This window comes from Neophocaena asiaeorientalis, unplaced genomic scaffold, assembly GCF_003031525.2.
Source record: "Neophocaena asiaeorientalis asiaeorientalis breed wild unplaced genomic scaffold, Neophocaena_asiaeorientalis_V1.1 scaffold59, whole genome shotgun sequence".
Lineage (NCBI taxonomy): Eukaryota > Metazoa > Chordata > Mammalia > Artiodactyla > Phocoenidae > Neophocaena > Neophocaena asiaeorientalis.
Genome location: NW_020174268.1, coordinates 10,689,819 through 10,761,907, shown reverse-complemented (window position 1 = coordinate 10,761,907; position 72,089 = coordinate 10,689,819). Strand labels below are relative to the sequence as shown.

Below are 72,089 nucleotides of genomic sequence, written 5' to 3'. Positions count from 1 at the left end.
TTATAGATAATTATGATGGCTACTTTATGTTTTGGTTCAAAGGATCTAAATTATATGTAAAAGCCTACTGGTATTTGATTATTTGTACATAATAGAGATATATAGGGGTATATTGAATAGTTTAGAAGCCATGAGATTTAGGGGGGGCGTCACCAAGATAAAAGTCATAACTTTTAAAATGCAGGTCAAGGCTCTGAACTGTGCCCATATCAAGTGTCAACACAAGGATATAACAAATAGCAACTCACATTCTTCCAAATATTGTTATATTTGCTAAAAAAGCACTTAAAACTCATGAGGTTTCAGGCAACTTCTAGATAATATTCTTGGGGATAGAGCCAAACACCTTCCACTTTGCTTCAAAAATTCAAAGCTCTGATATATCATGCTAACTCTAGTTTTTATATCACCAAAAATTATCACACAGTTCAGGATATATAATACCTTCCTGAGGAGATCCTATTTTTCTGGGGACACAGAAATGATTCTTACATCAGCTGAGAACAGGTATGAAGTCAGTTTTCAAGAACTGGCTCAAATATTTCTTTCTCTGGAATATCGTTTCCAAACCATTTTAGAATTAGTTGTTCCTTCCATTGTGTTCCCGAAACACAAGCTACCTTTCTCTTTTATAACATTTACCTCTGTTTTACTTTATAGTTGTTTACATTTCCATAATTTTCACTAGCCCAACAATATCTTAAGGGTATTTCCCTTTTTGGTTTTCTTTTATATTTGTTTTCTTTTTAATGCTGGGAAATTTGCACATTAAGAGTGTTCCATAAATGTTTGTTAAATGTGTATTTTAAGAACATATGGGGGACTTCCCTGGTGGCCCAGTGGTAAAGAATCTGCCTTTCAGTGCAGGGGACGCGGGTTCGATCCCTGGCTGGGGAACTCAGATCCCACATGCCACGGGGCAACTAAGCTTGCACGCCACATCTACTGAGCTCGCCCGCCTCAACTAGAGAGACTGTGCGCCACAACTAGAGAAGAGGAAGTCCACACACCACAACTAGGGAGAAGCCCACGAGCCACAATGAAGAGCCCGTGCCACAATGAAAGATCTCGCATGCCTCAGTGAAGATTCCACGTGCCGTAACTAGCGCAGCCAAAAAAAAAAAAAAAACTTAAAAGAACATGTGGAAGTTTGAAACTTCTATCACCTGATTCTGGAGATTTATTCCCTCAGAGGCACCTGTCAAGGTTGAAGCAAACAGTAGTCCATAGAGCTGGTAAAGGAAGTGATCAGGAACAATAGTAAGACTGAAGCAAACTCCTTAAAGAAGGAATCACACTTTGTTTGACTTTATAACTCTCACTGTGGCTAAAAGAATTCTTGGTACATTTTACATGTTCAATGAAGATTTACTAAATGGATTTTAAATCCTATACCGACTGTGATAATTTCAGAGGTAAAGAAGAATTAGCATCAAATAGCAGGTACTCCCTTGCCATTGAAGACATGCTAAAAAATAGAGCTTATATTTCTATCATTTATTCCAGCTGTCTTGCATTTCTGATACTCTTGCCCCTTCCCAACTGCTGAAACTATTAGAATGAACAACCCATAAAAGTTTTTGAGGACTCACTCAACTCCTGAACCTTTTTCTGGTAACAATACCACAGGTTGTACTCAAACCCATGATTTCCATTAAGGGATATAAATTTATATGTTGTAATACCATATGATGAGCATATTACAAAATACGTGGAATCCAGATTTCAATGAAATTGTGGATGTTTAAAGTACCATCTCATTTATAACATCTATGTGTTGATGAATGTGGACAGTAATAATTGACGCAACCTCTTATTGCGAACATCAGCATCTATTTCCATTATGGGGGAACTTTTTCAGATTTACTAATTACATATCTGTGGTATCAGTTTACTCTCCAATAGCAAAAATGGCATTCTATGTAACGGAATCATGAATAATTGCAAAGCTCCTTGTACTTGACTGTACCAGATGGCTTAACTATAGAGAGATTCAAATGAATGGTATTATATTTCTCAGACATCTGGAAAACTTCTAACAACGTATGGAACTCAAGACTAGCACTCCCAGTATTTTTTAATGGCAAAGTCATTAACATTTGCAAAAGTAAGATTCTGATATGGCAGCATTTTCCCACATCCATTGCTGTTCAGATTCTTACAGTCCTCCTAATATCAACTTGTGCAAAACATTTATGTACATGAAGTGACTAGCAATCTATAGATGGTCTGAATTTCTGTGACACAGGAAGAACTGTGAAAATTGAAAAGGAAAGATGAGCAAAAGAGAGAAAAGTATAATTTAACCTTGTTAGGAAAATAAACAATATTCCTGAGTAGCTGAGTGTTTTTTAAAAAAAAAAAAAAACTGGGCAGGGTTTTCTCCTCCAATTCTCAGCAACTGACAATTTAACTCATATTTGATTTATTATTTCCAAATTTAGTGTTTAAGAAAGTGGTTTGGGATATACGCAGATCTGATACTGCCTTCCTGTGGTGCCATCTGGTTTATCTGGGGTTTTTTGAGTCCCAGAATTCACTTATTTAGGAACAGTGAAAGGATCATGTCTCCAATATTCTTATGGAGTACTAAACAAATTTGTTATAAATAAAATTTATTTAAAGTTATATAAGAAGATTTTTTCAACTAACTCTTGTAAGAATTAAGTAAGTTTAAAAATAATCTGTGAAGTTAGGTGACAATCAGAGTTCAATTAAGACAGTATCTTAACAATTATCCAATCACTACATACTATATGACTAAATAAATGGATAAACAGAACTTTAACCTTTTCAATCTATTTCAAATGATGAAGGTTGAGAAAGAAGGAAGGAAAGGAAGAAAGACATAGAGGGAAAGAGAAGAAGGGAGGAAAAGAGGGAGAATAGGGATCAGGGGAAGGTAGGTGTTAGAAAGGGGAAAAGTCAAATAGGACTTTAGGAAAATCATTTTGGTATAAATTCTATTCCTTAATAGGACATCAAGAAATATAGTTAATTTTTGTGTGTTGCCTTGGGTCCAATAACTACTTAATTCACTTAATAATGCTAATAATTTACTTGTAAATTCTTTTGGATATTCTAAATATACAATCATAAATCTTCTTAAATGTGTGTTGATGATTTGTGGTATATTTTCATATATGGTTTCTACCCAGCTTTTCTTTCTTCCTCTTCTGGACTCATTGCTCATATGTCAAAACTTTTCACCATGACCTTATGTCTTTTATGTTCTTTTATATATTTTGTTTTTCTCTCTTGGCATCATCTTGATACTTTTTTACTGATCTACCTTCCAGATCACTGATCCTGTCTTCTGATGTTTTTAACCTTCCATTACAACTTTTGAATTCTTAACTTTGGTTATTAATTTTTTTTTTTTACTTTTACTATTTTACTCTTTGTGTGTGTGTATGGATTTTGGGTCTCTACTAAAATCCATAATTTTCTCTATGATCTTGTACATATTAATCAAAATTATTTTAATGTCTCTGTATGGTAACCCAAAATATCAATCACTAGTTGGTCAGCTTCTTATAAATAAAATACTTTTTTTCTCTTCATTTTCAGTCAGTGAGCCTACGTGTGTGTTTGTTTTGCTCTAATCATGCTATGTAATTTTGGATAAGAAGATGAACATTTTGTGTACAATATTTATGAGATTCTGGATGATGTTATCTACTTCCAAAGAACTTAAAATCTTCTCTTGGTAGATAGATAAACAATGAATCACCTTGATATTTTCAAGCATCAGTTTGAGCTTTAGAATAGCTGTTATATATCAGGTTTATATTTACCTATAGGCTGTCATACTCACTTGTAGACTATGGTACTTACTTTAAGACTCCTCTGGGGTCTAAGGTCAAAGTTGGACCACACAGCTGCTAATATTTTGGTCCGGCTCTTTAGCCTCCCAGCTGTTTTCCTTTCCTGGGTTTCCTAGGGTTTTTCTCCACGCATGCACAGCTGAGGGTCAGCAGTTAACTCACAGACAATTTGTATACAGATTTGGGGGTTCATTTCTCTGCAATCCCCTTCTCTCCAGAATTCTGTTGCTTTAATTTCAATCAATCTGGAAGCCTCAAACTCCATTCTCTTTCTTCTCAGCTAAGTAGGGTTGCTGATTGCTGCTTGGTGTTTCTTCCCCCAGTGGGTAAACTGGAAATTTCCCTAAGGAGAAAAGGCTGAGACAGATGTGGAAATGACATGGTACACTGTCCTTCACTCAAGGACTCTAATCGCCTCAGATCCTACTTTTTCTTGCTTTCCATTGCCCTTGAACCGTTGTGGGGTTTTGTTTGTTTGTTTGCTTGTTTGTTTGTTTGTTTAATTTTGGCTGCCTTGGGTCTTCGTTGCTGTGCACGGGCTTTCTCTAGTTGCAGCGAGAGGGGGCTACTCTTTGTTGCAGTGCGCTGGCTTCTCATTGCAGTGGCTTCTCTTGTGGCGGAGTGTGGGCTCTAGAGGCGCAGGCTTCAGCAGTTACGGCATGCTGGCTCAGTAGTTGTGGCTTGCAGGCTTAGTTGCTCGGCGACATGTGGGTTCTTCCCGGACCAGGGCTCGAACCCGTATGACCAGCATTGGCAGGCAAATTCTTAACCACTGCGTCACCAGGGAGGCCCTAAACCATTATTTTTATAAATATATTTTGTCCAGCTTTGATCATTTTTTCAGCAGTAAGGATAGTACAATTTGAGTTGCTCTCATTACCAAAAGCAGAATACCTTTCTTGCTTAAAATTTTTATTTTTATTTTTACTGAAATATACCATACTTGTTACAGATTAAGCAACTTGACAAGTACTTAGGAAGAGTCAGAGTGTACAATCACATTCATAGTTACAAAAGCCCATTTTCTTGTCTGACAAGATGTATCTCTGCTATGAGTAGAGCCAAAGTTTTTGCTCCATTTTTGTGTTTTTGTGACAAGGCAGGCATGTCCTGTTGATGAATCTGAACACTACATCCTCAGAAACCAATGAGATGTCAGAGAAGAAATTGATAATATAAAGATGTGGAGTACAGGTCTAGACTATTGATGGGTCAAGGTCCCAAGAGACATAGAATGGAATAGGATGAGGAAAACTAAAACAAGAAGAGAGTTAGCCTAGCCAAAGAGGAGTGAAAGTTCTTCCTCAAGACTAGAAATAAAGGAACAGAAGAAGCATTAAAGATGGAGGGTTAGTTATAGGGAAACTGAGGAAGTTCTTATCAGGACTCTGTGGAGTCGTGTACTGAGAGAAAACGAGGGCACAGATAGAACTGAGGGTACAGAACAGTGGGTGAGATTTGGAATAACTTCAATAAAGTAAAGGACAAATCATAAGATTTGATCTTCAGGACTATTGAAGTTCATTAAGGGTTTACCTTAGGTTTGATAACATGGGTTGAATCTCACAGGCAAGGTACTCCACTGACTTCACGATTGGGTTTCTATCTAAGAAAGCATAGCAGGCAAAGCAGAGGACAGATAATCCAGGTGTCGTACATTATAACATCAGGGAATAAGGAATTCTGAGATTTTAATAAATGTCAAACTGAACTGTAATCATTGCCTACTAATATTAATTATATCATATGTACATTTGAAATCAATTGAAATTTCAGAAAATGTCAGCTGGGCAGAGAGCGTGATAAAACCAACCTAAGAAGTAAGAAGTCTTCAAGAGGAGAAAGAAGGAGCTGGAAAGTGAAAAATCTGAAGATCTTATGGTCAGAGATTGAGATACTCTAGGTGAAACACCTTCAGATGGTAATAAATATATTTATTTTTACCCTATTGGAGGGTGAATGAAATCTAGAGGAGGTAGATGAGCTGATTAGGTCAAGAATCTATGAAGCCAGGTTTTTGGTTTTGTTTTTAATAAACAAAAGAAAAAAAAACTTCATTCCATAAGCAAATATTTTGAAAAGAATAGTTTTGATGATCTATCATAAATACTAGCTTATATTTAGAAAAATGTGAAATCACAGTTTAAAATTAGAAAAATGGCACTAATGGTGACAAATTCCAAGTGTAAACTTGAGCATCGTAAGTTTGAGTATTCTGCCGCTTGTCTGATGCTTTTTACTCAGTTTTATCAAAAATCCTGTATATTTCAAACACAGTGTCTATTTCAGAGATTTGATACAACGTGTTCTTTTTCATCCATAGTTCTAGTTTCTATTCTTCACTTACAAATGTTTTATAAATGTGAATTATCCAAAGAATGTATTTTTCTTAATTTAGTATGACGTACTTATCCACGTTACCAAAGTGTAGACATACACTTTTCTTAACTAGAATACTCACAAAACGATTTAGACAACACCTTCTGGGTATCAGTCTAGTTCCAGTGAACCAATAAATAGCTCTCTAAATTTCTAATTTTCAGTTCGTCAACTTTAGTCTTATTTTTTCACTTTTCTTTCTCAGGCTGTGGTTCTCAGAATATTCAGTGCAGTCCCTGAGAACAATATTATCACACACTTTGAAGCATGAAAAATTTTCTTTCTATGTCTTGCATCCTAGCAAAAGCATTTAATGGGTACTTTTTTACAAGTTATGGATATGATTAACAGACTATACTCTAAGTTCGTTTCAATTGCATGACTACACAGATCGTACAAGAGAGGGATATCATCTGTTATACATTCATGAATTAGATCTCTAAGTCTTCTAGAGAAAATGCCCTTTGTGGAAACTACAAATAACTTCAATAGAATAATTCGAAATAAAAAATATGTGAAGGATTTATATTTTAAAGTTAAATCTGATATATGCAAAAATTTACAGTAGCTTTGTTTATAATCAACGAAAACTGGAACAGCCCAAAGGTTTTCAACTAGTCAACAACTAGTCAACAAATAAACACACTGTAGCACAACTACCTAATGGAATAATATTCACAATAAAAAGGAATAAACTAGTGATACACACAGCATGGATGAATCTACAATACAATATGCAAAGTTAAAGAAGCAAAACTCAAAAGGCTACGTGCTATATGATTCTGTTTATATTACATTCTAGAAAACGCAAGACAGGGACAGAGAACATATCAATGTTTGCTAGAGAACAGGGAGTGAGGTAGAGTGTTTGATGAAAAAATGACACAGAGAATTTTTGAGAGATGATAAAACTCTCCATATCTGGATAGTGGTGCCGGTTGTCCAACAGTAGACATTTATCCAAGCTCATAGAGCTGTACACTGCTAAAGGAGGGTGAATTTTACTTTGTGTGAATTATACTTCTATAAACCTGGCTAAAAAATGAAAAATCCGTTATTTTAAAATCATGCATTTCTTGGTATGATGCTCTAAAAAGGGTACAACACCACATCTGTAGCTTTCTTACCAAATGTGTTACCTCAATCTAATCATGAGAAAACATAATGACAAATTAACGGGCATTCTACAAAATAACTGGCCAGTACTCCTCAAAATATAAAGACCATGAAAGTCAGAGAAACTCTCAAGAATTATCACAGACTTGAGGAGACTAGGAGATTTGACAACTAAATGAACTTTGAAGGTGTGAATGCTGGACAAGAAAATGTATTAGTAGGACAACTTGCAAAATTTAAAGAAAGTTTATAGAGTAGCTAATAAAATTGTGTTAATGTTAATTCCATGGTTTAAATCATTTTACTGTGGTCATATAAGATGTTCCCATTAGAGAAATCTAGGCGAAGGGTAGGGCAGCCATGCACACCATTTTCAGCTATTTGTAAACCTAAAATTATTTTAAATGAAAAGCTTAAAAAATGTAAATGGTCTAGAATTTCACCTTCTTGGTAGAATGTATTTGTTAGTGGCAGCCTTCCCATCAGTAACAACAAACTTGTATACGTTTGAAAATAATATTTTAAAGCCATCAAAGAGGTGTGAAATCAAAAAGCACTAGATGACCTCCAATACCAAATAGGGAAAATACTTACCTATATGAGCTGATAACTGCTGGCCCTTTTATTTCCTGAGCAAATTTGCCGTTCTTGGACATGATCTGTGATCAAGCATTTTTATAGACAGAGAAATGCTCTAAAAAGAAGACAAAGCAACAGAGATTTCGATGGCCATTTGGGCTGAAATCTAGTGGATGCTCAAATACATTGCCTATTTTATCAACCAGGACATTTGCTAAGTCTGCGGTAGCACAGGAGACTGGGAGTGTGAGCCTAAGATGTAAGGCCAAATCTCCCACAGTCTTGAGGCATGACCCTCCAGCAGGATTCTAGGTGTCTATGCTGTAATTTTCCTTTAAGTATTTCCAGAGATTCAATACTTTTTCTTTATATGCCACAGATCTCTCGAACAGCATGAAATATTACAGGTATTACAGCCAAAAAAGTAAGTCCTCTGCAAAGTCTGAACATGTAACTGAGACAAATTCACACCAGAGGGAATTGCAATAAATCCACGAGAGCTCTCTTCCCCAAGATAGTTGTCACATTTTGAATTCACATGAGTGTCTTAAAAGCTAACTTAAAATATCCAGAGGGCATAACTTTCATGGTGGGAGAGGCAGGAGCTACTGATTTTTCTATGAATGGGTTCAAACAGTCAGTGAATTGAAAGAACACAACAATAAGGTTCATTAGAGCAAAACACTTAACACCAACAATAAAGAGAAAATCTTATTTATAACCACAGGAAAAAAAGACATTTTACCTTTTAAAGAAGCAACAATGTCAAGTGTATAGATTTTCAAGTGTGCATGAAGCATAGACCAAGATAGACCACAAGTTGGGCAATAAAGCAAGACTCAATAAATTTCAAACAACCGAAATTTTTGACCAGAATGGAATTAATATAGAAATAAAGAATAGAAATACAACTAGAAAATCCCAAAATATTTGTAAGATAGAAAACACATTTCTAAATAATTAATGGGGCAACAGAGTAATCACAGTAGATTTAAGAAAATATTTTAATTGTATAATAATATAGCAAAGGAAATATTGTACAACATATCTAAAGGAGTACTCCAAAATAAATGGATATATTATAAACACAAAATATTGAAAACTAAGCTTCCATTTTAAGAAGCACGGTAAAAGCATAGCAAATTCAACTCAAAGAAATCTAAAACAAGGAAATATTATAGAGAATAGCAAAGCAAATTAATAAAAATAAGAACAAGCATACAATATAGGAAAAAAATAAGAATAAGACATACTCAATACGAAAAAATGGCAAAAGACTTGAACTGGGACTTCACAAAAGAAGATACCTAAATGGCCCATAAGCACGAAGAGTTCCTCAACTTCTTTAGTAGAGTGAAATTCAATTAAAACCACAATGTGATACAACTACACACTGCTAAGAGCGACTAAAATTAAAAATGCAGATAATAGTACTGTGGAGTACGGTACCGGAATTAGTTCAACAGCTTTGGAAAGTTGTTTGACAGCATCTACTAAGGCTGAGTACGTACATGCCTATCATCCAGAAAATTCCACTCCAAAATAAGTACCAAGCAAAAATGCATATTTACATTACAAAGGCATGTACAGATGTCCATTACCGCACTTATTTATCATAGCCAAAAACCAGAAATAACCCCCAAATCCATCAATAGTAGACTCATAAATAAATTATGGCATATTCACACAATGGAAGACTACAGAGCATTGAGAATGAATGACCACAGTTACATGGAACAGCATGAACATGTAGAAGGATGAACCTCAAAAACATAATATTGAACAGAGGAACCCAACATAAGGGAGTACTTATTACATGATTGCATATATGCGTTGCAAAATCCAGCAAAACTAAACACTGTATATTTACATGTTCATACATAGAAACTAAAATTTTAAAGAAAATTAAATGAAATATTACAAAATCCAAGACTGGTCAAGCAGAGAGATTCAGGGTGCTCAAAAGTACAAGTATTATGTCAATTACCAATCTTGGTGGTGGTTTTGGTAGCATTCTAATTGCCCTCTAAAATGCTCAATTCTATTTACTCTTTCACAAGTATGGTATGTTTCACAGTTAGAAACAATGTTAAGAAAGTGAACAATTTTCTACAAAAATAGTCGTATTTTATACATTTTCAAAGTAAAAATCACATCTTACTTGTATATCAAAGAAAATTTTGAATGCCTTTTGAAGCTATTCCAAATTCTCTGATATCTTTATAAAAGGTCTTCTTACTACCAAAGTTACTATTTAGAGAAGGACTGTATTGAAGTTTTGACCAGAAGGAAATACTGATTTTCCATAGATTTTACCAGAGCTATCATCCCTGGAAAAGTAGATAGGAATCAGCAAGCTCCAACTTGCAAACTACAAGAAATTAGTATTTCCCGGTGAATAGAGTTTAAGGCATGAAATGATAAGAGGGAAGACTCAACAGATAAGAAAGAGGCTGATTATGGAGATCAAGAACCTCTTCTCAACTCAGGAATTAACACTTCGCCTGGCACGTGCTGTGAAGTCACTGAATCCTTTTAAACAGAAAACTGCCATGGTTGGATGCGCATTTTAGGTAAATTAAGCTGGCGGCAATGTGGAAGCCTAAATATGAAATGCTAAACAGCAGCAGATTTTCTCATTCTAAAAGAAGCTAAAAAAACTAGAGTGATAATTTCTCCTTATATTTTTTGAATCTCTGTGTAGTTTAACTTTCAAAGACTTACTAGTGCCAACAGAATAACATTCAAAAAAAAGATCCTTGCCATCTCTAAGTCCTCCATTCTCTTTTCCAGGATCATGTATTTGCTGGTGCAGAGTTTCTCAAGCCTGAATCTAAGGACCTCAAGACTCCTTTTCTTGTCTAGGCAAAGTCCATTTTCTTATCTGTTGAAATCCTACTCATCTACCCTTCCTTCCATTGGGCATTTCCTTATCCTTCTGAGCCAATCACATCTTCCCCTTTGGTCCCTCAGAACTGTTTCAGCCTCTATTGTGCACTTACTTTACCCTATCATGTATTCCACTCAGTTGCTTGTGCACTCTTATCTCCTACAAAATTTCTACCTCACTATTTGCATCCCTGCACGACTCCTCAGTACTTTGTACATTATAAATGTTCAATAATGCTTTAATGAATAATCCTCTATACATTTGCTTTGGAAATGAGGGTTTTCTTCTCTCAAGGGAGTATTTTTTAAAATTAATTAAAACATATTATACATATAATACATATATATTTTATATATAAAACATGTAAATATGTATATGTTTATATATAAAGTATAGTTATAAGTACATACTATATATAGTTAGTATATACTATATATACATATATAGTATATAGATATATAGATATAGATATATACCAAGCACATATTAGACATTCTTCTAGACCACACATGCTCAAGGAAGGGAACATTGCCCCCAAGGAGACAAATTTGGTCTGGAGGAGGGGGGAAACTTAAGCGCTATGTGATTTGTAAACCCCCAAAGGGCCATAATACATTGTAGTATTAACATTTCATAGGGTGTGAATGACTAAGAAAAATATCTTTAAAGATTCTACATGGAGTGCAACTTTTTAAAAGTTAAGAGACGTTATACTAGACACATAGTAGAGAACAGACAGATAAAATACCTACTCCAACAGAGGTTACGTTGTAGTGAGGAAAGGCAGACCAACACATGACTATACAAGCAACATATGAGAGAGTGGAAAATGTCCTGAATAGGACAGAGTGAGGGTTTTGTGATAGATTAACAGGAAAGGTGCTTTAAATTGGAAGGTTTGATTGGTCTCTACTGATAGAACCTTCAAAGTGAGTGGATTTCTAGATATCTAAATGATAAGACGCAACCATTCTAAACTGTAGGGGAAGAGAATTCAAGGCAGAGAGAACAGTTAGTGCAAAAGCCCTACTTTAAAGATTGGCTTGTTATGTCTGAGGAACAGAAAACCTGTGTGGCTGTAGCTTATGAGGCAATAACTGGTATGAGATGTGAGTTCAGGAGAAGCTTCTTTTTAACATGGAGAGATAACCGCTTGTTTTCATACTAACGGGACTAATCCAACCTTACAGAATTAAAACTAGGAGGAAGATGGGAAAATTGCTGGATTGATGTCCTTGGATGCAATAGGGGACTAGACCTCAGTGCAAAAGGTGAGGATTGATTTTAAATAGAACCATGAATATTTTCACCTCCAGTATAGGAGGCAGGAAGGCAGAGAGTATATGTGCAAATGTTAATAGGTGGGTGTTCTATTCTGATTTTCTGGGTAAAGTAAGAAGCAAGATCATCAGCTTAGTGAAGACTGGGGAGATGGTGATGTATGACGGGTGGTTTTAAAATAGTTCTCTAGGAAAAGAAGAGAGTCAATGGATTAGGAAATATGGAATAATTGTCTGGGACTTAAAGGACCCATTAGAAATTTGTAGGGATGAATTTGAACTGAGAATGGTCATTCTGGTTGTGTGGTTATCTCCAGTCACATTCAGTTGCATGGTAGCAAATGTAAAATAAGCAGACGTTTGCTTTTAACTAGGGTTGTGGTTTTGACAAGCAAGTCAATGAAGGGAAAGAAGGACCAGGGAATTGAGCATTAAAGCAATGGAATGATGATAATGATTGACTGTGGGATTTAAGTCAGACAGGAAGGCAAAGAATATATCAAAGAAATGAGAGGGAGTGAAAAGATAATAAGATCAGTGAATGGCCCTTTAGACTATGAAGCAGTTGCATTTATTTATAATGACAAGGTCCATGCAAGAATATTGCTGTGGGGTGAATGGTTGAGACGGTGTGAAGGAGGACACAGTATTCGAAGGGGAGGAGTTCAAGGAATTTATTTCTAGCATTAGTGTCTTTAATGCATCCTCTACATGTTTATTGAGGTCATTGAGACGATGAGTCAGGTTGAACAGATTGAATGTGAGCCGTAAAAACGTCACTCTAATACATATTCTGTTAAAGATGGAAACATCATTAGAAAGAGCAAATTTTGACTATTGTTGGAACGTTATGAATTCAGATAGAGTAGAGAGTGGGGAGATGGGAGCAAGGTCAAAGGACAGGACTGACTTAATGACATTCAACCGCCTGATTAGAGTGTGCACTGACATTGAAAGAAAGGAAAGCGCCATGAGTGCAGAACAAAGAGAACATGGGTGAAACCACTGAACGTTAAAACCAATTTTAAAACACATCGAAACATAAGCAATGATTTTCAGCTATTCTGACTACTCTTCATATTTGATGTGCATTACTCAAGGAGATAGTTAAAACCAATTAAAAAATCATATTATGAAGTATTGATTCCAGCTGCAGTCAAGTCTAATCTTATTTCTTATAAAATGTTTATAAATTTTCTATAAATTTATAACAAAAGTAAAGTTACATTATAGTTTATGGATCAATTGGTCTTAGTAACAATATATCCATACGCATATATATGTGATATGTGTGTGTGTGTACATATATAAACATCTATACCTTTCATTAAACACATAGGGAAATTTATCATAATGTTTAAAAAAATGCTATAGTTATGCATAATTTTAACACATAATAATTTTTTCCATTATTCTCAAAGGCAGAACAACATAATTTTAATACACACACACACATACACACACACACACACACACTCACTCATTCATGCTACAGAAGTAATATATGCCTTTTATCATGCCATTTGCTTTATCAATAACTAATAATTTTTAGATACACATTATATAATAATAAAACTTAATAAGAAAAAACGTATGAATTTATATTTTATAGCTTACAAAATGGGTAACAGAGCATATAAAACCTGGAAAATTTTAATCCCAACTGCTTTTGGTAAAGTCTCCTACAAAACACTTATATTAACTTAGTTTTCAGTGTTTTTATAATACTTATTGAAATTGTATGAACACGTTTATTTGTGTTGGTAACTGCAGTTACCTTTTTATTTTAGAAAAATAATTACTTTTTGCCTGCTTAGATTATATTACAGATATTTTCTATTAATAAAATGAGGGTATGTCTGTAGGCTCTGAGGTTTTATTATAGATGTATTTAAAGTATGAGGTAAAAGTAAATATTTTAATGACAAAGATGTATTGAAAATATCAACATTTTTATTTTTCATTCCTTCTCAGTGCATTGGATTATATTAGATGGATTTAAGTAAAACATAACAAATGAGTAGTGATATATTTGGTAATTTATATCATTATGGTTCCAAAAAATTAAAAAGTAAGTAACTCTAATATTTAAGAAATAAAGTCACCTGGCAATCAAATGGTTTCAAAGTTTTACTTTGTACAAAAGTAAAAATCACCTAATCAAGTTGTCAGCTGATAAATTATAATAAGTACCTATGAGGAGAGATCACCATGGGATTTTTAGGTTTTAGCTCAGGAGAAGTTCAAGAAACTGGCTGAAGTGGTATTGCAAAACACCCTCTAACCCATCTCATTGTTTAGATAATAAACTTACTTGATGCTTACATTTATGACAACAAAGAACAGAAATAAACTGCTGTTATTATTATCTTCTTCTAGCAATTGGTAATATGTATCCATGAATATGTAAATGAATAGAAAAGAAAGCCTCATTTATCTCATTAAAAAACATATATCTAATAAAACTTACTTTTACTTAATTTGTATTTATGAATATTTTTATATCTCTGTTATTCCCACCAGTTGTTTACTACTTGTATGAACTGAAATTTTTTTTCTCTGCCTTATTGCAGAGAAATTTAGAAAAGCCATTTATATATATATATATATACATATACACACACATATATATACGTACATGTTTTGTTATGCAGTTACTTAACAAGTGATCAATAAAAGACTTTCCAGCATAAACTTATATTACATTGGAAAGCATTCTAACATTCTGTGATATAAATAAAATGGAAATCAGAGTTCCAGCAAGTACAAGAAACAATTTAAAATTTCCAACTGCTAAAGAAGAAATTGTTCATGTACTCTAAGAATGGATGGTGGTTTATTTCAAATCACTCTGGTATTTAGCTATCATTGCATTCATTGAAAAGTTATATACAATAATTACTTTTAAAATAATAATACTTCTGATTTGATAGAAATTATATTTTTTGCAACTATTTAAACTTAAAATTATAATAAAACCTTTTAGATATTAACTTGAAAATCTGGGGGGAATACATATTGGTCAAAATTATTTTAGTGGGTACACGAATATTTGAAGCTTATTGCTGTTAGGAAACCCACATCTGACCTCTGGCCATAGATCTGGTAATTGCATTCATATCACGTTTCCCTCTGTTAACTAACTTTGATACCCTGACAAGTGTGACTTCCGGGTCAGTCCTCACTGGCCCTATTCGTTGCCCCTTCAGTTCTTTTGAGTCTCAGATCTCAAGGATATCTCTGACAGCTCTTCAGCCTTGGAGCCAAATAACTCCTCTGGTCTATGAAAAACCTTTTTATTCTGTCTTTATCGTTTCAGATAGAAAAGAGTCATTAGAAAATCTCTATAGGAGCAACAGACACCTTTACCTCTCGTCTTTTCCTGTTTCACCTTTCAATTTTTTGTTGTTGTTGTTTTTTCCCCACAGGGCAGAAAAAAGAAGAAAACTGATATACTAAATATTCACACGCTGTGGCTTACCTTTAAGACTCTCAGTCTTTTGAAATCCTATCTTCTCTAATTATTGCCTGGTTGGTCACACTAAGACATAACTTATATTTTAAACGTTTTATCTCTATCTGGACTCAAGAAAAGCATTCATACAGCTACTGTGCATATGATTGCATGGTCACAGGTTATATACATGCAAACTTAAATCTTGCATCTGGAGCTCGTCTTGACTTAAAACCTGCAATCTGCCTAGAACAGACAACATGTTTTATCTCGACCTGATAAACTCAATTTGAGCTGCTTCTACTCTAATATTTGTTCACTTGGGTAAAATAGGCAGATATTTTGAAGTGTCACTATAGCATAGAGTGCTATTAGCCATTTTCCCCCTTTTTCCATGGTAATGAAAATTTTAGCTGTATTTATTATTATCCTGTTAAGATATTATAATTCTCAGTAGTGATAAACTTTTTCAGAACTCTAGAAATTAATCAGAGTCATAGAACAATCCAGAGAGCATTGTCCCCCCCACAAAAAAACCATCCAATTAAAAAATGAGCAGAATATCTGAATAGACACTTTTCCAGAAAAGACATTTCAGATGGACAACAGGTGCATGAAGAAAAGTGCTCAGTATCACTAATCACCAGAGAAATGAAAATCAAAACCACAGGGAGATATCACCACAGCACCTGTTAGAATGGTTACTATCAAAGACAGGAAATAAATGTTGGCAAGGATGTGGAGAAAAGGGAACTTTTGCGCACTGTTGGTGAGAATAAAAATCGGTGTAGCCACTACGGAAAATGGTATGGAGGTTCCTCAAAAATAAAACTGCCATATGGGAGTAATCCCACGTCTGGGTATTTAACCAAAGAAAATGAAAACACTAACTGGGAAGGATAACTGCACTCCCAAGTTCACTGCAGCATTATTTACAATAGCCAAGATTTGGAAACAACCTAAGGGTCCATTGATGGATGAATGCATAAAGAAATTGTGGTATAAATATACAATGGAATATTATTCAGCTATAAAGAAGAATGAAATCTTGCCATTTGTGACATGAATAGACCTTGAGGGCATTACACTAAGTGAAATAAGTCACATAGAGAAAGACAAATACCATATGCTCTCACTTATAAGTAAAAATCTTAAAAAAAAAAAAAAAAACAAGCTCATAGACACAGAGAACAGATTGGTGGTTACCAGAGGCAGGAGGTGGAGGTGGGTGAAATGAGTGGAAGAGGTTAAAAGAAAATAAGTCATGGGATGTAACATACAGCATGATGACTATAGTTATGTCATGATGACTGTACTGCATATTTGAAAGTTGCTAAGAGAATAGATCTTAAAAGTTCTCATCGCAAGAAAAAAATTTTGAACTATGCGTGGGGACAGAAGTTAACTAGACTTCTTGTGGTGGTCATTTTGCAATATACACAAATATCGGATCATTATATTGTACATCTGAAACTAATATAATGTTATATGTCAATTATACTTCAGTTAAAAGAATTCATTCGGGCTTTCCCTCCTTGCCTTTACTATATAACTTCAGAAGAACACAGAAAGAGACTTACATTTGTTCTTCATGGTGACAGCATCTGGGAAGGAAGAAAAGTCTACTAAAATAGGTTGTAACTGCAAAATATGAGGTTGCATGCTGGTTTGTGTTTGATTTTCCACTGCAGCTTGTGTCCTTACTCATTCTAAAGTTTGTAACTCCTAGTTCTATAGCTGTACATATTGCATGGCCTACAAGCACTAAGTCGGACGCACTCTCCAATGCTTCCTGAATTTGAAGATTAACACATTCCTCCTTCCTACCCTTAGCCAGCAATACACTTCAAAATCTCTATGGGAGGACTTAATCGTCCTATTATGTAGTCTTTGGGGGAAGCTGATGAATCAATCCATCCCCCATGTACATTTCATTATCATCCCTAAAATCAAAAGAGGCAACAAAAATCCCAAATATCAGATAGAACAAGAAGATAATCCATATTCTTTCCTGATCCCCTGTGCTATGTTGACATATCTCTTCTGCTATTCCCAACACTTAGCAATTCCAAATGTATTTATCAGTTCTGCCACTCAGCATGCTTGAAATGAAAAGTGAAGATACCACTTATCTTTATTATGGATTGTGCTGGGGACTCTCTCTCATGGGAAAATATATTGAACCACCCTCATGTATATAAATATAAAAAACACGAAGCAAAGGACAAATTATAAGAAAGAAGAAGGAAAGGACAAGTGACTTTTTCTAATAGCTTGAGGTTAGAAAGAGACATTCTAGACCTTCTAACTCAGGTTTCATCACCCTTGTGAAGATCTCCAATAAGTACTGACATTATCTAGTGTCTGTCCTACGTGATCTTGGTGGGAAATGATCCCAAGGGAGGAAAGTGAGATCTCAAGACTGATGCTTCAAGTTATGACCCCAACCAAATATTTTATATACCACCCAGTTTTATTGCCAAGACATGAAGGGGTGGTAAAAATCAGTTATAAATACTGAACAGTTTTAATTTTTTGAAATGTTTTTCTAAGTCATTGCTTTCAAATTTCTAAACTACATATTTATTTCCTCTTAAAAGTCCTTGTTTTAATATTCTAAGGCAACATGTGCAGGCTTTCTTCCTCCTGCCCTTTTTAAAAATTTATCCTCAGTAAGAGTTTGATGTTCTCGGCGTGCAATAGTGAACATAATAAACATGTATTATGTGTGCTCGCAAAATTTATTCATAGATGCAGCAAACAATTTTCTGAAGACTAGCTCTCTGGAGAAAACATACCCACATTTCTAAAGAGTGGGTATTTAGAGGAGTTCACGCTCAGTTTCACATGTTGGCTGTAAAAGCAAGTGAGAACCTTAACACCACTGTCAAAGTAAGAAGTTAATAAATAAATCCCAAGGCACTCTAGAAAATAAAATTCATTTTCTTCAGGCTCCATCTACTTTGAGAGAAAGGAGCATCAACAAAGGAAATAAGTCTTTTAGTTGAGAACAAAACTAAAAACCTTCAGGGCAGGGAAGGAGAGAATGGGAAAATAAATAGCCTTGGAATATGACCAACTAAGAGGCAAGCAGAAGAAAACAATGCATTCGGTTAACAAAGCATCTCAGGATATAATATCAGATAAATTTTTATCACTTAATTTTTGCATGCCCACCTTCATGGACTTAATTGCAGTGTGTACTCTGGTGAATCCAAAACATATTTTCCCAATCCAGCTCTCTCTAAAAGACTCCAAAGGGATATATCCAAGTGCTAACTGAATATTCTAATTGCAGATCTCACCAGGAATCTCAAATTCAGAATGTCAAAACTGGTATCCTTTACCTGATTCCTTCTCAAGTCTCTCTCCCAACAAATGTGCTTTTCATTTGTTTAGACTCTGATCATTTATTTCTTCTGTTATGGTGACAGCCGCTTAAATTGTCTCCTTGACTCTCAAAAGTATTTCCCATAATCCAATGTGTCTTGACCTTTATTGGAAGCATAGAACTCTTTCTCAGATGAGAGTAAAGAACACGTTGTCTACAAAAAGGTGCATATGCTCTTACACAGGACATTTTGCCTACAATTGTAAATTAATCATATATCCTTGAATCCCATTCCTAATCCTCCAAGCAGTTCTTGGACCATAGGTTAATAGTTCCTACACTAAACTATTCTCAAAACTTCTGCCAAAATAATTACAAAGATGTAAATCTGTAGTGACCCTATCCTGTATGATAAAATTCAAAACTTTGGCATAGCGTGTACGATCTGTCATGATGTGAACACTCTCTTCATCCTCTCTTCTCTTCTGAACCCCATTATGTTCCTGGAAAGTAACTTCGCTGGTAATTCCACCGCTTTAGCCAAATTGTTCTCCCTGCTGGAAATGCCCTTTACTTTCATCACCCGGACCCCTTCTCATGTTTAAATGTGCGCTTAGGCATCACATTGTCCGGTCAAGTCTTAACAGATTTCCTTGTTCACCTCCACCCTCTGCCTGGATAAAGCTGTCACTACTGTAGGCACCCTCTGTTGCAGAGTGGACCTGCAGCTTTTCATATGAATCTATGAATGATTAACTGGAAGCTTCCTGTGTTCACTTAGCTTTGGAAGGGGGTGGGGAATTGCTATAATGGAGAAAAGCATCCCTTTCTTTTTCCCTTCCCACAAGGAGAAAAGAAAATTTTCTGACCATTTCTAACCGCAAACGCTGCTTTACCCGTAAAGCCAATGGATGATTCACTGTGTTCCCTTCCTGCCTTCACCAAATTTCTAATAAAGAAGGGGGAAAAAAGGTGTAACAGGGATAGTTCTACTGCCTCAAACTAAGTCCTTCAAGGGTTATCTCCCTCAGTTCTTAGTAACAGCCTTTAACGTGGGGGCTACCGACAGCCTTTATGTATTCAGCTATCTTTGTCGTTTGACCCCCAAAGTTTCCCTTCTTGGTTCCTGTGTCTCATTAAGTCCTTTGTTAATGTAGAGGTTTTTCCTTCTGCCTACACCATGTCTCTCCACAAGGCTCATATCTAACTCATGAGGCTAACACACTAGGTCATCCCACTTCACTACTCTGTTCTTTCTTACAGACACCCATGCACAAATATTTCTTTTCTCCCTAGGTCAAAATCCAAAACCTCTCATGCATATTAACTTCTGTCAGATTTGTTCTGTTTTCCCCAAATTTTCCAAACATTCAGGAACCAGCCATGGAATATACTAAACTGAAGCCCAGATCCTCGCTATAGAGAGCTGTTAGTGTATTTGCAGAGCGCAAAGTAATTATCTATCTTACAGAGCATGAGCTCATTAAAACTGACAACTTCATGTATTCTTGATATCCTAAAGCATACAACACATGATTGGCCCATAGGGATTAGAATAATGGCTAAAAGCACAATGTTGGGAAATTTAAAAAGATAATGATTATAAAACCTGCACCTTGTACATAGCGAACGTTCAGTAATGTTTGCTTGTTACTATAGTTGGCAATGATTAAATGTTTGCTGATTGTCAAGGATAAACATAAAAGAAAAGTCTTAAAATATTTTGCATCTCTTACAATTATTATATAACTTTAACAATATCCAAAACATACTTTTTCTGGCTCTAGTTTTCAGAATTGTTATATTTTTTCAGACTCCAGGTGTCCATGTGTCTTAAACAAAGACATTTCTCACTTGGCATTCTTGTAAAACGGAAAAGTCTCACTAAGAATTACGAAAATTGTAATAGCCTACTCCTTTTTACAGCTGGGCACAATTTCCTGAGGCTATACAGTGTGTACTGCACACCGACATTCTTAAAATTATGTCACTAAAATATTAACAGCCTCAGGAAAGGGAACAAATGGAAATTTATAATGCATCTAAGAAATAAAGTGAATTGGAGACTTTCAGAGCAATAATGACAGGAGTATGAGTGTTGTGGACCAACTTAGCAAATATTCACATATCTGATCCAGGGGACAACTTAGACACCTATGGGAATGCATAGAAGGACACATTTGGGTGGACTGATCAACGTTTTTGTAATTTTTATAATGTTGACGTAGACCAGAATTGTGATTTTTTGATCATTATTTTTTCTTTTGTAGCATAACCTTTCCAAAAATTTTTATGTAAAAATTTACATACTCTCCACTATATGACAGGTAAGTGTGTAAGACTTCTACAGGTTCTTTTTGCTTATATTCCTGCATCCCAAGAATTCGTTCTCCACGTATCTCCTAGAGTAAAACAGATTACTTTCTTTTTCTACTTAGAACTTCCCAATAGGTTTGCTATACAAATAGAATAAGAAGTAGACATCTTACTCTGCTCTGCAGAGCCCCATGAGATCTGTTCCCTGCCAATCTCTCTAATTTCATCTCATCCTATCTACCCACTCTCTACAAGCTATGGGCACCTTCACTTACTTTCTCTGTCATTCCCAGCTCCAAAGTTTGCTCAGAATTTTGCACTGGTTCTTTGCCTGAAACACTCTTCTACCTCATTTGTGCACAGCTGAGTTATTCCTGTAAGTGCATTCTTCACTTAAATGTCACCTCCTCAGAGAAGCCTTTCATAACCACCAAAATAATGCAGTCACCCAGCCATATTCAATCACAAGAACTTATTTTACCTCTCCACATGGTACTTACTGCTGGCATCTTCTCATTTTTTGAATGTGTTTGTATTAAGTCTTCCTCCACTAGAATGTTTATTCTCTGAGAATAGGAGCCTCATCTCTTTTTTCCACTGGTCAACAACAGTATCTTGTACAGTGCATTGCAGAGTGAGTACTGGTGGAAGGAAGAAAGGGAGGAAGGAAGGGAGGGAGGGAGGGAGGATGAGTGGGGCTCTTTATCTTTGTACATCTCGCCCTCCTTGCTTTTATTTTCCCACCTCTAAATTCTGCTGGACACATTCTCTCAAGCACTCTGAAGAATTTGATAAGTACACGTCTTTCAAATCCCTCCACATCCCCAGAAAGAGGCCCCCTAGCCCTCTACACAGAGAAATGCCAAGTTTACATGTTGAGAGGAATCAGTTCCCATATTAAGGCACAGCATCCCACAGTCATGTATGCCCATTCCTTCTCTTCTACATGAAAACATTTTCTGTTATGTAAACACGAGTTTTCAACCAATCAGACAAAGACTGCGATCGCTGTCAGTAGTCTCGTCTTCACACATTAAGGATAATGAGAAATTGATTTGCTCCCGGCAGCTCAGCTTGTTCCTTCAGCTTTATTGAGAGAGCAGGATTTGGAAGGAAACCAGATGGCTGTGACTAGAGGAGGGACGGCTCTGGAAAATAGAGTTAATGCAAATTGTGCAAGAAATACTGAATATTTGCAGATGACTTTTTTTTACTCCTGTCTCCAGTTACATAAATTTTCAAGCTATACATGAAAGATATAATAGTGGAGCTATTACCATATTTTTAAAAATTATCTTAAGCACATAATGGGACTTTCTTCTGAAAAGAGTATAAGGCTCTTTAACTGATTATGATATGTTTATATTTTTCAGCACTCCTGTAATGTAGACATGGAACTAGAATCATGCAGATGTACATTTTTAGTTCTTCTTAGCCTCCTTTTTAGCCCTATGACCTTGGGTAACTTCTTGTCTCTTTACCTCGTTTTATTCACCCATAAAATAAAGAGATCAATAGCTCTGCTTTATGGCTGCCATAAGTAAGTAAACCAAAATAAATATAGCCATAACCCAAGACTGGGCATAGAGCAGAGGCTCAGAAAATACTAAAGAACTCCTGGTGTTTAGATGAAGAAGTTGAACATAGAATGTTGAAGTCCCGATGTAATAATAAATTTTAAATTTCTTGATTTCTAGTTCAGGAGCACAGCTTTTTCATTCGCCTCTTATCAGATCCCTTACAACAATTTAGTCACCCTCCAACCTCCTTCCTTAAAGAATATAACTCTAAACTAGAAAAAAATCAGTATAGACGATCTTAACAGAGCAGAAATAGAGACACAGACGTAGAGAACAAACATATGGATAGCGGGGGGCGGTGGTGGTGGGATGAATTGGGAGATTGGGGTTGACATATATATACTATTGATACTATGTATAAAATAGATAACTAATGAGAACCTACTGTATAGCTCAGGGAACTCTACTCAGTGCTTTGTGGTGACCTAAATGGGAAGGAAATCCAAAAATAGAGTGGATATATGTATACGTATAGCTGATTCACTTTGCTGTACAGCAGAAACTAACACAACATTGTAAAGCAACTCTACTCCAATAAAAATTTAAAAAAAAAGAATATACAGGACCCTGCAAACTGTGATTACTTCTGTTCAATTAACGATGAGGTTTTTACGAGTATACTTTCTATCAAATGAAAATCTCTCCACATACATCTCTGGTTCCATTATCTCATGCCCTCTCAAAATCCACGAAGAGCTACACATTTTTGTCTTTCTTCTTTGAATTCTTGCTCTTTAATTGATCCCTTCTGTCATCATTCAAATATGCTATATTTCCCTTCCTCAAACAAAATTCGTGAGCCTATACCCATTTTGCTCTATTTTCATATCTTTCTACTCCCTTCACAAGAGAACTTTTTGAGTTGGCTGCGCAGTTACTGTTTTGACTCCCTTTTCTCGCATCTCACTTGCTCTTTAACCTGCTCTGATGAGTCCTGATCTCCCTGTTCCACTTGAACACCTCTTGTTAGCTTCACCAGTGGTCTTCATGCTACCATTCAGTGAACCATTTACAAATCTCTTCTTGAATTTTCACAATATTTGACATATTTATCAATAATCTCTGGCCTTTATCTTGACTTCTGTGGCACCCAGCTTTAGTCCTCCTCCCACCACCTCTCTGAATATCTCTGCTCAGTACCTTAAGGCAGCTGCTTCTCTCTAACCTCTAAACGTAAGAGGTTGCATTGCTTTGTTCTAAGTCCTCTTCTCTCCATCTTCGCTCTTGTCCTAATGGAACTTATCCACCTCCTCGATTGTAATACTATCCCTCTCGACTTCCAAATTTACATCTGCCACACTCTCTCTTTTCTGAACTCTAAACACATGCAATTACTTGCCCATATGAGACCTTTACTTAAATGTCTTACAGGTATCTCAAACTTAACATATTCAGAAGTAACCTATCTTTTCTTCTTTTTCTTCTCCAAACCTGATTCTCAAGAGAACAGCCAGTCACTTTATGACGGGTTGACAATATTATGTCGCTTTCATACCGGAAGGGCCAGTGGTTGATCCAAACAGGAAGAGAAACCTATTCCAACTATGACTGTCGACAGCAAATACTACTATCCAGAGTCTTATTGAGTGTCTGGTACACAGGCATAGAATCCTACACAGTACAGCATCTAACCAGGGACCCTACTTCACTGTGAAGGGGGTTCGGGAGTGAGCCTATGATTATATACAACACTAACCAGACAGTGGAATAACTTTATCATGATGCAATACTGCAGTGGGGATTCAGGAGAGGCAAAAAAAAAGATGACTGTTTCAACAAGTGTATATTCTTAAGTTTATCCAGATTTAGGGTCTTATTCAGAAATAATTATATTTTCTTTTAAAATCAGTTTTCTTACTTTGACAGACTTCAGTGGTTATTTTATTGCTGTTTATGTAGAAAAAAACCCTCGATCTTGAAGTTCAGAAAAGGGTTCGTTGTCGAAATCTTTACTTTCTTCTTACAATTTCTAAGCTGACACAGAGTCCAAAACATGTTATTTATTCCTTTTTGGTGGTTTAAACCTAAGAAGAAAAGGAAAACATACTGAAAAAAAAAATGCAGTAATGTTAGTAGCCTTTAAATAACTACCACTAAGTGGCTTTACTTAATCATTTAACTTAATGATTAGCAAAAGCATTTAAAAACATTTATCCTGTTAAATACACAGAATCAAACAAAGCAAATTTCACATCAGAGTCTGCTGAAGTACAATTATAAAATCTGAATAGGAAATTAATAGAAACTAATTAAAAATAGGCCTTGGTAGCAAACAATGCAAAATAAAATTGGACCAAACAAAAGCTAGAGAGTAAAGTAAGCTACAGTTTAATAGTAGTTACAATGTCTCAGATGGAAATATTCATGTACATACTTTAGACTTCAAGTCCAACCACCTTCATCTGTGATGCATGTCAAGGATATTGCCAAGGTAAAGGGTGGTGTTGGCTGTCCAAATTATAATAACCGGAAAGAAGGTGGAAGAATAGTCTTAGGTTTATAACAATTTCTAAGGAAATTTTATCATAATTTGATCAATTTTGGTCACAGCAGCAGGAATATACAAGCAGAATCAGTAATTTTGTAGTCAAATAAGTATCCTTGTCCTGATTCCAGAAAATCTATCTAGGTTGGAGAATAAACATTGGCAACTACTAGAGGTAATGTGATCAAGGAAGCAGCTTGAAGGAGCTTATTATAAGGATGGGACCTGCCTAAAAGGACTGATTTCCAGAGAAAATTACATTAGGATTTTTAAGTGCACTCTGAGAACTGATGGACAGTTCTGGCCATAAGGCGTTAGACAGAACAGAAGTTATAAAGAAAGCTCTAGACAGAGAGGTTTATGAAGAATGACTCCTCGTCACAGAAGAGGAATTTAGGATACTGGACCTAGAACAAGAAATGCCTGCTTATTGGGATTTAATCAGGGCATTAGATACATAACCTATCTCGAGTGTACTAGCTTAGACATGGTTGAAATCCAATATGGGAGATGAATACGGAGCAGAAACAAAGCTATGACCTAGAAAGACTAGGAGCTGGGAGAGAGGAACTCTATTACTACAAATCAGTGGACAATGTAAGCTGGGAAAATCTCTACTAGGAAGTCACTATAGAAGAGAAGAAAACAGAATGAATATGGATAAATCCACTGCATGAGGCAGGTGACCGCCAACACAGAAAGCCTATTTTAGGCAACAGTTATGTGGATGTAAGATAGTTTGCTTCTTGTTTGAATAATATATTATTTTCTGTGTGTAAGCCAAAGATTTTTTTATCCTATTCATAGATCCTTCTTGTCCCTTCCCTGCTGTTTTAAAATAAGTCTAGAAGTGACATCTCACAGCAACGCTCTCTAACCCACATCCTCAGAACCACCTGTTCTCACCTTTCTCAACCTGGTGAGGCCTTAATGATGAAGAGAGTGAAGTTACTTTACTGAGATGCGATTCTGATGGCACTACAGAACTGATTGGTTATCCGACATATACACACTACTCTATATAAAACAGATAACTAATAAGGACCTACTGTATAGCACAGGGAACTCTATTCAATACTCTGTAATGACCTATGTGAGAAAAGACTCTAAAAAAGAGTGGATATATGTATAACAGATTCACTTTGCTGTACAGCAGAAACTAACAAAACATTGTAAATTAACTATACTCCAATAAACATTTTTTAAAAATGAAAAAAAAAATAAATTAGGTAACCTTGTGGATAAAAAAATTCAGGCAGCTAGAACCTAGGAGAAAACTGATAACAAGGGAACGGCAAATCAGCTATCAACAAAATCTCCAAATTCTACAAAGATGGTGTTTTAAGTTGCCTGGAGAACTTCCACATCTAGAAGACATACTGAACTAATTTATGATGTATGCCACGATGCCATCAAAATGGATCATTATAGCGCTGTAATCTAGGAAGCCCTCCTGAGGGAAGTTATATCAGTTAGCCTTTGCTGAAAAATCAAACCACCCTAAACGATAGTGGTTTAAAACAGCAATGGTTTATTTATCTCATGTTTCTGTGGCTTTAAAATCTTACTCCTTAGTATGTAATTTCATAGGGAGGAGAACGATTAGAACAGAATATCTAAAAAAGGCTCCTTAGGAGGGTGACAATGAACAAAAGTTGAGGAACACTGCTGTAGCCCCTCTCCTCTGTAGTTTACAGTAACTACGGCCCGTTATGTGCCTGACAAGAACATCCCTTGGCGCTGAGGATACAGCAAAGAACAAAGCAGCAAAATCCTGGCCCTGGTAGAATCATCATATTCCATAGAACATCCAAGAATCTTTTAAATTTTAAGAAAAATTTTATTTTTTCTTAAGCCATTTTCGCTAGATACTGTTATTTGAAGGCAAAGAATCCTTGACTAAAGCAGTGAACCATCCTTCCAGGCAACCAGGAAGATACTTAACGTGGTTTTACATGTAACTTCTTTGATTCTGATAATTATAGCTACAGTTTATTGAACACTTTCTACATGTCAGATATGAATCATCCCCCATCTTTCCCAAAAGTCGTAAGATTAGGTATGATTTTTCACTATTTTAAAGATGAGAAAATTGAGCTTACTCACTCAAGGCCTAACAGCTAGCAAATGAAAGAACTGGAAATTTTCATTCATACTGCCTGGCTCCAAAAGATGCCTTTTCTACTATAACAGGCTGCTTTTTGCCTGTGTCAGCTCTGCACTGAAAGATAAAACAGCAAAGTTGTTTCCATATCTTAGCTATTCTGAATAATGCTACAGTAAACATGGGTGTGTATGTAAAAGATGCAGTATACGTGTATAATGAAATATTGTTCAGCCATGAGAAAGAAGGAAATCTTGCTGTATGCAACATCTTGGATGAAGCTTGAAGGCATTATGTTAAGTGAAATAAGTCAGACAGAGGAAGACAAATTCTGTGTGATATTCCTTATATGTGGAATATTGAAAAAAGCCAAATGTATAAATAACAGGTGGTTAGCAGGGGCGGGAGTTTGGGGGGAGGGTGTAGGGGAGATGTTGTTTAAGGGTAAACACTTGCATCTAGTATATAAATAATTCCTAGAGATCCAATGCACGACATAGTGATTATAGACAACAATACTGTATTAAAAACTTCAAAGTTGCTAAGAAACTAGATCTTAATTGTTCTCACCACACACAAAAAAAGAAAGAATTATGTGAAGTGATAGGGTGTGAACTAATGCTATGGTGGTGATCATACTACAATACATAAATGTATCTAATCAACTGGTGTACACTTAAAATTACACAATGTTATATGACAATTATATCTCAATTAAAAAAATTAAAATGTCAATCCACCTGTTTAAAAAAAAATCTAGGTTTCCTCATCTCCTCTGAAATTTTGACAAGTCATCAAATTTCTCCAAGTTTTATTTATCTCATATATAAAATCTAGGAATTAATGTAAACGTACGGGAGATGATTTCTTCACCTAAAATCGTTATTAGTTATTTCTTATAAGTCTATGATACGACTAAACAATCAAAACATAAAGGACCTCATCCACAATTCTTCAACGTTAATACCACTCACATGAATGGCACCTTGCAAATTAGGAAATTTCTCCTCTGAAAAGCAGACCAACATGCAGAAGTTGATTACTAGTACATTTTATCTGCTGTTCAATGAATAAAAATAGGACTCAGCTTCTGTATGGTATAGAAAATTATCTCATAAACCTTATATAGTTACACATTTTTCCATGAGATAATACTACATGTCATTTGCTATTGTACCTGTATTTAATTTTTTTAATTACAGAAACAAAAACAGAAGAGACCATCCAAGATCAAAGATCTGTGGGACATTTTCAAAAGGTATACGTACCATAGTTGTAGTTGGAATACCAGAATACCAGGAGGAGAAGAAAGAGAGCACAATGTGGAAGAAACGGTTGGAGTAATAATGGCCGAGAACTTTCCAAAACTAGTGGCAAACACCAAACCACAGATCTAAGAAATTCAGAAAACACCAAGCAAGATAAATACAAAATAAACAAAAAAATATTTTAATATGCCTATACATATCATATTCCAACTGTAGAAAATCAAAAGCAAGGTAAAATTTTGAAAAAAACCGGAGGAGAAAAATACTTTATATACAGAAGAACAAGAATTAAAAATTACAACCAACTTCTCGTCAGAAACCAAAGCAACAAGAAGAAAATGAATGAAATATTTAAAGCATTGAAAGAAAAAAATCAATTTCCTAGAATTCTGTACCTAGTGAAATTATTCTTCTAAAATGAAGGAGATATAGAGGCTTTCTTGGAAAAGCAAAACTGAGGGAATTCATTACCCACAAACCTGCTCCACAAGAAATGTTAAAAGAAATCCTTCAGGCAGAAGGAAAACTTGGTGAGAAACTTGGGTCTATATAAAAAAAGGAAGCACATTGGAAAAGGCAAAAATAAAAATAAAATAGTATCTTATTTTTATTCTTCTTCACTGATTTAAAAATAACTGTAAAGTAATAATAAAAAATAACAGTGTATTAGGTAATTATGGCATAAAGATAGGTTAAGTGAATGACAGCAAAGTCCCACAGGATGGGAGAGAGTAATTGGGAATAGTTCTCTGCTATAAGATATCCTAAGAAACAAAAACTAAATAGCATCCTTTTTATAACATTCTTCCTCTGCTGCCTGCAGAATAAAGCTCAACCTCTTTAGCGTGGCAGACATGGCTCATCAGAGTTCAGCTCCATGCCTACCATTTTGGCCTCAACCACTAAAGCAACATATGCTTTAGTCCTATGAAGTAATTGTGATTCTCTGAACATAATGAATAATTCAATATCTTGATTCATGCTGATTAGTTTGCCTAGAATATCCTCTACCTTGCCAGACTCCTTGTCACAAATGACTCTATATGTTCTAAAAATGACTTATCCTTCTGTAAAAAAGCTCATATAACCGTGTCAGGCAACATTAACCTTTCCCTCCTCAATCAGATGGGTAAGGGAAGGTTGATGACCTCAAAGTAAAGGAAGAGTATTCCCAAGACAGCTTGAAAATTTCTTACTGAATGTTAGACAATTCTTCTCAATAAGATAAGAAAATATAGAAAAGAGGCAAACATTACAAGAGGAAGACTCCAAATTTGGGTTTGATAATTCTGGGTTTGGAGAGCCTACTAGACTCTCCAAATACTCAAATGAAGAGGTCAAGGTCTTGGCAAATACACAACTGTTAAAACTTCGCAGTTAATGGCATTGGGTTGATGATAGAAATTTGATGCAGATAACTTTAGAAAGAGATAAAAAGAAAATATAGGATGTACAAGAATAAACCCTTAGATATTTTCTATGTGTTAAAGAGAAAGAAAAAAAAAGAAGAGGTAGTCAAAGAGGTAGTGATGAAAATGAAAAATCATCTTGTCATAGAAATTAATGGAGAATGTTTCCAAGAAGGTGAATTTGGTCACTGGATTGAAGGAGAGGCTGAGAGGAAGCTTTAGGCCCGGGCTCTCAGTAGGAATATGAGACATAAATTCCCACCCCTACCGTGTGTGTCTCTTTCTTTGGTGACCCACAGTTCCCATGTGCTACAGTAATTCTGGTCAATCCATGTGGTTATTAAGTAGGACTTACTCCATCTCTCAGTTCAGCCCTAAAAGTATGACACCGGCCACGGGGATTGATTCAGAAACACACACAACCTGAGCTGAACCAATGGGATTCTCCCTTTCAGGTGATAGCAGTAGCTATCAGGAATCAGACATCATTCTCTGGGATTTAAAAATTGCGAAAGTCTTGTAAATTGCGATGTGTTAGGGGTCACCCTGCCACAGCATAAAGAAAGATTTTTCTGAGAGGGAGCACGTTTTAACCCTGGTGGTAGCTTCAGCTTTGTAGGTTTGTGTTGTTTTGGTTTTGTTTTGGTTTTAGTTTCGTTTTGTTTTGTTAGGTGAATATAGTTGTTGTCACTTGTAACTGAAGTGAATATAGTTTCTGTCTAGGATGAGTATAATTTCTCTCACTTGTAACTGAGGAAGTCATAAGTAAAAGAGATCATTGTTGTACTTCAAGAAAAGAGTTTCAACAGAGTAATGAAATTCACTAGAATGAAATTCACACGCTTGTTGAATTACTGAAGGAAGAAAAAATGAAAGCAGCAGGAACAGGGCACTCCTTAAAGAGGAGGGCAGTAAATGGGAGAAATTGCAAGGAGAAAGCAAGCAAAAAGCATGTTCTGAGAATTTTTCAAGAACAAAGTTTTTCTTAGGAACAAAAGAAAAGGTTTAAGAATGAAAGGGATCTGAGAACATTTGCAGGCTGGGGATAGGGACTGGAAAAAATGAGATTTGAAGGTGCAAGAAAGAAAGGGAGATGGATGCACTTACATTTATATTGTGGAAAATGCTTCTTTTGGAGGCAGCAACTTCTGCTAGAAAGTACTAGAACTGTTTTCAGAGTGACAGTCACCTTTCTCAAATTGATTGATGGAAACAATTTCACAAGTAAATGTGAATAGAAAAGAAAGAAGGCAATTCAGGAATAGGGAAAAGGTGAGAAAGATCCTTTGTAATATCAAACTATGGTAACTAGTCCATCATTTAAAAAAACACGTTCTATTCTATATTTTAAGGTGTATGTTTTGAATCTCTAACTAATAGTAATTTTTAAGGCCAGGAATTTTATCTAACACTTCATGGTTTTCATTCCAGAACAATGTTATTAAACAGGTGTTTAATATATAGTTTTGGGTGGGAGGGAGGCTTAAGAGGGAGGGGATATGGGGATATACGTATACATATAGCTGATTCACTTAGTTGTACAGCAGAAATTAACACAACATTGTAAAGCAATTATACTCCAATAAAGATGTAAAAAAATAATTTCTTTTACATATATAGTTTTAACATGTTTTTTAGGGTCCATGATCTGAACAACTAGAAATTATACTGTAACAGTATATATACTCTATCAAATACAATTATATTAACAAGTGAATAGTTAATAAAATCCCTACATTCAGTGCAATAATGAAAACATCAACACTTCTGTACATAAGCTTCTTTCTCCATCAAACTTTTTCTGTTCTCCCCACCCTCATCTCTTATAAAACTCTTTCATTACATCTTATTCCAAATGTATAGGAAGCTACATAGTGGATTTGTCAAGAACTTCCTTGAAAGGAACCTAAAATAGAGTTTTGTTGCATTTCTATTTGTGCTTGTATGTGTTTTAATAATACCAGCAAAGAAACTGAGCAGAGCAAGTGTCCACATACCGTTTATTGTGTCAATGAAAGAAAAAGGAATAATGTGATTGCATATGATTGAGTCACATGAGTTCCCTCATTCCCTTTTCCCTGGTTATTGAAAACTTCAGCTTCTGGTTCTTTGTAGGAACAATGTGTGGTTTATTCAGAGTACACTAAAACACAACTAGGCATTTTCCATCACTAAGTAATGTAAAATCTCACTATGCTAACTGCCTCCATTTAAAAATTCAAACTGGCTTGTTTCTATAATGTGTACACTTCTGCTGTGTGTATATATTTTGTATTTGTTCTATATCTGCCATATCCATCCCTTATTACCAACATCCTAAATTTATCTTCAAATCCCCAGGCTTCCATTTTGGATGACGACAGGTCTAGATATATAATATATTTCTTGTATGAATTAGAGCACTTAAAGTGCTAGCTCCCAATCCACTTGGTCAGGGAAGGTGCCAGAATGGAACACACACCGAAATGGATGCTGGGTCTTGTGGCAGCAGAGTCCGTGAAGCTGCTCTGTCATAAATCCTCTTGCTGGCTAGTTCTCATTGGTCTAATATTACTATTTTCAGAAAATTTACATATTAAAATGCAGTCCAAGGCATGTTTTTAGATGTCATCATGTTTCAGACAGATATCGAATATATTTTTATTCTTAAAAACACACAACTTCGGGCTTCCCTGGTGGCGCAGTGGTTGAGAGTCCGCCTGCCGATGCAGGCGGACTCGTGCCCCAGTCCGGGAAGATCCTACATGCCGCGGAGCGGCTGGGCCCGTGAGCCATGGCCGCTGAGCCTGTGCTCCGCAACGGGAGAGGCCACAACAGTGAGAGGCCCGCGTACCACAAAAACCAAACAAACAAACAAAAAGCTTATGAACAAGTCAAGAACTGTAGCCTCATTCCTCTGAAAATTGTGAGTCATTTTAGGATTCCAAAATGGAGAGAAATTTCATTAAAATTTTGAGAAGGAAAATTTGGAATTGTGATTATATCCACATTAAAATTTTTCAGGGCAGAAGAAATTAAATTTTGTAACATTCAGGAAAGATGAAAATTTAAAAAAAGACAATAAGAAAGTGTTAGAAGGCAAGGCAATTAATATGTTTATAGCCAAAGAATTTCAGTGATTTTGGCTTGCATTCCTAATCTCAGACTGCTAGACCACACTTCCATAGCTCCTAGAATATAAAATAAATTAAAATTCATTTTGTGTCACATATATTCAGTCTAAATTATACTATTAAGCCAAATGTTTAAATCTGTTTGCTACCAAAAAAAAAAAAAGTCCTTCAGAAAATCTTTAAATCTTTGAATCTATCACCCATTAGCTACCAAGCAGCTGGTCAAGAAATGCTAAGTCCAAAAAATTTCAATTTTAGAAGCTTTTCTCAATCAACAGCCTTGCCTCGGGTATTCAACATATCTGGAAAGTATCCCAACAATGGAACAGATGAACTATTTCTTTTTTCTCCTGCTTAGCTACAGGCAAAATCTAAAACTGTAAAAGTGATCACCACCCAATTCTTAACAGATTATGATGCTGAAAATCACAACAAAACAAGACAACAATTGCATTCCTTCCAAGTTTTCAGATTTCTCATTCTCTAACGTTTGTGTAAATTCCTCCCCCCAAAAAGCTTAAACCATATTCATGAGTTAACTGGCATTGTATTAGGGCTATATAGTCTTACACATGAATTTAGCAATTCCTTTACATGAAGAAATATATACTCTCTTAAGCAGGTTTCTGTTTAGTTCTCCCAAATGCTCCCATTTTATTCTCTTTGGAGGTTTATCTTAATCTCTGCATCGTTATTGTTGTGTTTAGAACATTTACATTCAACGTAATTATCAACATGGTAAAATGGGTAAATCTACCATCTTACTGTTTTCCATTGGTCACTTCTTTATTTCTTATTTCCTTTTTTCCTGCCTCCGTTGGGACTGATTGAATTTTTATGATTTTGTTTATATCCATTACTGGTTTATTATTAAAATTATTTTATGTTTTAGTGGCTACTCTATTGTTTGCAATATACATCTTTTACTTATAGTCTACTTTCAAATAATACTGTATCATTCACTTCTATTGAAAGAGACTTAACAAGGTTACACTTCTACTCCCCACCTACCTAAAGTTCATTGTCCTAGTGATGTCACACATTCTGTTTCTGCATACGTTGAACCACAAGACATTTTTATTATTCTTGCTTTGAACAATTATCTTTTAAAGAGATTTAAAAAGTTAGACAAACTCTCTTGTATTTTTATCTACATAACCACCATTGCTAGCACTTTTTGTTCTTTTGTGTAGATCCAAATTTCATCCTGGTATCTGGCATTTTTTTACTTCTGTCATAGAACTTCCTTTAGTATTTCTTATAATGCAGGACTGTTGGCCATGAAAGCTCTTTTGTTTAGCCGAGAAAAATCTTTATTTCATCTTCATTTTTGAAAGATATTTTTTATAGTTATAGAATTCCAGATTGACAGTTTTTTATTCCAGTACAGTAAAGATGTCACTCTATTATTGCCTGGCTTGCAAACTGTTTGGCAAAATAATGGACTGTTTTTCTCATTTTTGTTCTGATGTGAATAATGTGCTTTTTTCCCTCTGGTTTCTTTTAAGATTTTTTTCTTTATTAGTGGTTTTCAGCAATTTGATTTTTATGTACCTCATTGAAACTGGCTTTTCTGTTTTTGTTTTTAATATTTCTTTTACTTAGGTTGGTTGAACTTCTTGAATTTCTGTACTTAAAATTTTCATCAGATTTGGAACATTTTTTAGCCATGATTTCTTCAAATACATTTTTGTACCCATAACCTTCTGGATATCACCCTTTCTCTAAAATATATTTGATATTTTCCCATAGGTCATTGATGTTTCATTCGTTTTTCTTCTGTGTTTCATTTTGGATAGTTTTTATTGCTAAATTTCCTGCAGTGTCTAATCAGTTAACCATTACTGGTAAGATTTTCATTTTAGATAGTGTCATTTTCACACAGATGTTCCATCTGGGCCTTTTTTATATATTCCATGTCTCTTCTCATCATGTTCAATTTTCCTCTATCTTCTTGTAGTTACAGAGGTAATTATAACAACTGTTTAAGATCTTCATCTGCCAAATCGTCTATCTCTGTCATTCTGGTCTGTTTTTAATGAGTGATTTTTCTCCAGCTTCTTTGAATGCCTGTTAGTTTTTTATTGGATGCTGAACCTTCGGGGTGCAGATTTTGTTGTACTCCTTTAAATAGTACAGGGTGATGTTATGACACGTAATTACATTACCCGGAATCAGTCTGAATTTTTGAGGCTTGCTTTTAAGGCTTGTTGGTGTGGGTAAAGTACACCGTCTAGCCTATAGTTAATTTAGAACTACTACTACTACTACTAAAGTAATTAAGTAAGAAACCCTAACCCTAACCCTAACCCTAACCCTAACCCTAACCCTAACCCTAACCCTAACCCCTAACCCTAACCCTAACCCTAACCCTAACCCTAACCCTAACCCTTTAGAAGATTCTAATTAATGGCCTGTGTATTAAGGTCTTTTCAGTTGCTGAGTAGAAACAAATTATTTCCAGTTCTTTGTGAGCACCGGCAGTTGTTACGCTTACTGTTTTTCAGTTACAACCCCCTCTGCATCTATCCTTAGCCTTGAGGAATTTCCTCTCATGCATATGCAAATGAAAACTCAGTGAGAGACCCTCTGAATATCTTACAGACTTTATCTTCAGCTCTCCCCTCTCTGATTGCTGCCCTGAAAATTCTATCCATCTTTGACTCCTTAAATTCTAATCTCTGGTCTCCTGAACACATTGAGACAACTGAGCTCTGCTTGAGTCTCTCTCCTGTGCTGTGGTCCATAAGCAGTAAGCTGTGGCATTCATAGAACTCACCTTGTTTGTCTTTCTAATATTTGAAGATAGTTGTCTCATATGTTTTATCTCGTTTTCTAGTCATGTAATGCAGGGGAGTAGATCTGGTTTCGGTTGTTCTATTATGCTCAGAAGTTTTATTGGGTGGGCCAAAATGTTCATTCGGTTTTCTCCATAAGATGGCTCTCGTAGCACTTAGTTGTCTTTATCTTCATTCGAAACAATTTTGTTAGATTGTATGTGACAGCTGTCATATCAGCGTGCATTTAAAAAAAGACATCAAAATTGGTGAACTTTTGTGTAGCCATTTTAATATTAAAGATGGAAGAAAAAAAGCAACATTTTCGACATATCATGCTTTATTATTTCAAGAAAGGTAAAAACGCAACTGAAATGCACACGAAGAATTGTGCAGTGTGTAGAGAAGGTACTGTGACTGATCAAATGTGTCAAAAGTGGTTTGCGAAGTTTCATGCTGGAGGTTTCTCACTGGACGATGCGCCACGGTCGGGTAGACCAGTTGATAGTGATCAAATCGAAACAATAATTGAGAACAATCAACGTTATACCACGTGGGAGATAGCCGACATACTCAAAATATCCAAATCAAGCGTTGAAAATCATTTGCACCAGCTTGGTTATGTGAATCATTTTAATGTTTGGGTTCCACGTAAGTTAAGCGAAAAAAACCTTCTTGACCACATTTCCGCATGAGATTCTCTACTGAAACGTAATGAAAACATTCCGGTTTTAAAACAAATTGTGACGGGCGATGAAAAGTGGATACTGTACAACAATGTGGAATGGAAGAGATCGTGGGGCAAGTGAAATGAACCCCCACCAACCACACCAAAGTCTGGTCTTCATCCAAAGAAGGTGATGTTGTGTATATGGTGGGATTGGAAGGGAGTCCTCTATTATGAGCTCCTTCTGGAAAACCAAACGATTAATTCCAAGTACTGCTCCCAATTAGACCACCTGAAAGTGGCACTTCACGAAAAGCATCCAGAATTAGTCAACAGAAAACACATCATTTTCCATCAGGATAACGCAAGACCGTATGTTTCTTTGATGATCAGGCAAAAACTGTTACAGCTTGGCTGGGAAGTTCTGATTCATCTGCCCTATTCACCAGACATTGCACCTTTGGTTTCCATTTATTTCGGTCTTTACAAAATTCTCTTAATGGAAAAAATTTCAATTCCCTTGAAGATTGTAAAAAGTACTTGGAAGAGTTCTTTGCTCAAAAGATAAAAAGTTTTCAGAAGATGGAATTATGAAGTTGCCTGAGAAATGGCAGAAGGTAGTGGAACAACAGGGTGAATACATTGTTCAATAAAGTTCTTGGTGAAAATGAAAAATGTGTCTTTTACTTAAAAAACTGAAGGCACTTTTTGGCCCACCCAATAGCTTACTCATTACAATTTCAACTTATTTTATTTCTATTTTTCATGCCCTTTAAAATTTCAGTTTAATTACTATAGTTTTATTTTCAGAATTTATCATTTTTCTTTTTCAAAATTTCCTCTTTCCATAATGCATCATTTTCTTTTAAGGTTAAAATGATAGTTTTGTTTAATCGAATTCTTCAAATTCTTGGGAGGCTAAGTTTGTTTATCCCTATTGCTATGCAGTCATTTTTCATGTTTTGTTTAATACCTTCATCAGTGTTTTCAAAGAGATCTTAGAAAGGCTGCATTGGAGATTATTGGCATTATGCTTTCTGAACCCAGAAATCCATTTTGGTAATTTTACCAGATAATCAATTATGTTATTCCTTTACTAAAGACAATGTAAATTCACTCATTTATCACACAGTGTACCAATTGTTGTACTCATGGGATTTTCATTTATAGAGGTGACTGAGTGATAACACAAAGAGGTTAATGCCATTAAAAAATTTTCAGGGCACACCAACCACGCAGGGCCTAATGGAAATCACCAGGTTTGGGATAAGAGGCAGAAGTGCGGGGGAAAGCCTAGGTGAGAGCCTTTATTGGAATTTCTGCAGGAAAGGCAAGGCAGGGCCAGGTAAACAGCTTAGGTAGGGTTGGCTAGTTGGAATAATTCTGGTGCGCTTTGGGCTATAGGGGTGGTCTCTAGTTGCCTGACACCTGGGTTGCTTTCCCTAAATCGTATCAATTATACCAAGGGTCATAAGCTCAAATGACTGCAGGGGATCAATAGAAAACATGAACGTGTGATTAGGACGACAGGGATCTGTGCCAAATGTTAATACTCACTTAGCTGTACTATACAGACCAAGCCCCAGACTCTCCTGGGCCATTTGCTACCAGCTCACAACCTCTGCTTTCCCACCACAGCCATACAAGAAAGGTTAATATCAGTGAGCAATTCCTCATCTCTAAGAAGTATATAGTCCTAGAAAAATCAGTAATGAGATTTCTAGCACAGGGTCTCTGATTCAGAATAAACATGTCACACAAAGTAATGGTGTGGGAACATGTGAGGATATTCACATAATCTTTTATTCAAATGGCTTCTTTATTTAATAATATTTGATAAGAATCTTTAATTAGCCTTTTCTAACCTCTGCTTTCAGCAGAAGCAGTGAATTGAATGAGTAGACTGTCCTTTGAGCAGACAAGCCTTAAAATAAGAACAAAGCAAGAATCAAAGTGTATACTCTACTGCATTAAGAACATTTATGACTGCAGTTAATGGAATGTAAAAACATTACTGCAATTAGGAAGCATTACCAATCTACAACATTTTTAAAGTAACATTAATTAATTCAACAAATACTGATTGAATAGCTGCTATATGCCAGATAGTCTTCTAGGTGCTGGGACAGAAAAATTGAGTAAGAACTCCTTGAGAAGCTCGTCAAATGAATTTACCATTCAACTATTTGTATTTTAAACAGTAACTACTGAAAATAAACTTGTATAGGGTCAAATTAGGTGAATTTCGTAAAGAAACATCAATAACTGTGTTTTGTCACTATCCTCTCACAAACGATGTGTGTGACCTTAGGCCTGTTCGTAACCTCTTTTGTCCATTTTTTCATTTTAAAAAAGATAATAGTACACATCCTGACTGCTTTGTATATTTTATTTTAGACATTGAATAAGACCGTGAATGTAAAACATTTCAAAGGAACAAAATGCTGTATAAATATAAGAGAGTATTATCAATGACTATTTCTTGATCTGTTTAGGCAAGAGAGTCATAAATAATTTTCAAATATATTTAAGATCAACAATATCAAATTAACATAATACTAATAATATTAATATTTAATAGTAATCAGCTGTGTGACCTTGAAAAAATTATTTAGTGCCTTTGTGTCTTAACTTCCTTATTTGTAAAATAAGGATAACAATATTTCCTATCTCAAAGAATTGTTTGCCACTAGTTAATGATATAACTTAGATCCTTAACCTCTTGCAGTGATTAAAACCCAGTTTTTAATACCAGATATCTGAGTTCAATCTCCTTTCAGCCACTTACTTAAACTTGGGATAAGCTATTTAATTTCTCTGTGCTACTTTCCCCTCCTGAAAATAGAATATTACTAGTACTGACCTCATAGAGCTACTGGAAGGATAAAAATGAGTAAATATGTATGTAGAAAAAACACAATCTTGTGGTTGGAATAGATCTGTGAGAGGTGACTTTAATTTCTCCAACAAGTATATTCCCATTAAACAAATAATTCACATAGTATTTAGAGAGAAAATTTAATTATGCAGTACTGGTAAATTCCTACTTCATACAATTTAAAGTGCTTTTTTGTAATAAAGGTATTTTATAATTTCTGTATTTAAAATATTGCAAGTTTTGTGATTCTCACATCTACAAGGCTTATAGTCAAACAATGACCTTTTTAGAAAACCCTTGTTCGTTTTATTTTCCTTTCTTTTCTCATTAAATTTCAGGAAATATTTGGGAAGGGTATGTAACCATCATAATCAGAGGCAGCATATTTTAAGCTGTATCACCTCTAAGGCCATTGTCTAGCCTTGCTAGGCTCTAATCTTACCTATATTTCTTTGTTCTCGGGCGTACAAGGATGTAAACACTCCCTAACCTTATAATAGTCACCTTAGGATCGACACAGCATTTACATATTTTCACATACTTCTGTCTACCAGATCATTCTCCTCTTTGCATAAGGCTTCTTGTCATTGAATTATAACTTACAGCCAAGGTCTATGAAGGTTTAAAGTCTATATTTTGTGACTCCACTTATACTAAATGCTTAACATAATACCCAGCACACAGTAAATCTTGATGAATTTTGAGCTATTATTATTATCATTGCCCCAATAATACCAAGACCTGCTAGAGGATTGCAGGGGAAAGAAAAATAACAGGAAAAAAATGACCAAATTAAACCTCTCTAAAAATATCCATTTATTATTAATTGGTCAGCCTACACTTTGTTTCCTGTAATATAAAGTGTTTGGAGTAGAAGACCCTAAGTTTTATCCCAGTGTAAACCTTCCAGGATTAAAAACCTTGACTATCAGGTGATCTTAGTCATAATTATAAATACAGTCAAATTAGGGTGAAAAAGTTAGAAAGACAAAAAAAAAAAAAAATGGCTTCCAGATCTGACGTGTTGGACTTCCCTGGTGGCGCAGTGGTTAAGAATCCGCCTGCCAATGCAGGGGGACACGGGTTCAAGCCCTGGTCTTGGAAGATCCCACATGCCGCGGAGCAACTAAGCCCATGCACCTCAACTACTGAGCCTGCGGTCTAGAGCCCGCGAGCCACAACTACTGAGCCCACGTGCCTAGAGCCCGTGCTCTGCAACAAGAGAAGCCACCACAATGAGAAGCCCGCACACCGCAACGAAGAGTAGCCCCTGCTCACAACTAGAGAAAGCCCACGTGCAGCAACGAAGACCCAAAAAATAAAAAATAATAATAAATCTGAAATGTTTTCTATTTTATTTAAACGTGGCTACAAAAATAACTGGTAAGAAGAATTTTATGACTCTGTTAGCAAATTTCTTTTGTCCTTAAGTAAATTTAATTTCCCTCCAATTCCTTTCTAATAATGAGAACTTTACATGCTTTTGCAAACAGAATATTGGCATGTTTCATTGACATTTAATGAGTTCTAATATGGGCACACTGTGCACATCTACAATCATTTCTGCCTCTACATGATACTAATTGGGTCCCTTCCAAAACACGTTAGTCCACTTATGCTGTTTGTTGTCTTAAAGTGTTACATTTGCCAATAACCTCCTAAAATCCAGAGTTTGCTTCTCTTTACAGTCATTAAATATATTTCAACACTTTAACTTTTCAGTAAATAAGAAGGTTCTTCTTTTGTTAAATATTTGCCAAATTTTGCTAAATGTCTTAGCAATGTTAAAAAAGAGTAAATATTGAGTATTAATGGATTCATTTACCATTTTTTATGCATAAAATGAAACAAGCAGAAATTATGCTATGACTGAGGAGACACACTTATGGGGAGGAGAGTGAGAAGACGGAGGTGAGAAAGAATTCTAAACATTCAGGAACATATATTTGTCAGTGTCTTTTGGGAACACAATGTTTTTCCAGTGTACTTTTGTTATAATATATTAACATATTTTCTGAAGAGGCAGCTAAATGTGAACTGAAGTCACACTGCCTGAGGTTGAATCCTGTCTTCACTATTTTTACACATACAATAAAAATGCTGATCAAAATATGTTTGTCTTTTCAGGATTTTGCCCCATGTTTTTATATGTGAGCAGAAACAAAACTATAAATATCAAGATGCAAATATTGTTTAAAAACATATGACATGTATTCTTAGAAATGGAGACTGTATGTATGTACTCTAATTCTTCATTGCTGTTTGGCTAGCAGACACCAGGTAGACACAATCAGTAGTTTTCTCCCTACTGCTATTCTCAAAAATCTTAGTCATACCAACAAAGCCCATAGTTTCAGCTATTAATGCTATAACTGTTGATCCCCAAATCTATCAATCGACATTTGCCTCCATTCCTCTACATATATGGCAAGACCTACATTTTAAAAAGTGAAGTAGACAATGACTGTCATGAGAATATTGAGGGCTTACTTTCCCACTGTCAGAATCATCTCTCTCTGCCTGGGGAGATACCACCATAGAAAAGTAGTCTGCTGCAAAATTATGGCAAAGTTGAAATTGGTTTTCAGCACTCCCAGTACAGTTGCTTCCCTATTCTTCTCTTAGATATCTCTCCTTAAGAATCTAACATAATATACTAAATATTAACAATTTTTTTCTATTATATTAGTGCCTACGTGTTTCCCATCTTGTCTATTTATTGCAATGTTTCTTAAAGAGGGAATCACAGACATTGTAAGAGAATGTTTGTCTTCTAGACACAGATGCTTAGATTTGTAATAAAATTTAGAGGACGTACAGTCGTCTTCCCTCACTATATGAGAACCTGCGACTATTAGATCCTAGAGGGTTGGCACCTACCTACCTTACTCATCCCGGCATACCCAGCGTTTAGCTTTAGTGCCTGACACATAAAAAGGATTCAAATTTCTTATTAAGCTGAATAAATGTGACCGGTGACAGGCAACCTAGTTCCCTGGTTTAATCCTATTAGACCCACATAACTATTGAAATCTGTTCATGGATTAATCTTCTCAACTGGACTCTTGCAAGCGCAGGGATCTTGTCTTTCTCTCACCAGCTTGATAAGTCCCTTAGCTGTTGAAATTTAAAATGTAAACGAAAAAAATACGAGAAATCTACAAGATATAACATGATTAGGTTGCTGGACAGGCATAAAATACTAATATTAAAGCTAGGTGAGGATTCCAACTTCTAGTGCATCAATCGAGCTTCTCCGCGCTCAGGTTGCCTCGGCAACTTGGGAGAGCGCCCGCCTCCAGCCCCGCCCACCGCCCCGCTCTTCGCCCGCCTCCCGGGACCCTTACTTCCGACCCAACCGGCAAGCTGGGACCTGGAGTCCTGCTGTCTCTGTCTGTGCCTGTCTGAAAATACAGAAGAAAATAACTGCAATTAGAAGAATATTCATTCCAAACGATCCTCAATTTTGTTTCAGAGATACACATGAAAAAGCAGTAGCTATCTGTAGCTTGTAGGCGCCGCCTAGCGTGAGCATCTGGGCCCGATTTTTCAGGCAGTGCCTTGGACACCAGCAACCTTGGAGGACCCCAGCTTGCCGCGGGAGACGTGGACCTGAGTGGGGCCAGACGCCGCAGAGGAAGTGAGGTTGGTGGACGGAGTTGGAGTGAGGTTTGCGTCCAGACCGGCTGCACCATGTAAGTGTTTGCTTTCCACCCGCCCCAGTCCCCCGTCCCGCTGCCCGACCTTAACTCTCCCGCTCTCTTCCACAGGTCGAAGGTTTCCTTTAAGATCACACTGACGTCGGACCCGCGGCTGCCGTACAAAGTGTGAGTAGCTCGGTCGCGGGGGGGTCGCTATGGGCTGGGCGATATAAGCCTTCCCCGCAGCTTCCACACCAGTGGTCCGCGTTCCTTTCCTCCCCTGAGCTTCCCACATCCCACTCGAACAGAGATATCCTATAAGTGTCAGCTTGCCCAGGCGCGGGGCTGTGCGGATATGTGTGCTGGGAACGTTGCTGGTGATTTGCGATCTCTCTTTGGGGGCTGATGGAGCGGGAGGACGTGTGGACGGGGCTCTGGTGATTTGCTGGCGTCCTTAAAACAGTCTCAATCTGCTCGTGATGAGAAAGGCCTTTCACCACTTTGACCAGCTGTTAGAGGAAGTAAGGGAAAGCATCCCAGTCCGGGTTCCGAAATTACTAGAACAGTCAGGCTCCAGATACTCGTTGAGTGTGACTCACTCGATAGTTGGGCTTCACAAAGTAGAGAGATTACTCCCTCTCTCATCTTTGATTTCGCCCTTTACATTGGATTGTTTTCATCAACGTGTAAGTTGGCTCTAGAAAAAAAGAGTAAGAAGGCGGGAGGGAGAAAGATGAAGGAGTAGAGCAGCATCGGTATCTATAAGAGTGCCTGGAACATGGTACCAGTTCACTCAGTATGTGTTGACTGAATGAATTTCGCAGCACACTTCTAGTTCAGTGTGTGTATAGTTGTATGTATGTGTAATTTGTGTGTGGGTATGTGTATATAAAATAGACACAACACATGTATGCGTGTGTCAGGGTCATTATGTTATGTTTCCTATTCAAAGTAATGGTATCTAGTATTTGAGTACTAGTAAAAGCAGCTCTGAGATTTGTGGGAAAACATGCTTTAACTTTTTAAGGCCACTTTTCACTTGTCAGGCAGGTAAATACATACTTCGATAGAGAAATGTTCCTTGAGTTGCTAATAGTTGAATTCTAAGAAAGATGTGTCAGTCCTGGATTTATTCGGGGGAATGTCCGGGTTTTTATTGTTTGTTTTGTTTTTTTGTTTGTTGATAGATTCCCTGTTGGTATTGCTACTTGGTTATAGAAATGTTGAAATCAAACATTCTCTTTCATATACAGGATGCGTTAAAAAACACCTTTGACTCTTTCAGTCTAATTCCAGTGTTTCCAGTCTTACTCCCCACCTCTTCCTCCTCACCCCACCCCTGGCTACTTACCACCACCATCACTTAATCAAAGTTTCAGCCATCCTGTTCCCAAATTGACAAGCAAGTCTTTGGATCCTCCCTGTCGGGCACACGTTCTCCTGTGTGCTTCTAATGTAGTTTTGTGACTACCACTTCCTGACAGCATCCTTTAATGATCAAAATTTCACCTCTGAGACAATTTCTGTGATGACCTAGGGAGTTCATTTCACCCTTCCCTAGTGTCCTACAGAAACTTTGTTTTTATTCTTTATAATAACACTTGTCAAGTTATGCCGTGGTTCTGTTTATGTGAAATATTTATTAAAAAAAACAAATTTTGCCAGTAATTTACTTAAAAGTTCATTTTAATATGCAGGATAGTTCCTATTTTTTCAAAACACCAATGTAATGTAAGCGTAAGTTTTACAAAATGATGTGACTGGCAAACACAAGAGCTTCAAATCTAGGTAAGGTTTCTGGAGTTGCAGTAACTCCCAGTCCCTCTGCAATTTTCTGCCAATTAGAACATGCACTAAAATATGTTTTTATTTTCTGTATTATTGGATTTTATTTGGACAGTCTCACCAATTTAATATGCAGATAGAAACTTATGTTAATGAATATCAACATGGCATTTTATTACATGATACAAGGCCATTTTCAGTCTCTAGTCCAAAAGTGAATTGAAACTGCAAACTTTTAGAAGTTCTCCTCTAGAGTTTTAGGACAGTGAGTCTCAGGTTCTAAACTATAAATAAACTACAGAAATACTTGCAAAGTACTGTTCCCAGCTTTGTAAACTTTTACATTGCCAGTTTATTAGATATTTTTTAATCAAATGGCTAACCTTCAGAATTTTGTTTTTCTCTCTTTTTATTCCATATAAAAAAGGAAAGGGAAAAAATGACATCTATTTTCACTCTAGCATTATTTGGGGGGAGTGGACTAGGGCAGCTGAGAAATCTATTAACACTTTGCTTACTGAAAGTCGCTGTAATGTGCTGTGTCAGATACAATGATTCTTATATTCAGCAATAGAGCTATAGACTAAGTGAGGGGATGGTACATATACCTGAGGGTGTTATATAGTAGTAGTTGGTATTAAGTCGTTAGAGAACAATACAGTGGTGACAAATAGAGAAGTTTCAAAGAGAAATGTTAGCTTTCCCTACTTTGAAAGAGGATTTGATCTTTAATCATTGTAATTTATTTTACATTAGGACTCTTATTAATCTTATTTAACTTATTTCTGTGTCTTTGAGTGCTTTCTTAAGGTATAATGTCAATTATTTTTTAGTGTTTAAGTTGGAAAATTGATGCGGTTGACTGTGTATTGGTGCTCTTTAATATACTTGCCACTGTACAGGTCAGTTAACAAAATCACACATCACTCTCTGAAATGTTTGTATTGAGTGAGCCCATTTTCAAATGACATAAAGGTGGAAAATCACTTAACATCTTGCCATAGTAAACATACTCATTTTCATCAACTTGGACTACTATTTTAGACTTGATGGTTGAAAGTTCACAGAAAGCTTCGTGAAAAGACTTATGATCTGATGATGCTTCCCAGGTAGCCTCTTCTTCTAATGAAAATGATCACATTCTTGCATGGGATGAACTGGAGGCGGCAAAGTGTACTGAAGACTGAGGAGAGATTCAACTTTTTGAAATCCATCTCTAGAAACAAGAAGCAACCTACACACTAGACCTGTTTGTATCAAAGTATGAAGCATGTACAAATCCACACCTATGTAGGTTATTCATTTTCAAGTGGAGCTGAGGGCACCATCTCAGCAATAAGGCTAATAATTGCTTTCTTTCTTGGTAGAGTTAATGAACATAGAGTGCAATCATAATAGCCAACCTCAGACTCAAAAGACAGCTTTGTCAGTAGCCGAAATAAGTAACAAAGGACCTAAAATTAAAAAAACTCAGCCTTTTAAAAGATTCTTTTTAACTCTTGCAGACTCAGTGTTCCTGAAAGTACACCTTTTACAGCAGTCTTAAAGTTTGCAGCAGAAGAAGTAAGTATAGAAATTGGAACAACCTGTAGAGAGTGCAGTTTAGTGATGTGTCTCAAAAATCTGCATGCATCTTGACCCAGCACTGCCACATGGGTTCATTACTAGGTTTACGCTGTCAAAAAGTTAAGCCTCACTTATAGATAAAAGTAGAGTGAAAGTTGAGACTCACCGATAAAAGAACGACTTAAACAAATGGACACATCTATTTAATGTAACCGTTGAAAATTATAAGGAGAATTTTTATTGAAATTGAAAAGATAGTGATGATATGTCAATTTTTTAAAAAAACATTATATCACTGTAATCTGTACGCCTGTGTTTTACTAGCTTTGATTCTAGAAGTACAATTTTATTATATATTTATCTCAGTTTTCAGATTTTCTCTATAAAGCATGTGGACTGTCAGTAAAATTTATTGTTTTTAAAAGTGTTTTTAAAGATATGTTTGGGTTTCTGTTTTTAAGAAATAAAATTTTTTCATCAGAATTTTTTATCAGAGGCATCTGTAAAGTAACTCTTTGGACTTGACAATTAGAAGAGAAACTTGGTCTGGTGGAAGTAACCTGAAAATGTGATTTAGGAGACTTAACATTCCTCTTTTAACTGTGTCATTAATTGTCTGTTTGACGTGGGGCCAGCCCACGAATTTCTTCCTTAAATTTCTTAATGTGTAAAATGGGAATAGTTAATGCCTACCCTTCCTACCTGATTAAGTGATTTTGTGTAAAAATATAATAGCAGTTACTAAAATTTTGTGAAGTTAAAGGTGCAGTGCAGGTACAGAGTAACCCAACTCAGAATATTTCGTTCAAAATCTTACAAGCTTACAGTCACAGAAAAAAGTTCAGTAATTAAATAAATAAGAAACTGGCTTAATCCATAGTCCAGCCCTGTACTTAAGGAGTTAATGGAAAATCAGCCAGCCCACTAGTGCTTCCGGCTCCTTATAAACTATTGTCAGGGACCACTGCCATAGTTCATCACTCATTCAGAGTTAAACTGAAAAGTGGTATTACTTGCTTTATTGTCAATTTTGATCTATCCTTCATGCAGAAAGAATAACTAAAAAGAGGTGGGGAACAAATCTGAACACAGCATCATTACTTTTTGCTACACAGATCACTTGGTTGAAATGCTCCTGGTTTGTGGCCTAGCAGGTTCCACAGATTCTAATTTGAGAAGTAGATCTCTTCAAGCTATAATTAATATTTATTATTAAATTTTGTAATTATTTTATAGTGTGTCCTTTTACAAGGCAAAGGCATTGTTGTGATCTGGGTCTTCTAGTAAAGCTTGTGAAAATCCTAACAGGTGTGCAACAGAAAATGAACAAACTTCACGCAACCACATGTATTGATTAAGGTTTTAGTGTACCTTTTAATTATAATGAATCACGAGTGTTACACACTTAGAAAGGATATAGCTTTAAGGCAGCAGTGAGAAGGCCTTTCACAAGATGACATTGTAGACTCTTTCAGTAAGAACAAGATTTGACTTAAGAAACCAGAAGTCTGTGGATATAAATCCCTAGTAAAATTCTCTTAATAAAAAATAAAATAAAATCCCCCAGCATATGACTGGGAATTAATTTAACTGAAGAATGAGTTGTCAAAGCCTGAAAGAGCCTCTTAACATCCTAAATTATAAGACATATGGGATATGAGATAGAAATGAATGACAGCTGAGGAACATAAAGTGCACTTTGCATCTGGGAAAAAACTTGTCAGTACTGTAGACAGAAGTGGTAGTTGCTGTATGTACATCACTGGTAATGCTTCCCGAGATGTCAGTTTAACCATGGCTGCTACGTGCTGGAAAAGGAAGAAATTATGTCTGCAGTTGCTTTTGATTTTTAATGTCACAATATGTTACCACTAAGAAAACGCATAGCTTATCTTAAAATGGACATAACTAAGAATAACAAATAGAAACTTTGTCATATTCAAGTTTTAGACATCGGAAATTGCCTATAATTAATTTAGGTGTTTGATAAAATTTTAATAAGTATTACAGCCTCTATAAAAACTTTTGAAGTATTTTTAAATTTATTAAAGTACATTTTGAAGTTACTCTAAATTAGGTTTATTTAAAATTTTTAAAACTTTAAGAGGACACTTACACTTAAGAATGTGCCATATGAACAGTAAAATTATTTGTTTTTTAGGTACATAAGCCAGTAACAAGTAATTGTTCTTATGCATAGTTAAGTTCTTATTTTAAAACTTGGTTGTTCAATTCATAAATTAAAATAAGCTTTTAGTTGTTTTTCTCAACTATGATACGTGACCACTATAAATACCAAGAGCAGCATTTCCCAGAGAGAGTGTTTTCCCCAGACCACCAGAACCACCAAAAAAAAAAAAAAAAAACATTAAAAACTGGGATCAGTGGCCCAAAAGTATGGGAAACACATTATTGACTATTTTTTTGCCTGGAGTTAAATAAACTATATTAGCCTCATATTAAAGGATTTTGAAAAGACTAGTAGTTTAACTTAATGTTTTCCAAACTTATTTAATCACAAAACTCAACTAATATTTATAAAGTTAGTCCATGACATAGAAGTGCTTAATTAATATTTGTTGGAAGAATGAACTGTGAGGACATGAACACACTTTGACAAATACTGGTCTCTGGAGCATTAAGAGGAGAATTCTACCTTTTAGCTACTAATAAGCTCCATACCACATTTCATTGATTCAGAAAGCTCTTCTTTTTACATATCAGTGGAGTCTTCCTGTCATGCTTGGCCATGTGGCAGTCACATAATTATCTAGCTGACATCACCTGCACCTACTTGTACTTAGAGGTATTTCCTGGTGGCATAATTGGACTGTTGCAATCCCATGAGGTTTAAGTCAGCAAATCATTTAAGGAGAACTTGAGGAAGGAATATGAGCCTTGGTTGGCCTCCCGTTAAACACAAGAGAGCATTTGTTTGAACTTACTATTTCCACAAAGAAATTTGAGGAATATTCTAAGCAGTTGCTTTGCTTTTGTTTTTGCTTATGCCTGAGCATTATATATGACAAAAGTAAATCATATCTAAGTCTGAAAGAGTAAACATTGGGTCATAGACTCATTGACAGTGTTTTTCTTTTTTTGTAGTGCATAAAAAAGATGCATTTTACAATGTATGGTGTCCTAGATACAATGAAATGCAGTATTTAGAGAACAGTGTTGTCCTTTAAAGATAAAGCAAGTTATAGTATTCTTTGATGACATTACTTATCCTAAAAGATAAACCACATTTTAGAATTATAGAGTTGATTATATGTACCCCATCCTTGCTAACCATCTTTCATAGTTAATGTTATATATATATATGTATTTTTTATCTTTTACTCCCTTTTAGTTTAAAGTTCCTGCAGCAACAAGTGCAATTATTACCAATGGTAAGAATTCATTTTAGAACTATGTATTAACTTTGAGTTACAGAAATTGTTTAAAAGAAACCAAATTAGTTAAAATTGACTTAAATATAAAAGGCTAAAACTTATATCAAGGTAAATGATATACTTGATTGTAAACAGTAAGTCAAGGTTATTGTTCATAATTGTCTGTTTTCATTTTTTTGCGCTTTTGTTATATAGTACAGCACTTGATAATATTTTGTGTCCTTATAACTTCATGACAAATTATTATTAAAAATAACTTGTCATTTTATTTAAAAAGGGGTTTTGGGTTTTTTTTTAATAAGTTATATTGGTAAATGCTTTTAGAATATAGGAAGCTAAGCAGGAATGTACCTTTGCTATACCTTGTTATTGCTTTCCTGATAGAAAACAATTTCTTATAGACTGCAATAATGAGGATTTTATCCACTTAGATATATACATTAAATTCTGAATATCTTAGGATACTACTAATAATTAAGTTTAATGGAAATAGCCCTATGAGAAAATACTGAAACAAGATGAGGAATAAAGATTGCAGGGAATGCTTATTATCTTTCAAGAATACAAAGTAATATTCACAGATACTGGTTAGTGGTTCGGGATTAGTTAAGATAGACTAAAAGAAGGTAGGTTTTTTTTTGTAATGTTTTATTTATTTTATTTATTTATTTTTGGCTGCGTTGGGTCTTCGCTGCTGCGCGCGGGCTTTCTCTAGTTGCAGTGAGCGGGGGCTACTCTTCATTGTGGTGCGCGGGCTTCTCATTGTGGTGGCTTTTCTTGTTGCGGAGCACGGGCTCTAGGCGCATGGGCTTCAGCAGTTGTGGCTCGCAGGCTCAGTAGTTGTGTCGCATGGGCTTAGTTGCTCCGTGGCATGTGGGATCTTCCTGGACCAGGGCTCGAACCTGTGTCCCCTGCGTTGGCAGGCAGATTCTTAACCACTGCACCACCAGGGAAGCCCAAGAAGGTGGCTTTAATGTGCAATAATTAGTATGATTTAGTTTAGATATGACGGAATTTCTCATTCTGAAACATTCTGCATGCTGTCACATTGAAATGTGTCTGTATTTAGATGAGAGCTATCTTACTTTTCTGGAAAGTTCTAAATTCACAAATGAATAGCTATTGGGAAAGTGCTTTGTAAACTTTTATCAAGTGTCAGTGGAATTTACATCACTACGTGGGCTCTTCAGCCTTAGGATTTGATGCCTCAGAGCAATATTAAATGATTAATGACATACCTAAGGTGTTTTGGCTTTATTTTTCACTGGTTGTGGCAAAATAGTATAAAAAACTATCTTCTTTGTAAAACTTACCAGGATCATTGTGTTGACAGATGTTCTTGTCTAATCCAGCAATATGTGTGAATACATAATAGTGAGAGATTTCAGCAGATAACTCACCTGACAGATTGTCATTCGTGTTCTCAGTATAACTGTTTGGCTTATGCCTGTGTACACAGCAGCACTTTTTTGGCACAGTTCTTCTTGTTACTATTAAAGCCTTTAAGCTTTAGAAATAACTTAGATGATTTTACGACTTATTTTCTAGATGGAATAGGAATAAATCCTGCACAGACTGCTGGTGAGTATCTATCTGAAATCCGTGGAGGTGTGGTGAGGCTATATGTATCAATTGATACTGAATATTTAATTCATTCTAATTAGACTTGATAGGATTTAACCAAGGTAATAGTTGATTTTTAGGGATTGTATAGCAGTCTTTACCTATGTGTGTAAGTACTTTGTTTCTTTCTATGTATCAGTTATGTATGCTTTTGGCTACAAGAAAGAGAAAACCTGACCAATAAGCTTTAAAGGTATTTAATACATGTAACAAAAAGTCTGAAGATTGTGCTCTTGTGGGAATAATGATTTTGAGCTATGTCATAAGGTAGTTGTGGGGTAGCACCTGTAAAGTGCTTAAAAGTTTGCATTATTTATAGTAAGCATTCAATAAGTGCTGGCTATTTTAAAGAAGTACAGTCATTTAAATTTCATGGGGCCTGGTCTACACTCAGAGTTTCAAGCTGTTACCATCATACAGTGCTAAATATTGATGTCCTAACAAGCAGGAAGGGTAGAAGTAAACATCTCAACAGACAGTTGCATATTTGTGTTAGATGTACCTTCCTTAGCTTATAGTCTAATTATAATATTTTGAAATTAAGCATGATTTAATATAATGTAACCTCAATCTTGAGAAGTAGTTATTTTTAAACTATTAATATTCTAAAGTACTTCTACAAAATTATATTGTCCTCCTAGGTCCTGGGCTTGAAATTTAGCCATGCAGCAAATGAAGAGGAATTTTAAATAATTTCTTTTTACATAAATCAGTTGTTTTAAGTGTATAATTTCATTAAATTAAAAAGTCTGTCTTTTGAGAACCATGAGGCATTTTGTTGTATAGATGCCTTTAAACTTAGGTTTAGAGGTTTTGCTTTTCCTACTCTAGAAATGCTTGGTAGTTATATTAATTTGAATTATTGCTTACTCTGACATGTTGCCTGTTGTATTACCCTATAAAATTGAATTGTGGGAATCACAAGGTGTGAAGAAAATCTCAGCAGGCAACGCAGACCCAAAGTAGGTCAGGGTTTCTAAACTTCTGTCACTTGGGGTAGATTTAGATTTATTATTTTTCCTGCCCCTCAGTATTTTATTGTATATTAAAGTGAGTATTGATGGTTAAATTACCTTCTGTTTTATTTGATGATTGGTTTTGGTAGTAGTTCTTTGGGTAGTGTTCTTATTTAAAATTTTCAAACATTAGTTGGGTTGTGAAGATGTGAGAGGGGTAGGCACAAGACTTAAGCCTGGACTCGGGTTCTAATGATCTTTGAGCTTTGTACCTACTTGACACTCCTTTGTTTCTTTTACATAACAATTGTTGAAATGTTAAGATAGTGTGTCATTTTTTAAATACCTAACTTTTTGTTTTGTTTGTTCATATAGGAAATGTTTTTCTAAAGCACGGTTCAGAACTGCGAATAATTCCTAGAGATCGTGTTGGAAGTTGTTAATATCTGCTGCTTGGAACATAAAATCCCCTTCCAGAATAAATATTGTTATTGTTGTAAAATTGGAATCAGGCATTTGAAATCCTATGAAGACACCAATAGTTGATGAAGTAATGAAAGGTGACTGTCTGTCCCTTCTAGTTATTCACATTCTTCACGTGAAGAGGGGACACTTCTCTGTTGAGGGTGTCATCACCACAGAAGATCACGTTACTACCTCACAGCACACACAGGTAGTTCATTGTGGGTAAATGGATTATCCAACTGTGTCTTATAACTGGAAGATGCTTCTGATCATTCTTTCTGAGAACATTTGGAAAATTAAAATTTACTGAATCTTCCTATTTGTCTTTGAGTTAATAATGTAAAAAGATTATCAATCCGTACGTGGCAATTTGCTTGATAGCATCTGACCTGGAGACACAAAAATAGTTGAATTTTTCATTAATATCGTTTATAATAAAGGATCACATCAATGAATAACTATCTTTTTATCATTTAGCTTGCTTTGAAGTATTCAGACTTCTTGAGTTCTTATAAATTTTAATTTAAAAATCAAAGAGCCAAAACTTGAATTTTCGATCTAGCCCCTTACGTGTGACATTGGTATCCCACGCCAAAGGGTTTAATTGAGACTAAAGTAGAAGCATCAGTTGTTGAATTATGCATTCCTTTATTGATCTCTTTTTTAAAAAAAACTTTAAAACAGGAATCCTCAAGAAACCATCTTTTTGAGGATAATATATCTAAATAGTGTTCAGGGAGAAAGCATTGTCGTAAAGAGGATCTGACGTTCACAGCAGAGCTCAAGGAAATGCTAATTGAAATGCTCACTAATTCTACTTACTGAAGACCCAACATTTAAGGAAGTGTTAAGATTAGTTACTGGAGTGAAAAAGAAGCTAGGAAAGGAAGCTGGGGAAGCCCAGATGACCAGGCTTCTAGTAAGAAGGAAAGAAACAAAAATGAAGGGGAGCAGAAAGGTGTAACGAGTGTCACAGAAAAGGCCAAACTGGATGGACAAAACCGCAGAGGCTATGTTGGGAAGAACTGAAACGAAAATAATATACTTGACATTGTTATAAGGAGCAGAAGGCAATCAGAGAAAGCAAAGCATAGGCCTTGTCAACATACAGATTTCAAAATTCCCCGTAGAGCATCTAAAGAATGATATGCATAAGGGAGGATTTTGTTTGCCCTTAGGACATCAATATCTATGCACGTCTTGAAAGGTGAAATGAAGGCTCCTGGTGATTGAGAACCAGTGCTTGACTTGCTGTATTCTAGATGGTAAGCTCTGGAGGCAGGGCTGCTGTCTGTCTTGCTCTTTCTAGGCCTGGAAATGTAGGCCTTCAATGAATATGTGTAGAATTATTAATGAATAAAGTATTTCTAAGATCAATTTTTATCCAAGTGTGCATAGGCTCTAGGTTCATTGGGAAAAAAACAATGCAACGGAATCAGTATCCGAAGAGTAATATTGGTTAAGTTTAAGGGAGTAACTAGATATTGTTCCTATGTTTGACAAATGAACAGCAGGATTCTGAATTGTAAAGGGAAAAAAAATTGTGCTGAGGTAGTACGTTGCTAATGTTTGGGGAATTTTTTATTTTTATAAACAAAGTCTGACGCTTAAAGACTCCTAGTCTTTAACAGCATTAAGCCTCAGTTAACCAGAAATTTATGAATACCCAGTTTTCTGCATTTTTTGTTTTATTTAGATTTCTCCCATTCTGTTTCTAGCACAAAATTCTGCCTAATTTGTTACATTAATAAGTTTTATGATGTCTTCTACCATAATTTGTTTAATATTTTTGTTCTTTGGAAAATTGTATTGCAGTAAGGTCTTAAAAAATATTTTCTTAAAGAACTAGGCGTTTTGTTATTAAATAAATGTGATCTGTAACTTCTTTGTGCAGAATGTTTTGAAGTGTTGTATTTAGTTTAAATGCTTTATTGGTACTCTTGTGAAAATACATTTTCTTATACCATAAACCATATTGTCTACTCTTATTATTAGTGTTCAATTAGCACACCTGTTGAGCCAGTATATAACAAATGTAGCCAAAAAAAAACAAAAAAAGGGCAAAAATGATTAATGGCTATAGGTCTTAGAAATGAATGTATATTTCCAAATACCAGTCCATTTGGAAAAAAATTCAAGTTACAGTGTCTATAGTAAGTGTTTAGGTTGGTGGGTCCTAAATAAACCTGGGGTAATTATCAGAATCACCTCGGAAATTATAAATATAGATTTCTGAAAGCCACCCCTAAAGTTCTTACTCATTAAATCTGGAATGATGTATAAGAATTTCTGTTTATAAAAGCAGTCCTGATGATTTCTGTTTTGCAGCTCAGTTTGAGAATTAATGATAACTTTTCACTTTGTAGATGAATAAAATGCAGTGTAAGGGGTCAGAGTAACTAGAATATGTTCTAGAATCTTGGGAAGTGTACATCCCACTGCTTGTTCCTCCAGTAGCTAAGTGCAGAGATGCTATAACAGTCTGTCTCACTCACCGGTAGTAAAGCCTCCTTTTAAAGTGTTCCACATCCAATAGCTTTTTGGATATTTTATTTCTTAAGATCAGTTATTCGAAAGAAAAGCCAGTGGGAAGAAAACTCAGTCCAATTTAAGCTCCCTGGTCCCCAAATTAAGACATTAAAATTACCCACCGTGTCTTTACTCAAAGACCTAGAAATATTTGTAACTTGAAAGCATTTATGTACTCTAATGGAGCACTTCTAAATTAACTGACCAAATATTAGTGTTCCCAAGGCTATTTATAAACGGCATATTACATATGTAAGTCATATATATGTGTATGTATACATATATCTATTTTGTGTATTTACCTATGGAATTAGTGGGTATATATATATATAATTTACATATGTAGCTCATCTAAAAGAAATGTATTGCACAAATATGTTGAATATGAATACACAGTTTCAATATATATTGAACATCACATATTTTGATATTTACTTTCACGTCTCATTCTTCACAACAGTGCCAAATTATTCCCATTTTACTGAAGAAGAAAGAGGCTTAAAGAGGTTGAGATTTAAAATTTGACTCCTTGTTTGACTTTGGAACTCTCCATACCATACTGGGAGAATTTTTCAGTATCTTTTTCACAGTATACTAGATCTATATTGAATTATAAATTTAAAAATATAAGAGAAATGTGTCAGGCCTAAATTCTCATTTCAGAGTACCAAGTATGTGTGTAATCATGAATGGCATTACTTACTAATGGTGTAAATATGGTATGATTGTAGGACATTAAGTAAAAACCAATCAAATAAAGGTAATTACGAGTCTGGTGTGACTCCACGGGGTGGCTTGGTGGGAGTGGGACTATGGCTCCGTGTTCATCAGCCCCATCAGACAATTCATGTTTTTGAACCTTGTGTGTCTTGCAGACGCAGCTACAAGATTAGCTCCCCAGTAACCTGCTCTTCCCACCAGACTCGCCTATAAGCCCCTCCAATACAGAAATTCTGGAAGTACCCTCTCATAGTGCCGGGGATGGCTAAAACACTATTAAACCAGGCTGTTTAATTAAACCATTAATTGAAATAAACATTCTCAAAGAGCTCAATCTGTCCAAACTATTAGCCACATCGAACTACCTAAGCCAGGCATTTGAAACTCATTAGATTCTCGCCTTTATCTTGCCTTAGCAAACCAATCATAAAATTCGATTGATTCTGTTTACAGAATATAATCTCATAGCCATCTTCATGATCTAAAGCCCTCAGTTTCTCGTATATGCTGTTATAAAAGCCTCTAGTCTCCATTTCCTTTTCCACACTTTCGTTGTAATGAGCTTTGTGACATGGAAATATGATCGTGTAGTTCCACTAATCAAAATCCCACTGAACAAAAATGTATACTTCTCATGACATCTGTGGCCCTTGAACTGGTCGTTGAACTGTTCAGAGTCATCTGTTATTGCTACTCTCTTTCGTACAGTTTCCTTCTCCAATTCACACTGCAGCTACACTGAACTACAAATAATATTTAGTATCTGATGTGCCATATTATGCCTCCATGCCTTTGCTTTCTCCATTTGCCTGCAAAGCCTCAGACTCAATTCTTCAAGTTTAGAAGCCATGGAGCCTTTGCTCACTCCTCCCAAGTAGAGTTAGGTGTTTAGCTCTCTAAGCACCCATTGCATTTTGTACATTCCTCCATTACAACAATTATTAAATACAGAATTATATTTGTCTCTGATTTAAACTATGAATTTTATAAAAGCATAAGGTCATGACTGAAACTGGATTTCCAAAATTGCCTTGCACATAGCAGGTACCCAGTAAGGACTTTATAATCAAAAGACTAGGGCTTCCCTGGTGGCGCAGTGGTTGGGAGACCGCCTGCCCATGCGGGGGACACGGGTTCGTGCCCCGGTCCGGGAAGATCCCACATGCCGCGGAGCGGCTGGGCCCGTGAGCCATGGCCACTGAGCCTGTGCGTCCGGAGCCTGTGCTCCGCAACGGGAGAGGCCACAACAGTGAGAGGCCCGTGTACCACAAAAAAAAAAAGACTAAAAGAATGAAAACTTTGAAAATTTCAACAGTGTCTCCTACCTGATAACTTCTTTAGTCAGAATATTTAATTAACCAATATACCCATATTTCCTCACCACTTCTTGTAGCAGGGATTTACCCTGTCTCAGAAACGAATTAATCATTCTTTTAAAAGTGGGAAGCATCCTCCCACTTTTTAACAAATATATATTAATCATCAGCTGTATTATGGATATTGGTAAATACTGGAGATGAAATGTGATTAAGATTCATTCCTTTTTCTTGGGCTCTCAAAAATTTATACATTTCAAAACCAGCAAAATCTGCCGAGTGAAGTAATTATATGGAAGGGTATACTTCAAACCCTTTTTTAATGGGCAGAGCACAGCTAGGAAATCGACATTATCTCATTTAAACCTTAATCTCTTCACAAACTGCCGTGTTCATTTCTTTACTGTTAAGGGAGCCAAGATTTAAGTTATTGTGTTCAAAGTTACAACAATGAGGTTGGCTCCTAGGTCTATGGGATTATAAAATCCACACCGTGTGTTGTGGTTTGTTGGCCATGATTTTTGCTAGAATTATATTGCAGTATTTTCCAAAAAGGAAAAGGATACATCTGGGGAGGGCCTCATAGCTTGCTACTGACCATTTCTGTGATCTCACTTTGCTTGAAAAATTGAACACTCAATAACCTACACAGTTAAGACTATTTTAGTAAATATATATACATTTATAACTACAAAGAGAATTGTGAACATTGGAAAAGTAGGTTTATGGCCCTGTTACCTGCTTTGCTATATAGGGGGTGTTGTGGAAATTCTGTCTGGATGCAAAACACTGGCCAAGGTTGGCAGACAAGCGCTGAGAGCCAGATTTTTGGCATAAATCTGTGATTTTCTGGCAAAACTCATTAGCAATGTAAAAGCTGTTATTGAGAGCATATTGTGATGATACACCATGTCAATATTTGTTTGGCTGAGTAACGCTGTGGATTTAATAATTCTTAAATGCACAATTTACAACTGCTGAGCTGTTTAAGAAAAAAAATTTCTATGTGATGTTTATCGTCCGTGCCACAAACATTTTGACGTTTTAAGTGGAGATGCTAGCTTCTGTGACTTTTTAAATAAGTGTGTTGGACAGATTAGGGATTTTAAAATTATCCTTAGGTATGCACATTATGTAGCAATAACACATAAGAGACAATGACTGAATAAATGAGTGAGTCATAGAGGTCTTCATCCTTTATAACCTCTGCCATAAATCCATATTACCTGGTAGACCTTTTGTTTTAATTTAATTTAATTTTAAAAATTTTTTTAAATGATTTTTAAAAATTTTTTATTTTTTATTATTTTATTTAAAATTTTTATTTATTTTTTTATACAGCAGGTTCTTATTATCTATTTTATACGTATTAGTGTATATATGTCAATCCCAATCTCCCAATTCATCCCACCACCACCACCCCACACACCCCCCACCCCCACTCTCTCCCCTTGGTGCCAGTACGTTTGTTCTCTACATCTGTGTCTCTATTTCTGCCTTGCAGATGGTTCATCTGTACCGTTTTTCTAGATTCCACATATATGCATTAATATACGATATTTGTTTTTCTCTTTCTGACTTACTTCACTCTGTATGACAGTCTCTAGGTCCATCCACATCTCTACAAATGACCCCATTTCATTCCTTTTTATGGCTGCCTAATATTCCATTGTATATATGTACCATATCTTCTTTACTTGCTAGACTGTTTTACTCTACATTTTCAGTTTTTGCATAGTGTTAGAAGATGCTGAAAAATATTTGTTGAATAAGTAAATAATATTATTTTTGGTATGTGGGAGGGATACACCTTGCACTTAGAGCCTTAAACCTAGTCTTAGAAAGGAATAATCTCTATTAACTTCTTTCTTCCTGAAAAAGATAGCACACATGGACAACTGATATTTATTGAGCTTTTGCTTTGTATCAGGCACTGTGTTTTATGTTTACGTTCTTTTATATATATATCAATTTATTTGTTTTTGGCTGAGTTCGGACTTCACTTAACTTCTTTCTTCCTGAAAAAGATAGCACACATGGACAACTGATATTTATTGAGCTTTTGCTTTGTATCAGGCACTGTGTTTTATGTTTACGTTCTTTTATATATATATATCAATTTATTTATTTTTGGCTGAGTTCGGACTTCACTGCTGTGCGTGGGCTTCCTCTAGTTGCAGTGAACAGGGGCTACTCTTTGTTGCGGTGCACAGGCTTCTCATTGCAGTGGCTTCTCATTGTGGAGCACGGGCTCTAGGCACGCAGGCTTCAGAAGTTGTGGCGCACGGGCTCGGTAGTTGTGGCACATAGGCTTAGTTGCTCCGTGGCATGTGAGATCTTCCTGGACCAGGGCTCGAACCCATGTCCCCTGCATTGGCAGGTGGATTCCTTTTTTTTTTTTTTTAATCTTTATTGGAGTATAATTGCTTTACAATGGTGTGTTAGTTTCTGCTTTATAACAAAGTGAATCAGTTATACATATGTTCCCATATCTCTTCCCTCTTGCGTCTCCCTCCCTCCCACCCTCCCTATCCCACCCATGTAGGTGGTCACAAAGCACCGAGCTGATCTCCCTGTGCTATGCAGCTGCTTCCCACTAGCTATCTATTTTACGTTTGGTAGTGTATATATGTCCATGACACTCTCTCGCTTTGTCACAGTTTACCCTTCCCCCTCCCCATATCCTCAAGTCCATTCTCTACAAGGTCTGTGTCTTTATTCCTGTCTTATGGCAGGTGGATTCTTAACTGCTGCACCACCAGGGAAGTCCTTACATTCTTATTTAACCCTCATTATAGTCTATGAGATCAAGACTATTTTTTCACAAACTTTAGATTAAGAAGCTGGAATGTTCAAAGAGATTTTGTGATTTTTCTGAGGTTACACAACTAATTGGAAGCAATGGTATATGTAACTCAGTTCCTTCCTAGGACGCCCCAGGAAGCACTCCACAGCTGATTGGGGGCCTGGGAAGTTAGTCTAGTTCAAAGCCCAGAAAGCTGGTACCTCCCACTGTGCTGCCTTCTTTGGCCTCTTTCTCCACTTTCTTCTTCATTATTCATCCTGACCTCTCTCTAACCCTCCTGTATATCTTAAAGCCAGTAAGAAAGGAGGGTGATATGAATAGAAGACTCTACAGTTGCATCCATACTTCTTCATGCTGCTTCATGTCTATCTCTATGTAATTCTTTCATTCCTTTTTTCGGGCATTTATTTACCAAGCATACATAAAAAAGCAGGTACTACTCACTGCTTTTCAGAGTTAAGGTCCCCGCACCGAGGCTTGGAGAGCAGGGTGTGTTGGCCACGGTTTCCAAGTATTCCCACAATCATCCAGTAGGTCTCTCTGGATGTTCTCATTCCTTGTTTAAGGCCTGACAAACTCCATCACTTCTTCCTACTCACAATTAGTCAAGGTATGGTGGGTATTTTGGGGTATGATTTGTCAAGAGAGACATGGGTAAATTGATGTAGGTGTGTCTCAGGGTGTGTTCAGAAATCTGAAATTTAATTTGACACAACTGCTGTCCCAGCCAAGAAGCAGGAGGAAATCTGAAGTCCAGAACCCATTTGTTCAATGCTTCCTGGTGGGAACTAAAAAGCCACATCAGGAAGATGTTTAAATAGGTTGAATATAGTACAGGGTGGTATCAGTAAGGACAGATACAGGTGTTGACACATAATTTTGCTTTTTAGAAACTTCACTGAAAATAAACTATAAGTATAATAAGTGTCTTCTTTCTGATCTTTCAACTGAAATTGTTCTTATAATAAATATCTAGAGTAACACAGTTAATGTCAATGAAACAATATGATGTCTAAAGAAAGAAATAGCAATTTTAAAGTGTAAACCTGCCGATTTTTGGATTGAGTTGTTTGTTTTTTTGAGCTGCATGAGCTGCTTGTAAATTTTGGAGATTAATCCTCTGTCAGTTGCTTCATTTGCAAATATTACAATAAATGCTGGAGAGGGGATGGAGAAAAGGGAATCCTCTTGCACTGTTGTGGGAATGTAAATTGATAACAGCCACTATGTGATGCAGACCTACTAGAGAATGGACATGAGGACACGGGGAGGCGAAAGGGTAAGCTGGGACAAAGAGAGAGTTGCATGGACATATATACACTACCAAATATAAAATAGCTAGTGGGAAGCAGCTGCATAGCACAGGGAGATCAGCTCCGTGCTCTGTGACCACCTAGAGGGGTGGGATAGGGAGGGTGGGAGGGAGGGAGACTCAAGAGGGAAGAGATATGGGAACATATGTATATGTATAACTGATTCACTTTGTTATAAAGCAGAAACTAACACACTATTGTAAAGCAATTATACTCCAATAAAGATGTTAAAAAATAAATGAAGTGTAAACCTGTGTATTAGTTTCCTAAGGCTGCTGCTAACGAAGTACCAGAAACTGAGTGGCTTATACAATAAAAAGTTATCATCTCACGATTCTGGAGCCTGAAAATCAAGGTGTCAGCAGGGTTGGTTCCTTGTGATGGCTGTGAAGGAAAGATCTGCTCTGGGCCACTTTCCTCGGCTTTCCTCTTCACAATTTCTATACTCTATGTGTATCTGTCCCTTAGATTAGATTTTTCCTTTTTATATCAGTCATAATGGATTAAGACCCACTCTAATGATTTCATCTTAACTCATTACATCTACAGTGACCCAATTTCTTTCTTTTTAATTGATTTTTAGTGGAGTAGAGTTGCCTTACAATGTTGTGTTAGTTTCTGCTGTACAGCAAAGTGAATCAGCTATACGTATACATATATCCACTCTTTTTTGGATTTCCTTCCCATTTAGGTCACCACAAAGCACTGAGTAGAGTTCTCTGAGCTATACAGTAGGTTCTCATTAGTTATCTATTTTATACATAGTATCAATGGTATATATATGTCAATCCCAATCTCCCAATTCATCCCACCACCTCCCTTTCCCCTCTTGGTGTCCATACATTTGTTCTCTATGTCTGTGTCTCTATTTCTGTTTTGCAAATACAATTATACCATTTTTCTAGATTCCACATATATGCGTTAATATACAATATTTGTTTTTCTCTTTCTGACTTATTTTGCTCTGTATGACAGTCTCAATTTCTGAATAAGATCACCTTCTGAAGTAGTAGAGGTTAGGATTCTGACATATCTTTGTTTTTGCAGGGAGATACAATTCAACTTGTAACAGCCTATCTCATGCTTCCTAGATAAGGTTATAGATGAAGTACATGAATAACAAAAAAATGTGTCCTAAAAATAACCTTTGCATTTGTGAATACAATTCACAAATCCAATCAGAAGTTTATGAACAAAGCTCCATAATTTTAAACAACTCAGTTGAATGAATTGGATTAAATAGAAGGGAAAATTAAAGGCCTTATTAATTCCCAAATTTCACTTTAACCTCTCCCAACAATCTGTTGCCCAGTCCTGAGTTTCTCTTTTCTTTATGTCCTCCGCTGGAAACACAAAGAGCAGAGCAAAATCCTAAAGGTAGGCAGCTGAAAGGCATGGAATTTCCAGCCAGTAATTCAGACACCTTAGTCTCTAAACAGTCAAAAGCTTGAGTTTCTGACAGTGGCTGGAAAGTTATGTTTCTGAGACTTCTTACCTTGGACGTTTTACTGGATACAATCGTATCATTCAAACAAATGAAGAGTTGTTTTTTGTTTTTCTTTTCAGTAGCCAGATTGCTTTCCATTGTCTACACTGCTTACAAAGATGCAAAAAGCTGTGCCCATCATTCAACTACCCATCTGATACAAAACAGTGAGGGCACCCAAAGCATCCCCTAAAAGAACAAACTATAAGCAGGGAGATGCAGTTAAGGTAGAGGCTTCATATTAAATAGGAAATGGAAGCCGCAGAGCCAATTATAGGTACATTTCTGCTTGTTGAAGAGACCTCAAAATAGGTTTTAAAAATCTGCCTCTAAAGGTTTTCTTTTCAGTGAAATTGAAAAAAAAACATGATAGGCCATATATAAAAAAGAACATTCATTCTGCCTGCCAAAGTAATCGTCTTCTTCCTCTTACCAGATTCAAGGTGCAGGATAATTGCCTCTCCGTGATGCTTTGTTATGAGAGTTCTAAATAAACCACTCTCAAGTGGCCCCCCCTTAAGTGCAGCACCCCCTAGGAATGTACCGTTGAGCCTTGAAACTATAATTTGTTGCAGACACTCTGAGCAGAATACATCCTTTCCCAATCTCTAAACTTGATAATTGGGTGTGTTTAAAGTTAAAAATAAAATGAAGTGGAAAGTTATCCAGGTGCAAGTTATTAACCTGAAATGGTGGCAGACAGAGAGGGACTTCAAAAAGCGAACTCACATTTTTGGTACACGTCATATGTTCCAGACACTTTGCTAAGAGCTTTAACTAATGTACCTCTTAATTCTTCACATTGATCCATTCATATATTTCTTTTATGGATGATGAGAGAGATGAAAGGACTTATACACCAAGTAAATGGTAGAAGTAGAATTCAAACCTATGGTTCTTTGACTCTAAAGCTTATATTCCTTCCACTCAGTTCCAGCAACTGAGACGTAAGAAGAGAGCGTGAGAAATCTCATTTCTCAATCAAGCATCGTTTCTTCACATTCTGGTCCCTGGTGTCTTCATCAGAATTATATCTCTGCTACACCTCGCCGTACCCCTGCCCCGTAACCCTTTTTGAGCATTCTTATAGTCATTCTTTTGGTCATGTTCTTCTTGCCTGGAATGTCCATGTTTACTCTTCTCCACCTGCAAGGTTTTTTTAAACCAGGTACAGTACCACTCTCCTAGGAGATGTTTGGAAATGTGTACAGCATTTATGGTTGTCACAGTGGGGGTGCTACTGGCAATAAGCGCCCGGAGCTGGGGTTGTTAGCAGTCTGCAGTGCCATGATGTATGGACGGCTGCACACAACAGAAGACAGAGAACTGCTCTGTGCCATATGCCCATCAAGCCCGACTGAGAGCACAGACCCTGAATCTTGCTCATCCCTCCAGCCCTATTACCCCCAAGAATTTTTTGATGTCCAACTGCCTTTTGGACCTGAGATGGTTTACCCCTTTTCTGAAATGCAGAAAGATTTCTTATCTACTAGTCTGTATGTTTAATGCTAATGTAGTTTGAATACAATTATTAGTTATCCTTTTTTGTTACATATATTCTTTGTCTTTCTAGTAGTTCTTTTAATGCTCCTTGAGGTCAGGTATGTGTTATATGTGCCTTTAATCGCAATCATGATAGCAAATACTTCTATAGCTTATATGGCATGGATTTGCCAGCGACTCTTTTAAGTGCTTTATATATATATAAACTCATTTAACCCTCCCCCAAACACTATAGACTTTTATTAGTCCCATTTTATAGACAGAAAAACTGAGGAACGGAGAGGTTAAGTAACTTGCACAAAGTCATACAATTAACAAGTGTCAGGACTGTGTTTCAAACCCAGAGATGCGGTTTCAGAATCTGATGCTCTTAACTACCAAATTCAGTGGATTTTCCTAACATGCCCCAGCGCCTATTATAGTCGAACACAAAAATAAGTCTTCGATTTTTAGAAAATATTAATAAAATTTAAGTATAGTATGGGAGTAATAGATAGGAGCTCCAAAGATGGGCACTTAACCCAGCTAAAGGGGATAGAGGAGACCTCCTAAAAGGATGAACTAAACCTAGAGCAACAAGGTCAAACCAGGGGCAGTGGAAAAGGGGGCTGGAGAGTAGGCAGAGACAGACCACAGAGGAGCCATGTTAGTTAGCTTAAACTTAATCATATAGGTAGTAGGTTTTAATGAAGGGGTGAGCCAGTCAGGTAAGAGTTTTACAGCTGTCACCTTGGCATCTGTGTGAGGATGATCTGAAGAGAATCAGTTCACAACAGTAAGTTGTAGGGAGGCTGTGGCAGTGTATCGGTGGTGACGATAATAGTGATGGCGCTGACGGTGGTGATGATGATGACAAAGGCCTGCCTGAGCTAGGACATCACTATCTCTGCCAAGGCCTGCTGTGGACTGTCCCCTCCAGGCCACACTGAATCCCCTGCCTTTCCCTCACCTTCTTCCTGCATCTACCTAATATACCCCCGTATGGCCCATATACCTTTACTTGGGTGAGTGGATTTTCTTGGGCAAATCAAGCCTATATTTCACATACTTAAATGGGAAGGCAACGTTGTGCATGAGATGAGCAGTAGGCCAGGTGTCCTAATACCTGGATTCAGTTCCAGTATTGCTTTTGATTACCTGTGCCACTTATGAAAGTCACTTTATGAATATATTCTATTTCCTGTGTAAATTAGGGTACCTTTGAAAAGGCCAGAAAATGTCAGAAGAGAAGGTGTCTATCCCTTTTCCAGGGACAAATGTTGCTTATCTTCGGAACACTAAATGGTTATTTTATTATAATCCTAGAAAGTATTTAAGTGTCTCTTATTTTGACAGAGACACCTCCATTTTATCATTTTATCTGAAACAAGTTTCATTGTTATTTTTTAATCTGCCAACTAGCCAAGCTGTGCCCTTGGTTCACTTCTTTGGAAATTCCAAGGAAGTCAGTGGGACGTGGAATGATTATCTCACAGCTGAGCCTGGCCTGTGTTCCTCTGTAATTAGCATGGCGGGGAGCCAGAGAGAGCTTGGGAAGCAAAGAGCTTTATTTGCGTGAACAGTGTCTCCAGAACACGAATTCCAAAGGGGCTGCTTGCGGGAAGTAATGACTCTAACAGACCTGCCTTGTCCTCTGTTTCCATCTTCACCTACCACGCTGCCTTTTCTGCAAACATCTGTAAAAAGACTATATGAAGAGAGGGTGTGTGTGTGTGTGTGTGTGTGTGTGTGTGTGTGTGTGTGTGTGTTATGTCTATCTGTGTGATGTCTGTGTAGTGTGTATGTGAGCCTTTCTTCAGAGCAAAATAAGGTTTGGAAGGGAATTCAGTAACAATACCGGTTGCTCTCACTTCCCCAGGGAAGCCACACAGCATGTAAATGTCTCAAGCCTCAGCACCATTTCTTAATTAGCTCTTTGTGTACCTGCATCCCCCTGTGTCTTGAGTGTGACTGGAGCACAGGGTCTATGTGTTCTCACTCTGTACTCAGTGTGACACTTGGCACATAGAAAGAGATCAAAATTTGTTCAACTTCTTGTGATCAAATCAACCCAAATTTTGGTAATTAATTTGGAGCAGTTGCTTCTCATCTTAGTATGAGCTCCAGGAATTTCTGTCAAGCAGGGAAAAAAAGTTGTCGTTAGTAGATACAGCAGATATAGTGTCAATATTAATATGTAAGGGCCTTTGCAATTCAATGAGAAAAGAAGTACTCACTGAGGAATAAAATTTAAATGGCTTACGTGTTTGAAAACATTTTCGAACTCCCTAGAAATCAGAGATGGAAAATAATATAAGTATACAATGTATGTGTGAAATATAGTATAAGATGCTATTTCATCCATCAAAATGCCAAAGATTAAAATTAACAGATGATACCCAGAATTGTCATGGAGGTTTAGTTTGTTGTATCATGAGTTATGGACTTTCTTTACATCTTGGAGTTACAGAATTTTGCTATGTCTTGGAATTATAGAAGTTTGTTGTATCATGGAGTTACAGAAATACGTAGTGTCATGGAGTTAGAGAATTTTCCTGGTGGAGAAATCATCAGTAATCATCTAGTCCAAACCCTTCATTTTGGAGCTGGGGAACTGAGACCCCCAATAGAATAGCTGGCAAAACCAGGGTCAAACAATTAGTTGAAAATATGTCAGAATTTGTCAGTTCCTTTTTTCTTCTCCTACATAAGAATCTTATATTTTATTTAAATTTTTATTTTTTTTAAACCAAAACAATCCTATGTGTTTCTATATTAGGAACTTAGTTATGTTGCTTTAAGATTTATATTTCTTTCAGTTTCAGACAAAACTAAATCCCAATGACCTCTGCCTTTTTCTTATTAATGTTTTTTCAAGGTCAATAATCAGCAAATGACATCTTTATCCAATGTACTTCAGTCACTTGAATAATGTTTAATCAACATTCTGTCTATAGAAGGCATTTAAATGTACGTAAAATTAATTAAGGTATAAAACAATACCATAATGATAAAAGACAGTCAATTTAATTTGAAGGAACAGCAAATTAGATATTATTTGAAACCTGAAATGAGTTGTCAGTCTAGTATTAAATCTAAATTTTGAGTTTCCTGGTATCTAAGAATAAAGAAAAAGTATTGAATAACTGAATTCCCTTTTTCTAATTAAAATATATATTCAATCAATGTTTAATATAAAATTGGTCCATACATATATCCTTATGTTGAGAAAAAAACTTTTGTAGCAGTTAATTTAATGTGAAATTTCTCTTATGAATGCTTGAAAAAATAAGCAATATCTTTTAAAATAGTGTAACCAATACACAACACAAATATCAAATAAGAGTTTCCCCTCATAAAAAAGAGACTGTAATCCTGGATCATAACTCAATGAAATTCTTCCTCCTCTTCCTACATGGTCTCATGATTTCACTGAATGTAGCAATGCAAATCACAGGATGTCCCAGAGAATTGTTTAGATATAATCTTTGAAGAAACACTAATAACAGTTCTGCTAATGTAAAAGGTTAGTCTGTTCAAAGGGTCTGCCTGTAGAGTTAAAATCCAAAATTATTTTTCTGAGTGCTATGAAAAGTCTTACAGTGTTCTTCATTGTTTTCTTGTTAATAAAGAACTGAGTACATCATTAATCAGTTGTAAAATGCATGTACTGTCAATCCCATGCAAGATTTTAGATCAAGATTCACTTACTTTCAATAACTGAATAAATAACATTTGGAGGGTCTATCAAGGATGAATAGGTCTACAATTCTAGAGTGTTAGAAGAATTTACATCTTGTAGTTAGAATTGCCATCCTTTGAGACCAACCATAGAAATTATGAATAATTTAGCCAAGATTGGGGCTCAGAATTCAGCGTTAGAACTCTCAGCTTCTCTGAAGGAGACATGATTTCTTGAGCATCCCCAATGCACTTCTGTGTCTTTGAGGCTGGTCATTTACTAGCTATTAGTTCACTTGTCATCTCACTGTGCTTTAGTTATTTAAATTTTCACAGCAAGAAATTCATGAAGCCACTTAATAAGAAGTTTTACCTTTAATGATTCTATCATGGTTCCAATGCTTTAAAAGAAGGGACCTCATGAATATGTACAATACTAGGTGACCGCACTTTCTTTGGATAAAACCGCAGAATATCCAATATATCTAATTTACTAATTGATCTAAACAGTCACATTTGAGACAGCACTTTCACTACTCAAACGGTATGAAGAAAGCTTAATAAAAATAAGATAGAAGAAATGTTTTAAATATGTGTGTATACATAGATTAATTAATATCAAGTTAATATAACACATTTATACAGTCATATTAATTTTATATGCCTTTATCTAGTCTCTACCTAGTCTCTTACCTGAAAGAAAATACAAAAACTCGAGTTTGGGTGAATGGTACATATTTTTCAAGTGGTATTAGAAACAGCAGAATTTGAGAAGAAATGGATTCGTTCAGTCCACTGTGATTTGTTTGAGATTTGAGAGGTGACTTATTTAAAGTCAAAATCAAATGAAATGTACACACACACCATACACACACAAACATGCACACACGCACGAAGAGGGTATCCACATTTAATTACTTTTCATATTGATATGCAACAACTTTTTTTGCACTAAACTTTTGGAATTAAATAATTTTAAAGCCTCTAATTTCTCATTTAGATGGCTGATACTGTGGTGCTTCAAAGAAAGTTTCTTAGGTAGTGCCACAAATGGATGGGAACTATTAGCTTTAAAAGCATCTATGAGGTAAAAGCATTATGCCGTATGATGCATGATGGTGATGAAAATTAAAACTTCAAAGGCAATAGGGTTAAGAAATGACCCTAACATCTAGTTTAGTTCATATAAAAGAACATTCATTCAGAGAAAAGGAAGAAAATATTCAGGTTCTTCTGTGCCAGATACCAAACTCTTCCATAATGTAGTGAAATAAACACTAAATCATGAGAATCTGTGATTGACTATATGAAGTGCAGGGTTGGAGATGACTGAAGTATGGGTGGTTCTAGAAAGATGTAAATTAAATATCCAAGGAGCCATTGGATCCTAAGTACAGCCATAGTCACATTAACTATGAGCAATAATTCCCCAAATCTCAATGCACTGAAACCCAACTGATTAACAGGAAGTCCTATGATTTCGAGAAATGCCCAGGATAACTAACTGCATGTGAAATCCATGTAATGAGCACAAACCTCGGTCCACAACTCAGCCAGGACTTGTGAACCATTTGTCTGTAGGTTGAGAAAAAGCCAGCTGGCCACTGTGGGTGACATGGAATAAGTGACAGGGATACAGTCACAGATGAGAAACCAAGTTAAGGCAGGGATCTGGCTCAGCTCATGTCGGTTGGACATTTCAATATTTGTCTAAATATTCAATACTTGTCTGAACTCTGCCTTCTGACAGGGCTCACGTTCTTTCTTAGGAAGCCCCTGAGTCCTGTGAAAATCAGAGAATACGGGACAATATTTATTTTACAGGTTCCTGAATATTCTGTGATCATTGCTGCTATAGGGACCCATGACAACAAAGAAGCTGATCTACCAAGAGCCCAGCACACAGAATCTTCCTAAAGAGAGGCCCCCTACTTTACCAGGACAATATATTCAAATGCCCACTCTGCTTTTCTGTGGAAGAATGCAGTCCATATATTTTTAAAAATTATCTTACATTTTAAAATAGCTTTATATTTACAGAAAAGTTGAGAAGGTAGTTCTTAGAGCTCCCATACACCCCATATCCACTTTCCCCCATTATTGTCATCTCATATTAATATGGTAGAATATGCCACAATTAATGAACCAATATTGATACATTATGATTAACTAAAGTACATAGTTTATTTAGATTTTCTTAGTTTTTACTTGATGTCCTTTTTCTGTTCCAGGATCCTATCCAGGACCCCACATTACATTTAGTTATCCTGTGTCCTTAGACCTCTTGGCTGCGACCATGTCGTAGACTTTCCTTGTTTCGGATGCCCTTGACACTTCTGAGGAGTACTGGTCAGGTATTTTGTAGAATGTCTTTTAATTGATGTTTTCATCATAATTACACTGTGGTTGTGTGTTTTTGTAGGGGAAGACAACCGATATAAAATCCCATTTTTATCACATCATCTATATGAGAAGAAATGGATTCGTTCAGTCCACTGTGATTTGTTTGAGATTTGAGAGGTGACTTATTTAAAGTCAAAATCAAATGAAATGTACACACACACCATACACACACAAACATGCACACACGCACGAAGAGGGTATCCACATTTAATTACTTTTCATATTGATATGCAACAACTTTTTTTGCACTAAACTTTTGGAATTAAATAATTTTAAAGCCTCTAATTTCTCATTTAGATGGCTGATACTGTGGTGCTTCAAAGAAAGTTTCTTAGGTAGTGCCACAAATGGATGGGAACTATTAGCTTTAAAAGCATCTATGAGGTAAAAGCATTATGCCGTATGATGCATGATGGTGATGAAAATTAAAACTTCAAAGGCAATAGGGTTAAGAAATGACCCTAACATCTAGTTTAGTTCATATAAAAGAACATTCATTCAGAGAAAAGGAAGAAAATATTCAGGTTCTTCTGTGCCAGATACCAAACTCTTCCATAATGTAGTGAAATAAACACTAAATCATGAGAATCTGTGATTGACTATATGAAGTGCAGGGTTGGAGATGACTGAAGTATGGGTGGTTCTAGAAAGATGTAAATTAAATATCCAAGGAGCCATTGGATCCTAAGTACAGCCATAGTCACATTAACTATGAGCAATAATTCCCCAAATCTCAATGCACTGAAACCCAACTGATTAACAGGAAGTCCTATGATTTCGAGAAATGCCCAGGATAACTAACTGCATGTGAAATCCATGTAATGAGCACAAACCTCGGTCCACAACTCAGCCAGGACTTGTGAACCATTTGTCTGTAGGTTGAGAAAAAGCCAGCTGGCCACTGTGGGTGACATGGAATAAGTGACAGGGATACAGTCACAGATGAGAAACCAAGTTAAGGCAGGGATCTGGCTCAGCTCATGTCGGTTGGACATTTCAATATTTGTCTAAATATTCAATACTTGTCTGAACTCTGCCTTCTGACAGGGCTCACGTTCTTTCTTAGGAAGCCCCTGAGTCCTGTGAAAATCAGAGAATACGGGACAATATTTATTTTACAGGTTCCTGAATATTCTGTGATCATTGCTGCTATAGGGACCCATGACAACAAAGAAGCTGATCTACCAAGAGCCCAGCACACAGAATCTTCCTAAAGAGAGGCCCCCTACTTTACCAGGACAATATATTCAAATGCCCACTCTGCTTTTCTGTGGAAGAATGCAGTCCATATATTTTTAAAAATTATCTTACATTTTAAAATAGCTTTATATTTACAGAAAAGTTGAGAAGGTAGTTCTTAGAGCTCCCATACACCCCATATCCACTTTCCCCCATTATTGTCATCTCATATTAATATGGTAGAATATGCCACAATTAATGAACCAATATTGATACATTATGATTAACTA

General features: G+C 36.0%; 1 protein-coding gene across 1 annotated transcript; it reads left to right on the top strand.

Moving 5' to 3' along the window:
- The first annotated feature begins 43,088 nt into the window (after positions 1-43,088).
- Positions 43,089-53,200, top strand: UFM1 (ubiquitin fold modifier 1). The gene is made up of 6 exons (XM_024755541.1): positions 43,089-43,148; positions 43,224-43,280; positions 46,385-46,442; positions 49,798-49,837; positions 51,389-51,421; positions 52,795-53,200. Coding segments are annotated over exons 1-6 (258 nt in total). The 5' UTR covers positions 43,089-43,146; the 3' UTR covers positions 52,863-53,200.
- The last annotated feature ends 18,889 nt before the right edge of the window (positions 53,201-72,089 follow it).

What these genes read in the sequence shown, in the direction of transcription:
- UFM1 (XM_024755541.1), top strand. An exon ending in AAGTGCAATTATTACCAATG is followed by an intron (nt 49,838 to 51,388) that starts GTAAGAATTCAT and finishes CTTATTTTCTAG; the next exon opens with ATGGAATAGGAATAAATCCT. An exon ending in AAATCCTGCACAGACTGCTG is followed by an intron (nt 51,422 to 52,794) that starts GTGAGTATCTAT and finishes TTGTTCATATAG; the next exon opens with GAAATGTTTTTCTAAAGCAC.